The sequence below is a fragment of the Malaya genurostris genome, chromosome 2, assembly GCF_030247185.1.
Source record: "Malaya genurostris strain Urasoe2022 chromosome 2, Malgen_1.1, whole genome shotgun sequence".
Classification (NCBI taxonomy): Eukaryota; Metazoa; Arthropoda; class Insecta; order Diptera; family Culicidae; genus Malaya; species Malaya genurostris.
Genome location: NC_080571.1, coordinates 330913397 through 330970123, shown reverse-complemented (window position 1 = coordinate 330970123; position 56727 = coordinate 330913397). Strand labels below are relative to the sequence as shown.

The window sequence follows — 56727 nt, the reverse complement described above, 5'->3', positions numbered from 1 at the left end:
TCAACATTTTCCCAAGTCGATTTTTACAAAAACATTTTTTTTGGGATTACACCAGATCTTGACGTTTCATGCATTTCTAAGACATTTGGCATCAAAACAAATTCTTCCATTTGAGTTTTTTTACGCGGATTTCCGAGGTTACGCGGTATTCTCTGGTATGACATAAAAGCCATCCTTGGGCCCAGCACTAGATAAATGTTTCAACGTTTTCTTCTTCGTTTCTTTTCTTGCCAAACTCGAGATCGGAGTGCAGAAAATCGAAGTTTTGTCCTCTGAAGAAACTATTCGCTAGAGCCTCCTCCTCGTAAATTTTTGTTTCATCAAGGTGAAAATTCATCAATTCGACAGCAATGTTTCTTGAAATTCGCGCGAAATCCGCGCCATCGTATCAAAATCTGAGAAGAAACCGCGCGAAAACGCTAAATCCAATAACCTGCAATACATGCAGCCTGAAGACTCTTTGATGTGCGTTAGTCCGATCAACATTAAAATACGCAGCTATTGCAAATTTATTAGTTGTGCCTCCGCAATCTACTATGGAGGGACTCATTCAACTTTCCTATTTACAAAGATCGCTGCCGATTTATTTATTTAGATCCGCTGTCTGTTTTTCCGCAGTAAAACTTCATGTATTCTTCTGCAGTTGACTTGATTTTATGGTATATAGATACAAGGAACAAATGGCACAGTCGCACAGTGGTTCGAATCAATAAAAACGTGGACATAAATCAGTAGCTGCCAAACCGTTCTTTTAATGCATATAGTTGCTTTGAAGAAATTATTTACAAATATATACCGCGTAATTTGATCCTATCATTAATTGTTCATGGCCTACTTTGACAAAAAATGTAACCATAACTTTTTTTTCTATAGAGATAGAAATTTTTTTTCTTCTACAAAGTTTTAGAACTATTAAAAATAATTTACTTTGTCAAATATACCAAAAGTCTAGGTCGCAGCGTTTCGGATATACAAAGCGTTTTTATGACAACCCCCTTAAAATCAGTTTTTTATTCATAAATTGTTTCGAGTTATTTTATTATGCATACTTTGTTCGGAATAATTGTAGAATTTATAAAATCGCATATTTTTGTTGAAGATAGTGCATAGGTTTGTTCTTTCCTGGGAAAGTTATGCAACATTTTACCTTTTTTTTTTACCTAGGATAAAACCTTGCACCGAAGCGAAATATGCAACTTTATGCAGCTGATTTTTACAAAATTTGTAGGAAAAGATGTGCCCAATATCATAAAAAAAAATCTAAGTGGAACTCGGTGGAACTTTTTTTTTAGGTCTTTTCAAAGTTAGTTTTAATTACTGAATTATGGCAACCCCCTTAAAACTAGTTTTCTAGTCATAACTTGTTTCGAGTTATTTTTTTATGCATACTTCGTTTGGAATAATTGTAGAAAATATAGAATTTCATAATTTTGTAGAAGCTAATGCATAAGTTTTTCTTTTCTGGAAAATTTATGCATAATTTTACCTTTTTTACCTAGGAAACCTTGTGCCGAAGCGAAATATGCAACTTAATGCAGCAAACTTTAATAATATTTATAGGAGAACATGTACCTTATCCAATTTATTTTCCAATGAGCATATCTTGAGTACTCTTCGTGTGACTCATTTTCACTATGGCCATGCTGAAACCATGAATGGTTAAGAAACAGAGGGCGCACAGTGGTCCAAAACTGGAAAAAGACGGTCACAAGTCTGTACATACTTTCACTGATTTTTAAGAGGTAACGTGTCTTCGAAGAAGTTTTACAAAATTATATAAAGCTTCTTTTGAAAGTAGCACCTTAATTTTTGTTAAGGGGGTAGTACCGATTTCGAAAAAATATAATTTTGTTTTTGACGAAATTTTTTTTTCTATCTCATTTCAAAGAAAAAAACATTTCAAGTATTTTTGCTGAAGATATGAATAATGTAAAAAAAATATTTTTTGAGATATTCGCTTTATTATAAAAACAGTTTTTTTGGATTTACCTACGTAGAATTTATCTCTATTACCTAAGTATCTACTACAAAGTTAGCATTTAATTGAGTAACTTTTACCAATACTTATCACAACCTAATCAATCAACTAGGTAGTTAATGTTACCTAATAAATCATTACAATATGTCACTTAGTCGCATTGCATTCGATCAATCAGTATCAGTCACGCTATCGTCCGAGTTTTCCGTATCGCTAATTTCTTGTTCTGTTGTAAGTTCTAGCATATCCAGTGCTTCCAGTGACAATTTTTTTCCAGTTTTGATAGGTTTGTAATAAATATTCGAAATCAGTGGGTCAGACGCTACTAGGAGTCTACAAAAAACATCTGTCATCGTTTTTTCACGGCTGTTTTCCCTCGTGCCCAAGTTTGGATTTTTTTTAATTGTTTATTAATTTTTAACTTTTTTCATTCAATGAACTATAAAGGATGTTTTATGGAATCGCTTATTTGAAACCTAAGAAAAAACCGTACATTCATGCCTTGGACGAATTTTTGTATCTTTGTTATATTTTACAGGCTGTTGAAAAAAGGCTTTGTGTGAAATACCCCATGGATTATTACTATACATGCTATGCATGTATGCAAAGATATTTCTATCCTATTTCCGACTACCAGTCTGGACGCGCGTAAACACGCATAAACAAGTTCAAAATTGTTGCGATTTTTATTTTGTTACTTTTCATAATTGACAATATTAGAATAAATCTATGTGGAACTAGATGCAATTTTAGGCCTTTTCAAATTTAGTTTTAATTATTGAAAATCCGAAAAATTATCAAAACTTCAACACATATTTAAAAAATGGAAAAATGTTTTCTAGACAAAATATGATAAAGTATTGTTAAAGTACAAATCTTTACGAAGAGATTTCATGTTTAAACGTGTAAATAAATTGAGTTATCGCGAAGCAACACGATTTTTAAGACGAGATGTTGATCGGGCGACGCTCACTGCAAAAGTGAGTTACAGAAATAGCAGACGCGTGGCGCCCTCTGTTTCTTAACCATTCATGGTTTCAACATGGCCATAGTGAAAATGAGTCACACGAAGAGTACTCAAGATATGCTCATTGGAAAATAAATTGGATAAGGTACATGTTCTCCTATAAATATTATTAAAGTTTGCTGCATTAAGTTGCATATTTCGCTTCGGCACAAGGTTTCCTAGGTAAAAAAAGGTAAAATTATGCATAAATTTTCCAGAAAAGAATAAACTTATGCATCAGCTTCTAAAAAATTATGAAATTCTATATTTTCTACAATTATTCCAAACGAAGTATGCATAAAAAAATAACTCGAAACAAGTTATGACTAGAAAACTAGTTTTAAGGGGGTTGCCATAATTCAGTAATTAAAACTAACTTTGAAAAGACCTAAAAAAAAAGTTCCACCGAGTTCCACTTAGATTTTTTTTTATGATATTGGGCACATCTTTTCCTACAAATTTTGTAAAAATCAGCTGCATAAAGTTGCATATTTCGCTTCGGTGCAAGGTTTTATCCTAGGTAAAAAAAAAAAAGGTAAAATGTTGCATAACTTTGCCAGGAAAGAACAAACCTATGCACTATCTTCAACAAAAATATGCGATTTTATAAATTCTACAATTATTCCGAACAAAGTATGCATAATAAAATAACTCGAAACAATTTATGAATAAAAAACTGATTTTAAGGGGGTTGTCATAAAAACGCTTTGTATATCCGAAACGCTGCGACCTAGACTTTTGGTATATTTGACAAAGTAAATTATTTTTAATAGTTCTAAAACTTTGTAGAAGAAAAAATATTTCTATCTCTTCAGAAAAAAAAGTTATGGTTACATTTTTTGTCAAAGTAGGCCATGAAAAATTAATGATAGGATCAAATTACGCGGTATATATTTGTAAATAATTTCTTCAAAGCAACTATATGCATTAAAAGAACGGTTTGGCAGCTACTGGTTTATGTCCACGTTTTTATTGATTCAAACCACTGTGAGTCGTGCCGTTTATTTATCACTTTGGAGTTTTTGGTGTTTAGCTGTCAGAGTGATTACAGTACTATGATATGTGCCATCTAAGAATATCCATAGAATACTTCATTGGAAATTAAACATATACTCTAAAGTTTCCTCCACAGTGTCCAACAATCGTTCCCGGTAGTAGGAATCTTTTCGGAAAAAATCCATTATGATTTGACCGCGACATCCAAGACAAAACTCGTGATAAGCTTTAGGATCGTTGACGTGTAAGTCACTAAGAAATCCCTCCGGAAGATTAACAAAACCCAGTAGAACTCCTGACCAAAGCAGTCCCACCAATCGATAGTGCTCTAAACTCTCGACAAATTGATTCCAAGGGAGAATTGCGCTTATGTTGAGGTTTAGTTTCTCTAGTTTTGTACCCAATGCTTGGTAGTAATACTCCACATAAGTTTCGTAGTACTGATCTCGGTGGTCCCGTCGTGTCAGCAGGTACAATGCGCATAGGAAATCCATTGCCGGTGGAGAATATCTCGCAATTTGGAAGTCTATCAAAACGCAACTGGTTGGTTTGTCATAGTCTATCGTGCCACTATTCGGATCCTTCTCGAATCGAAACATCATGTTGTTGAACCATAGGTCCTTGTGAACTACAACCGATTGAAACCGGTCATTTGGTTCCATCAGCTCATAGATTTTGTCCATTTCCAAAACCATTTCTGACGAAATTCTTTCTTTATTGGATGTATTGAGTGCATATTTAGATCCTTCCAGTGCAACTTCCACAATACCCTTGAAATGGATAAAAGTTTAATGTACTTATTATGGCACAAATCTACACAACCTACCATCAACCCAGCCGTGAACCACGAACTTTCCTTCGTGAATGTTGTCTCATACAACATTGGCCCAAATTTGACATCTAGTTTCTCTCCCTTCATCTGGTTAAACTCCAAATCGAGCGAGCATGCGTGCATTTGCGCCATAGAGTCAAAAATTTTAAGCATGTGTAATTTGTTGAAATCACTCCGATATGGCATCGACAGGAAATCCATGGAGGTAAGATCTTCCATGACCAAAAGATCATCTCGCATAAGCCAACAGGACGGCCGCCATTTTGTTACTTTTCTCGGATCCTGATTGAACTCCGAGAACAGCTCCCGATAGGTGATGACTTCTTTCTTGAACATCCCAATTTCTTCAATAATCGCACGCTGTTTAGGATCCGTAAAAGGTAGGAACTTCATGAAATACTGCAATTCTTTGGGTTTTTCATTTTCCTGTAATTAATCTTTCCATTTAAAAATTTGTGAGATCAGAAACGGACAAACTAGCTAACTTCTTCAACCGTGGCGATTAAATAAGCGTATTCTCCCAGATAACCGAGTTGCCCGCCTATTTTATCCACCCGGTATTTTAAAACCTTCACGGTATCATTTTTAGCCGCAACGGAGTTTCTTATCACTTCAACGCACTCTTCGATAGATATGAGATCACTCAAGTTGGCCATCTGTTCGAGATGCGTTTCTAGATTCTAACGTGACGACTTGTGAGGAGTCTGCGCGGTAACCGCCTGCGACTGTTCTATTCTTCACGGACCGAACTTGAGTGACTGTTTTATTTTGCTCTACTTAACCTACTAAACTGAATTGGTAGAACTGTGTTGCACTCTGAGAAAAGATACGACACTGTAGTTTGTTCAGCGAATTAGATTTGTTTGAACGAATATTCACTTACTTGTGTGTGGTTCACAGCCGGTGTTTACTTTCTTAGTGAGCGCCATTCATTCAGTATTTGAAATGGTTGACACGTTCGCCAGAGATGTTATTAGATAACAAAGATGTGTAAACTAGCCGTCGGTCATGTGCACCGAAGTAGGATGAAGATACAGATGATCAATGTCACATTGTAAGTAAATAAAATCAATAAGACAATTTTTGTGGAATCCTTTTTTACGGAAGAGAAGTATTCTCATGACTATCCAATTGAGAAGCAATTGGTTCACTAATCGCGTTTTCGTTCATCCACTCTGTCAACGCAGTTCTCGTTGCTGTTGTCGGGAGTGTCGATATGATTCTTCGTCTTTTATACGTGTTTATAATTGTTCACCGTGTTGACGCCTTCTTGTATACTGAATTTTGTCGTGAATACGGCTTACTTCACTATGGGGCGCCTTTTCAAAATTTACCCTCTGAGAGTGATAAGTTTTTGATCGTGAATATCTCCTGTTGTATCTAACGAATCAACATAATTCTTGCGACATGCCATCGGAAATATGATCACAATTTTATGATAAAATTTTCAGTTGTGTGACATAATCTCAAATAGTTCAAAATTAAACTTTTCTGAAATGTTTGGTATAAACGAGTATCAAAGAGGATAATTCATGAATCGCATTTGCCTTTCTCGTATTTTTAAAGCTCATAGCTCAGTAATCTGTGAAAGGATTTATATAATCTAACTACCAATAGAATCGAAATTTTTCAACTTAAACGTGTATAGCAAAAGCATAAAAGTACAATAAGGTCTCTTTTTACACGGGGTTACGTATCTTGTTAAAAAAAATCCGTGCAAAAAAAAACCGCGTGGAAAATTTGACGTAATAATTCAAAACCCGCAGATTTGATTAATCGTTTGTTTTGTTTTGGATGAAATATAACTTTTGATTATTTGAACGGGAAAAAAGATTATTTTTTAACCCCCAAATTTATGCAAGGTGCAACTATAACTGTGAAAATGTAACTGTTATTTCCCAATAAAAACGGAAATCTAAAAAACAGCCTGAGATAACGAGAAGGGTCTAGTCATACTTGATAAAACACATTGGATGATAAATTAAAACTAGAACACTTAGGAAACGCGTTGTACGATAAGCAAATTATTCTAAATGGCTCATGCCTTCTGTATATTGCATTCAGTTTTCAAAAGAACGATAATACGGCCCCCATAAACACTTTCACTACAAAAAAAGCTTGAGAATAAGTTCTATTCAATTCCGAAGGTGCGATATGTAGTAAACACTAACGATCTTAACAGTAATTCTCAACTAAACTGAGAGGGAAGACATGGGTATTGGGTGATTTTTTTCTCAAAAAACAAATGACAGTGCTTTTTAAACTATCATCAGAAACCGTGTTAATTGCGAAAACTGTGTAAATAATAACCGTGTTAATTCCGAAATCCGTGTAAAAAAAGCCGTGTATAAAAAACCGTGTAAAAAGAGACCTTAGTGTATTTCAATAGTACACAATTGAAAAACCTGTCTCATTTGACCCATGTCAACACCAGCCAATTAGAACGCGTTCTGAGGAAGAGAACAAAATATCTGCTGCTGTACAACAAATCGTTCAAGAAAAATGTTCCGAATAACGCTTAATATCGTAGTGAGTTCCACAATTTGGTCCTTCTGAAAGGCAGGAATGAATCCCGTACAGCATCCTGATAGTTTCTTTCAATGAAATATGCAAATCCGAAATGAAATAATCGACATCAAAATTCTATAAGTGACTATTTGTGTGGCCGTTGGAACCGCCCATTTGTGAAAAAGCTACAAACGCAATCACGTAAGAAGAAATTTCTTAAGTAAAATTGATTCAGTTTGGCATTATCCGCACTGCGAGCGGATGTGTCGCGGTTCGTTCACAAAGCCAGTTTCACTTCAAACAAGAGCTGCTGGTCGTTTGCATTGGAGCAAAATACATTAGCAAAGTCAGCCCTTCTAATGGCTCCAAATGTTTTCTAAAGAACTATCAGAATTACTTATCTGTTAAGATATACAAATCGGAATTGAATATAATCAGTTTAGTGTAGATCTACAGTCTGATAGATTCTAATTAGAAAAATTTCGAATCTTTTCTCCGTTATTTTTTGTATAAAAAAATTAATTCGCTGTTGCTGGCAATTTTATATTCTCGTAAAAATACGCCGATGCTAGTTGTGGGGGATTTAAATATAGATGATTCAAAATAAGATAATATTAAATTAATGGATTTGATGAGCAAGTATCTCAAGTTGGACATGAAATCTCTTTCACAAACTACTTCGCTTGGAGGCACATGTATTAATCTCGTATTTGCTAAAAATATCAATGTATAAAGCCGTAGATATATTTCATACTTTTCATATCATAGGCCTATTGTATCATTGATCAACCCAACGAATTAATGTTTTCTTCATTGGAAGGTTATAATCGATAAAAAACGCTATACCTACGCCCAGAGTTGCAAATTGTCAGTCATATCAAATGATCTTGACAGACTGACGAAAATCATCGTCAACAGTAATCGGTATATCTGTCAAATGAGATATTCGATAGAACTATGACCAAGTAGAAGTATACTCAGTCAAAGAAAGGCGACTTTTTTGTTTTCTCTCTCATTCTCATATTCCCTGTTGAAGTAAAAAAAATCCATGAGAGTACTAACATAAACGTAAATTGATAAAGTTCAATGATCTTTGCAAAAAATCATCCGACTTCGGAGTTTATTGGTGTAAATGAATTTGATTCAATGTTTATGCTGCTTTAATAATATTTAGTCACATCGTAATCAAGCAGTGACAGGAGAAATGAAGATAATATCAATCGCATCGGCAATCAATGAGCGTCCTAGTGAGTGTAATATCAAGAGAATTTAAGTTATGACAGATCGGCTCTCAGACACTCAATATATGATGGTTGGCAGCACCAGTGACATAAGCTTTCCAATCTTCGTCGTGCAAAGTTGTTAGTTGATAGTGACATTTACGCCTATAGACAACAGGTCAGGTTGGAAATATATGTAGGTTAGTTAGTCAGTCAGCGGCATCCATCGGAATTCGAATTCAACTCGTCACTCCCCAACGCGAACGCCTTCATAAAAGTTTCTTTTCACCATTATTTAATTATAAACAACTATAAAAAATACATCATAATATTTAATTGTGTGGCATATGTTTGATGTAACTTATCCATACTTAAGTGTAGGTGCATCGTTTCAAATTCTAGCAGTGAAGAAGGAGATTGCTTGTACAATTCACACAATCGATCAACTAACTGATATTCGGAAGGTGTCAGTTTCATTCGTAGTCACGACATCCAGTTATGTCTCTGACATTACCCACCCGTACTTTTTTCCTGAGATTACATCAGATCCCAAAGTCGTATTTTCAAAAAAAAAAGTTTTTTGATTACATCATATCTCGACGGAACATGCATTTATGAGACATTTGGCATCAAACAAAAATTTCTTTAGTTTTTTTCTAGGTGTATTTCGGAAGTCACTTAAGAGGCTGGGGTCCACTAAAGACTGTCCCAGAAAGTATGGACGCACTTTGATTTCGCTGTAAATAAAAAGTGTTAGATATTCAAATTTTATTCGATATACTGATAATATTAGACTACAACAACACAATATTATTCTCAACATTTGCTACTTAGCCATTGTAGACTAGCAGACTTCTAGGCGACAGGTTTTGACACTTTTTTCCAATCTTTTTCGAACTGTTGAATGGTTTCGGCTGCCGAGACATGTTTCCTAAGATGTGCCTTCGTTAATGCCCAAAATTCCTCAATTGGTCGAAATTGTGGGCAATTTGGTGGGTTCATGTCTTTTGGGACGAAAGTGACATTTTTGGTAGTATACCATTCTACCGTTGATTTCGAGTAGTGGCAAGAAGCAAGATCTGGCCAGAAGACAACAGGAATCGAATCATGGGTAGAAGTCGTTTTTGTAAACATTACTTGATGTATATTTTCATTGAAGCAGTGGTAATGAAGGGTTTCGAAATCTTACCGCAGCTACAAATTGCTTACCAGACCATAGCTTCCTTAAAAAATTTCGACTTCAATCGATGTCTCGGACTGGTTTAACACTTGCCCTTTTCGCACCGTATAATATTGTGGTCCCGGCAAGGATTTGTAATCTAGTTTCACGTAACATAGGTTTCGTCGTCCATGATTATGCAGTTCAAATTTCCAGCAAGAATCGTATCGTACAGCTTTCGAACCCTCGGCCTGATCTATGCTTCTTGTTTCGGACTACGTTTTGGTTGTTTTTGCTTCTTATAGGTTCGAAGATTCAAACATTCTTTCGCACGAACAACTTGACTTCGAAGTGCCCACTTGTTTGGCCACATCCCGAACTGAAACCTCCTTCTTTTGCTCGAACGCCTTCAGTATACGTTTATCCAACTGAGGGTTAGCAGGATCTTTTTGTCGTGAATACGACTTACTTTACTATGAGGCGCCTTTTCAAAATTTACCCTCTGAGAGAGTTATAAGTTTTTGTTCGTGAATATCTCTTGTTGTATCTAACGAATCAACATAATTTTTGCTACATGCCATCGGAAATATGATCACAATTTTATGATAAAATTTTCAGTTGTGTGACATAATCTCAAATAATTCAAAATTAGACTTTTCTGAAATGTTTGGTATAAACGAGTATCAAATAGAATAATTCATAAGGAGCGTTTGCTTTTCTCGTATTTTGAAAGCTCATAGCTCAGTGATCTGTGAAAGGCAAGAATGAATCCCGTATAGCATCCTGATAGTTTCTTTTAATGAAATGCAAATCCGAAATGAAATAGTCGACATTCAAATTCTATATGCTGTTATTTTTATAGCCGTTAGGACCGCCCATTAGTGAAAAAGCTACAAACGAAATCACGTAAAAAGAAACCTCTTAACAAAAATTTTATCAGTTTGGATTCTATCGCCAATGCGAGCAGATGTATAGTGTGTCGTTTGCAAAGCTAGTTTCGCTTCCAACAAGAGCGATTACGTCACAGCTGCTAGTCGTTTGCATTGGTGAAAAAACAACGAAAAGAGGACAACACTGGGGAGCATCACACAAAATCAGTCGTTTTAATGTCTCTAAAAGTTTTCTAAAGAACTATTAGGATTTCTTCTTCGCAAGTCGAAGGTAAAAAACCTCAGTTGAATGCAAATCTAGAACTGTTTGATTAGACTTGTGCACTTTTCGGAGTGATATTCACAGTAATCGAGATCAAGTGAAGCCTTCTTTGTTTTGGTGAAAAATGTGAAAATTGCTTGCATAATTCATACAATCGATCAACTAATTGATATTCGGTAGTGTTAAGGAACATGTCAGTTGTTTTCGTATTCACGACATCATGTCTCATGTCTCTGACATTACCCACCCGCCTTTTTTTTCGACCCGTTTTAGGTTTATCCTCAAAGGTGTTATCCTCACCGAACTTCCTGATTGCATTTCGCACGGATTTTTCACTCACTCCTTCCATTTTTGCTATCTTTCTTAGTGACAGTCCGCGTTCTGTGCACCATTTGTGCACAATTTTTCGACGTTGTTCTGCTGAAAGTCCACGCATTTCGAAACAAACTAATGAAAACGAATAAACAACTGCACAAGTGGTTAGAGAAGAGTGTAAACAACAGGACGCAGCCATAAAAAATGACAGAATCTGAACCATTGCGAAATGGTAGCAGTTTTTGGTTGCGACCATACTTTCTGGGACAGACTTTATTTTAAAGAACGAGCCATTGTTTGGACCTTGTGCCGGTTTTTCTTTAATAACTTTCTCTACAAATGTCGGATTGTTTTGCTGTTTTCCTGTTCGATAAATTTCCTACGAAAATAACACATGCACTGATTTTTAGAGTTCATAGGTTGATCTCCAGCCGATTTTTTTTTTGTTAAAAGTGAATTTCTCCATACTAACCCATACAAACTTTGAAACGCGGGCGCGAAAATACAGTTTCTCCGATCGAGCTAAAAGTTTGCTTGATGCTTATGGGACCCAAAAGAAACACGAAAAGTTTGGTGGAGCTGATATCAATATTTTGTCACACCCTAATGTATATCCTAACATTTAATATACTTTTACTTCAAATCCAACTATAAAAATTAAAGCAAACAGAGTATCCCATATGGTAATCGTTGCGGAGCATGTCCATGAAATATGGCCTGATACAAATCAAATGTCCACAAGTTATATTACTCTCATTATTTATTCCCTTCATATGCTGGGGGCGGTATTCATACCTTACACCATAATTTACAATCACCATAAATTAATTCGCTTGACGCTTGACGATCCCAGAGTGCATCCCGACCGCACTAAGTATTTTTAGTGAGTCCGCTCCGGGCACGTGAGAACGATGGCGAACCAACTCGAGCTTACGGCTGCCGATGAAAGATTAATTGTGGAAAATTATTTAAACAACCGAACCATGCAATTTGACATCCTCTCATCGACGGTGAAAAGTTTACAGGAGCAAAGAACAGGATATCTTGGAGATCATTTCCTGCTGTCACTTACCATATTACTGAGTACGGAAAATTTCGAACGCACCGAGCACAAAGTGGAACTGTTCGTGAAGGCATTGCCAACATCCATTCCCAAGCTGAAGAAATATCTGGAGGAAATGAGAGCGTTCTCAAAAGAAGCTGAACTTTTTCGTCAGTTGATCCCGAATCTTTCGGAATACGGAAGATTCTGCCCGGAGGCTGTTTTCGTAAAGGATCATCTAATCGTATTCAAGAATGTCAGTATCGATGGTTTCCGTGTTGTGGAACAGAACGGTGGGTTATTAGATTTGGTACATTTGGAAAAAGCTCTTAAGACGCTAGCAAACCTTCATGCGGCGAGTTTCGCACTGGAATCCAAACAAGGCAAACCCATAGTCGACCAGTATCCTGGGTTGTTGGATGAAAATGCTTGGAAGCTTCAAGAGGATTATCCTCGAGTGGCCGAACTGGAAAGTAATATAGACATGATGTGTGAAATTGTGAATCATTCGGAGAATAACTGGAACCGATGTGACGCACTGGTGATGCAAATGCCAAATTGTGTGCGAGAAATTTATGAAATGGTGAAAACATCCCCCGTTTACCGGAATGTTTTCAGTCATGGTGATCTATGGAATAATAATGTAATGTTTCGATACTCGGAATCCGGTGCTCCGGTGGATAGCTTACTGCTGGACTACCAACTATCGCGATACGTACCACCAGCTTACGATTTCAATATGTTGATCACGCTGACCACGACTAGTGACTTCCGGAGAAAACATTACACGTTTCTCCAAGGATACTATTACCAATCACTTCGGACGGCGCTGTGTCGTCATCAGCTAACAGTTGAGCAAATGTTGTCACAAGATGAATTTCGAGAATCCTGTCAACACTACCGGAAAGCAGCAGCGATTGACAACTTCGTGATTAATCACATTACTTTGTTACCGAAGAGAGTTTTGGATGACGTTTTTCGTACAGCAGAAAGTTATGCAGAATTTGGTGGAGAAGCTAAAGTTAAGAAAATTTTGAAAACATTCGACGAAGATCTGGGCTACCGCACTCGTATGATTGATATTATTGAAAATCTGGTGGAAGTTTTTAGACTTTTGTGAAAACAGAATATTTTTAAGTGTACTGAACAAGCATTATAACTATTTTAGAATAAAGATTACCTTATTACTTTTTTTATATCGTTTATTTATCCTCTTTTTAAAATAACTATTTATTGGAATATAAGTTAAAATTACATTATTAAGATTTAAATTGGGTGTTCACCCACAACCCTATTATATACATCATTTGGTTATTACCATGAAGACATCATTTGCTTCCGCAACTCTGTGAATTTTGTGTAGGGAAAATTCTAAACCTACTTGTATTGTGTAATGGGGAAAAGGAACTTATATACTAACTTACTAACTAATACAGAAAGCGAATCGATTCAATTGAAGATTGCATCGATTTTTGTCGGAATTTGCTTATAATATTATGTGACATTACATCTAATGGTTCTATATTTGTGAGTCTGTGTAACTCATTTGTACTAAACCAGGGAGGACGCTTCAAAATCATTTTCAAAATTTTATTCTGAATCCTTTGAAGCGTTTTCTTCTTGTTGGAACAACAACTTGACCAAATTGGTACTGCATAAAGCATGGCTGGTCTGAAAATTTGTTTATAAATTAACAACTTGTTTTGCCTTTCTCATATAGAAAGGTTATGCAATCACTGTGAAAACCGACTTTTGAACGAAGTCCGGAGGGCCGAGTGTCATATACCATTCGACTCAGTTCGTCGAGTACGCAAAATGTCTGTTTGTGTATGTGTGTGTATGTGCGTACGTGTGAATGTAACGTTTTTTTTTGCATTAACTTTTCTCGAAGATGGCTGAACCGATTTTCACAAACTTAGATTCAAATGAAAGGTCTTGTGGTCCCATACGTAATTCCTGAATTTCATCCGGATCCGACCTCCGGTTCCGGAAATATAGGGTAAAATGTGTTAAAAATTGTATACCATCACTGAAAAGGGCGAAAAACCATAAAAAGTTTTCTAAATCGACCTCAAATCTTCTCCAATTGATAGTTTTTGATGATCAAATAAATAGGAAACTGGAAATCAGACATTTTTGCTATTAAACCTTTGTGCCAAACACCGTCGAATGCTTTTTCTATGTCTAGAAGAGCAACTCCAGTGGATAACCCAGAAGATTGATTCGATTTTATCGTGTTTGTTACTCTGAGAAGTTGATGAGTAGTTGAATGTTCATGACGAAATCCAAACTGCTCTGGTACAAAAATTGAATTCTCATTTATATGAGACATCATTCTCAACAAGATCATTTTTTCAAAAAGTTTACTGATAGAAGAAAGTAAGCTAATTGGTCGATAACTAGATGTTTCTTCTGGGTTTATTATCAGGTTTGAGGATAGGAATTACTTTAGCGTTTTTCCATCTTTTTGGGAAGTAAGCTAATGAAAAACACTTGTTGAAAGTTTTAACTAGGAGTCTCAAGGCAACATCGGGAAGATTTTTAATAAGAATATTAAAAATTCCATCATTACCAGGAGCCTTCATGTTTTTGAGTTTCCTAATAAATGATTTAAGGCCATCGTCCAAGTACCATGCGCGCGGGTGGTTTTAGGAAATTTTCGATGGAAATTTTGAGAAATTTGCCAAAACCAAAAACATACAGACCTTTGAAATACTTTTATCTATCTACAGGGTGAAAATGGCTGGAAAATTCGGAGGATTTTCCGAGTCTTATCAAAAATAGCTCTGAAAAATGAGTGTTTTTGTGATCTTGCACAATTATCTGGAAAAATAATGCGATGACATAAATTTTTTTTTTCAAATGAACCTTATGGTGGATACAAAGATTACATTTGGACACATTTTTGGAAAACCTTTTCACGCTTTTCATAGAAAATCGACGAATTTCAAAAATTTCCACGAAATCGGTTATATGAAATTCGTTGATTTTCCATGAAAAGTGTGAAAAGGTTTTCCAAAAATGTTTCCGAATGTGATCCTTGTTGCCAGCATAAGGTTTTTTTTAAGGAAAAAATTTATTTCATCGAATTATTTTTTCTAATAATTGTGAAAAATTACAAAAAAGCTCATTTTTTTCAGTGCTATTTTTGATAAGACTCAAAAAATCCTCCGAATTTTCCAGCCATTTTCACCCTGTAGATAGATCTACCTATTAATAATATTTCAAAGGTCTGTATGTTTTTGGTTTTGTCAAATTTTTCAAAATTTCCATCGAAAATTTCCTAAAACCACTCGCGCGCATGGTACTTGGACGATGGCCTTAATTTCGTCAAAATTCGTCTCAATAATGTCATTTGGAAATAACACTTGAGTTGATATATGCTGACAAATTTCAGGGAGACTTCATTTTCAATAGGACTCACAACGTTCAAATTAAAATTGTGGACACTCTCGAACTGCTGAGCAAGTTTTTGAGCTTTTTCGCCATTTGTAAGAAGTATTTGATTTCCTTCCTTGAGGGCAGGAATTGGTTTCTGAGGTTTCTTAAGAACCTTGAAATGTTTTCAGAAGGGTTTAGAATATGATTTAATTTGTTCAACTTCTTTAGCTAAATATTCATTTCGCAAAAGAGTAAACCTATGTTTAATTTCTTTTTGTAAATCCTTAACTATGTTTTTCATAGCAGGATCACGAGAGCGTTGATATTGTCGTCGACGAACATTCTTCAATCGAATGAGCAGTTGAAGATTATCATCAATGATAGGAAAATTTAATTTAGTTTGAGCTTTGGGAACTGAAAAATTTCTAGCTTCGATAATGTAATGATTCAAATTATCAATTGCTGTGTCGATGTCGGCAGAATTTTCTAAAATAGTTTCATGATCCACATGATTTTCAATGTGAGATCTGTAATCCAACCAATTCGCTCTATGATAATTGAATATAGAACTAATTGGATTAAATATAGCTTCGTTGGAAAGTCTGAATGTTACAGGAAGATGATCTGAGTCAAAGTCATCGGTGTGTAATCGGTTCACTACAAATGTGACTTCGATCCGTTAGAACCAGATCAATTGCAGACGGGTTTTTCACGGAAGAGAAGCAAATCGGATTACTGGGATGAAGAACTGTGAAGTAACCAGCTGAGAGCTGATTCTGAAGTATTTTACCATTACTGTTATTTTGCCTACAATTCCACTGGACATGCTTAGCTTTTAAGTCCCCTATTACGAAAAATTTCGATCGATATTTTGTGAGTTTTTGCAAATCGCCTTTAAAAAAATTTAAATGTTCGCCGGTGCATTGGAATGGCAAATATGCTCCAGCGATGAAATAAGTTCCATGAATGGTTTCAACTTCGATTCCCAAACTTTCAATAACTTTAGTATTGAAAGAAGGTTAAATTCGATGTTTAATTTGCCATTGGACAAAAATGGCAACTCCACCACCCATTCCAGTAAACCTGTCAAATCGATGAACCACATAATGTGGATTACTTTTCAATTTGACATTTGGTTTAAGAAAAGTTTCTGTCACAATGGCAATATGAATTTTGTGAACTTTGAGAAAATTATGAAATTCATCTTCATCCGATTTCAAAGATCGAGTATTCCAATTTAAAATAGTCAAATAATTATTTAACATCACTGTTAAATTTTAAAGTCGAATTCATTCGGATGATCATTTGAAAAAGTTGATCTTGTGGGTAGATCATTTTATTTTCAGTTATATCGCCTAAATCGACTTCATTTAAAGAAGCGAATGGCATTGAAGGAGATGATTTGTCCGATCTACCAATTAATAAATTGTTTTCGTTAGAAGATGAACTGCAAGGCGTTCCTGTGTTTTGATTATTTACATTAGAAGAATTAAGTGGTAGATTTCTACCTGTTACCAAAGCGTAACTGTCAGTAGAAGAAGATGATGACGAGGTCGATCCACCTGTCAATAAATTGTTTTCGTTGAAAGGCGTGGCATTGGTAACGGTTTTTTGATTTTCAGGTATGTTGTGTAAATTTAAGGTCGTTGATTTGACTTGTTGTCTAAGTGAACGAGCGTTTAAAATTTTTTCCCTGACAGGAAATTTCAAATAAGTGAATTTATGACTTACTTTTTCATTGACGACATCTGCATTGCCTCAGCAAACGACTCGGAACACGGCGATCACATACGTTTAGTTTTGGACCGTTTGAAGGAGAATGGACTGATGATAAACATTGATAAATGTAACTTTTCCAAACCTGAAGTTGAATTTCTCGGATATTGTGTCAACAAGGATGGCATTCGTCCGACGTCATCTCGAGTTGAAGCCATTCTCAGTTACAAGCCTCCCGCAACTGTTAAGGACCTTCGTCGTTTCCTCGCATTGATCAACGTCTACAAACGATTTATTCCACATGCGGTAACAGTTCAGGAGAATTTACGAAAGCTGATTCCTGATAATAAAAAAAAAAACGATACAAGGGCAGTTGCATGGGAGCCCGATGCGAAAACATGCTTCGACAGTCACTTGCAGAAGCGGCTTTACTTCACTTCCCGGACGCTTCCAAACCACTAGGCCTCATGATCGTTGCCTCAAATTTTGCGGCTGGTGCCGTTTTACAACAATTTGATGGCAGCTCTTGGCAACCCCTGGGATTCTTCTCTGCAAAGTTCTCAACGAGCCAGCAGAAATATTCGACATTCGGCCGTGAACTCACGGCAATGAAGCTGGCAGTAAGATATTTCAGATACCTTGTCGAAGGACGTAAGTTTACGATCTACGAGAACTGAGAAATTGTCCTTACGTAAATAACCCTATTTATTGTGATGTTTCAGCCAACCTTCGTGTACGACCATACACTCCTGAGTGTCATCGTTCGGAAATAATGTAACAGCTTCATGGACTCGCTCATCCTGGTGCGAAAGCAACAAGAAAACTCGTAACAGATCGATTCGTTTGGCCATCAATGAACAAGGATATCAACCAGTTCGTTAAAACTTGCCAACAATGTCAGCTATCCAAGGTCACACGACACACGAATGCACCACTCGCGAAGTATGAGGCACCGAAAGCAGGATTTCGTCATATACATATGGATTTGGTAGGTCCTCTTCTGCCGTCAAAGGATTGTAGATATCTGTTGACCATAATCGATCGTTTCACGCGGTGGCCCGAAGCAATTCCGCATTCCGGGACATGACGACACCCACTGTAGCCATGGCACTATATTCGGTGTGGATTGCACGATTTGGTACCCCAGAAACCATTACAACCGATCAGGGACGGCAATTTGAATCAGAACTTTTCAAGGAGCTGGCTCGATTATTAGGTGTACATCACATTCACACAACAGCCTATCACCCGCAAGCGAATGGTATGGTGGAGCGATTTCATCGCACGTTGAAGGCTGCTTCAATGTGTACATATGCAAAAAAAAAACTGGTACTATCGCTTACCGTTGGTACTGCTTGGGCTGCGGTCTGCATATCGAAATGAATTGCTGTGTTCATCTTGCGAACTAGTGTACGGACAAGCACAAAGAATTCCTGGAGAGTTCTGCAATCCGCCAGATTTTAATGTTGATCGAACGGAGCTAGCAAATAATCTGCATCGTACATTCTCAGAACTCAAAGCACCAGCAGCAACCCGACGCATAAATGAACGCGCATTTATGCATCCCAATCTGAAAACATGCACTCATGTGTTCGTCCGAATGGACACCGTCAGGAAACCACTGCAACAACCTTACGAAGGCCCCTACAAAATTCTTCAGAAGAACGATAAATGTGTGGACGTCTCAATTTCTGGCAAAAGAGTTATCATCTCAATAGATCGAATAAAACCAGCACACATCTGTGGAGAAAGTTTTGCGAATCATTCACAAGACGATCACCGTACCAAAGTTATCCCAAGTGGCCACCGCGTCCGCTTCTTGGTGTAACTGGGGGGACTTATGTGGCGCTGCTTACGAGCCACCCTGTTGCCATCCTTCCGAGAGAGAGAGAGAGAGAAAACGATAGACTCCGAGAGAAAAATAAAGAACCAGTTAGTGCAAGTTCGCAATCACGAGAATATACGCGTTTTAGAATCACAGAAAATAAAACTACTTCTTTTCAAACTAAACCGTCGTGAATCTGTTTGAAATTACGATCACTGTCCCCAAACTGTCAAATGCAAGAAACGGATTTTTTCCATTTGCCTTAATGTTAAATATAGCAGTTTAAAAATAACCTGTTTTTGAACTAATTGTGTTCATAACATCGATTCAGAAAACGCTATCTGAATGCGCCAACCAATCAAAAATTGGTTTTAACAAACTCTTAAAGATGTTCAAAGATACGTAATAAGAAAAGTAAAAAATAAAAATGCTAGAGCGAAAAATCTGATTTTTTGAGGAACACCCTAAGTTGCTCTTTAAAAATAGCTGTAACACAGAAACCGTTGCAAATACTACAATTGCTGAAGACACAAAGCTGCTCGATATAAGTTTATCTGCAATTTTGCTGAAGGATGCAGTCCTCTATCTCAACACATTCGAAAAATAAGTTTTGGATCACCTTAATAATAAGAGCTACCCTTATACCATGTAACATCGAAATATGACTGATCATTTGTTTTGAAGACATCATAGCTTTAAAGTATAAGGTCAAGTCACAAATGTTTTTGTCCCCCTAATTGTGGATCCGGACCACTGTGCAATACAATAACAGTTCGGCTGAAAAGTTCGTATCGTTTCTATGAGAGGGCGCCACTAGAATTGAATCCATACCATTTTCAGTTAGTACCAACCTTCAAAAGATACGTGTATAAATTTGACAGCTGTCTGATTATTAGTTTGTGAGATATTGCATTTTAAGTGTAGCTACTTTTGTTATTGTGAAAAAAATGGAAAAAAAGGAATTTCGTGTGTGAAGTGGGAATTTCGGAGTGAAGTGATGGAGCCATGTTTCGTCCATTGTTATATATCGACGAAAAAAATCGGTTTTATTTCGATATAACAGCTCCAAACACTGCTCAGAATCATCAATTCGTTGTTGTTTTTGATCGATTGTGAGCTCACGCGGCACCCATTTTGCACAAAGCATTCTCATATCCAAATATTCGTGAATAATATGTCCAACACGTTCCTTTGATATCTTTAGGGTGTCAGCTATCTCGATCAACTTCACTTTACGGTCATTGAAAATCATTTTGTGAATTTTTTCACGTTTTCATCAGTAACAGCCTCTTTTGGACGTCCACTGCGTTCATCGTCTTCGGTGCTCATATGACCAGTACGAAATTTTGCAAACCACTTACGAATTGTTGCTTCGCCCGGTGCAGAGTCTGGATAACACTCACCAAGCCATTTTTTGGTATCGGCGGCACTTTTTTTCATCAAAAAGTAGTGTTTCATCAACACACGAAATTCTTTTTCTTCCACTTTTTTCACAATAACAAAAGTAGCTACACTCAAAATGCAATATCTCACAAACTAATAATCAGACAGCTGTCAAATTTATACACGTATCTTTTGAAGGTTGGTACTAACTGAAAATGGTATGGATTTAATTCTTGTGGTGCCCTCTCATAGAAACGATACGAACTTTTCAGCCGACCTGTTATAACTCGGAAATTTGAAAATTTCCGATCTTCACCAATTTTTTTGAGAAAACCCAAAACAAAATCATAGTTATCAATTGCGTTTGAGTTGTGCATAAAAATTGTTTAGATCTTCTGTAAAATACAAAAACATAATTATTTTTTGAGTTTAGGTATATTTACCAAAATTTACCAAAAGATTGTCAGTGAAATCCAAGTTTCAGTTATTTTCTAAATTTTGTTCAAAACAAATTTCCAACTAAAATAATAAAAAATATTTGTCGTAAATTTTAAAAGTTTTGATTTGATTTTATTTGGCAAATTTTTCTCAATAGTAGAAATTCTCTGTATTTGTACCAAATTTCTTGAGATTCTTTGAACGGATATATCATTTTGTTCATCAATACATTGTTTCTGGTAACGATTCCAATATTTTGGAGCAGAAAAATGTACATGTCATCGCTTTAATTTTTGAGTTATATACAAACATGTGAAAAAAATGAAAAATTCATGTATATTTATAAATTCATCGATTTTTTAAGGATTTATTTTGATAGTGCAGGAATGGTAAAAATATATAGGTCATAGCTTTGAATTTCGATATATTTATGATATTTATGTAAAAAGTCTCACCTCATCTATCAACAGTTTTCGTTATGACTTTGGGTAGAAAACCCTATTTTTCGTTTTTTTTAGTGCATTTTATTTCTGGAAGTAGTACCTTTCCAATGGTGAACAAATTTCGAAAATCGGTTGATTAACAACAAAGTTATGACTCGGTAAAGTTTAAGTTCTCAATATCCGATTCGCGAAGTAGGTGCCGCATAAATGCAGATAGGGCATAAAAAAAAACTTGGAACGGGAAAAATCAGATTTTCATTAGTTTTTCCTGAACGATCGTCAATAATGATATACTTGAAATAATCTACAACCTTCACAAAATGCGAGGGTGTAAAATCAATCATATTTCTTTGGTACCAAACGTAATTTTGGATACCTTTATTTTCAACCGTGGAAAGTTCAGTTATCTTGAAAATATTTATCGAAAACATAAATATTTCCGACATCATTGGAAATATAACGGATGTTTTTGGACTTTCATAAAATAGAACTTCTTTCAATCCTATTAAAAAAAATTTCTACTCTCTTTACAATTGCAAATGATCATAGTCTTAAAGAACGAAAGTATCCATTGAACATACTTACACCTAATCAAAACTCAATGTCAACACTCTCCTCAAGCAGCTGTTTTAGTTTTGAATCCTGATCGATCAGTACGGCTTTACTGGTCGGTTTCAGCTTGGCCCGTTCGATTGTTTCCAACGCCAGGCGCCGTTGGGCGATTTTGGCCGTCACTCCGGCCGCCTGGTTCGGTTCATTTTCGGACTCACTAGCATCGTCATCATCACTAACGAGTCGACTTGCGACGATGGCAGCCGTGGCCTCCTCATCAGCAGTGACAGCCGAAGCACGTTCGCGTCTTCTTTCCTCGACAACCAGCAGCGATTTAAGAAAGTCGCGGCATAGTAGGCTGATCGGAGCCATCGTATGGGAGGCGGAGGACGCAATCTGAAAAAAAAACAGAAAAACAATGACAAAAATCTAGATTATTCTGTCAGTGACTGACACTATGATTACTGTCCCAAGAGGGAAAGGAGTGGATGGATTCCCGCTGATCGGTAACTGTGCATATTGGCTTGCGTAACGAGCACATTACGAAGCCATAACCATTTGCACAAACACGAGTTTCTTTGGAAAATTCGGGATAGCTGTTCTCAATGACAAATAAAAGGAACCAAAACCTTTCAATCGAATGATTACGCAAATCGGAAATGTTTCATTAATGCGGTAAAACGCATCCCTGATACAACAATACGCACCCCTTGCTTTTCTCGTACTTAATACTTTGGCGGATTTTTTTTTTATAAAATTGAAATGTCATTATATCTAAAAATAATTTACGTGATTTTTTTTGTGAACAGATGAGGTTTTTTCAATTGCTCAGACGAAAAAAGGATTCGTTTTTCACGAATTTCGTCGAGTGAAACCCCTATTATAGCCTTGCTTGCGACTATGAAAATACCATAACAATCGGCTACATATCCACTGAACAGTACAACAAAATGTCCAAAAAACTAAAAACACTATATAATAACGCCAAAACAATATCACTCAGAAATTCCGCATTTTGGTGCCCATTCCTGATGGCAAAGTAGAGGTAAATAGGTGATTCTAATTCAGAAGAAGAACCAAAACTATTTTCCTTGTATAGAAACAATAAAGATAGCATCCATGATGATATCTTTAAAACAAATGTTATATTAAAACCTGTTTTAATGCTGTGTAATGATGCCATTCTCATATTACTCATAATTCTATGGAATTCGCAAAAACAACTGTTCATTGTATAGAAATAATAAACGGTTGTTCGAACTTAATTTAATAAAATCTACAAATCCTGTTTAGCCTGTAGTTCCGGAACCGGAAGTAGTATCCAAAGCAAATTTAGAATACCGTATGAAACTGTAGCAGACATCCGTAACCGTTTCGTTATCTTTATAGCGTGTACGAAATAGAACAATTCACACATCGTTTGTGTTGTGTTTTCTTTTTCTACGTTGCACGTACCGGTGTTGTACATATTGTCATTCTATTTGGCGGTTTGAAAACTTTGACACTCATCGCCCTATAACTGCGGAACCGGAAGTCGGATCCGGATGAAAATCGGTTCACGCATCGCTAAGAAATCGATGTGAGTTCTATTTTTTGAGAGTTTTTCCTCACTAATTCGGTGCTTCCGGCACAGGAAAAGAGGAGACCAGTAGTAACGAATTAAGTTAATTAAAAATTAAAATTAAAAACTAACAAGTTCTGCAAACTGTGAGAATTTATCACACATTTATTTTATGGGATTTGTATCTGGTTTTGATCATCGTTCGTGAAAAAATACTCAAGAAAACGGTAATTTTCCACTTATCACTCTTTACTTCGGAAACCGGAAGTCGGATCTGGATAAAATGTTCTAGAAATTTGTAGGAAACTATAAGACCTTTCATTTGAATCTTAGTTTGTAAAAATCCGGTTAGGCCGTTTCCGAGAAAATTTAGTGCACATTTTTTCTCTACTTTTAACATATCACCCTGTAACTCCGGATCCGGAAGTCGGATCGGGATGAAATTCAATAGCAGGCTATGGTACCATGAGACCATTCATTTGAATCTAAGTTTGTGAAACTCGGTTCTGCCATCTCCGAGAAAAGTGAGTGCATATTCTTGTTACATGCATACACACAGACACACACACACACACGAAGGTTTGATAAGTTCGTCGAGCTGAGTCGAAAGGTATATGACATTTGGCCCTCCGGGCCTCTGTTGAATAATCGGTTCTCACAGTGATTGCATAGCCTTTCTATATGAGAAAGGCAAAAATATTGATAATAAAACTTGCATTTGCAGGTTTATTGTCTTTCTTATAGTAACCTTCAAATGGATGTATTGTTGCTTGAGTATTATTCCAATAATATCCTTGAGCTGCTGCTTCGAAAAATAAATGAATAATATTCACAAAAATCACAAATCGCCATAATTTCGTCACTGTGAAAACCGACTTTTGAACCAAGGCACGGAGGGCCGAATGCCATATACCATTCGACTCAGCTCAACGAACTGTTCATGGCTGCTCGGCCATCTATGGAAGTTGACCATCAATGTCAAATTCCCTCTCTGAGCAGCCTAGATAGCCGTGTAGTGTCGGTAGCGGTTTCCCAACTGACTAAGAATAACGCTACGGTCCACCTGTACCATTGGTATAAGTCCACCAAACAGGTAAGCCGTGTGGCATCCGGCGGAATTATTTTTTACCAAGAATTAATCCACTGGTTTCCTGTTCCATGTCGTAAAAGGCCACAAAAATAGGAACTCCTAAGTCAAGGTGTATTTCCGTGCCGATGACTGAATGACTGCAGGAGGTTAAACAATGCAGTCGTGAACGGAATATCTTGGGATTTTCCCTTACTGTGTTAAGCGAAGCTCTGGCACAGTGGACGACTTCTTTCTTCGCAACTCGTGGGATTTAAATGATTAAAACATTTAAAAAAATCCTTACATGGTTCGCTATAGGCGATTATAAGCCAATATATTTGGTTTCTTGTAGTTGTTGTACGATAAGTGCTGGAGGTGGAATGTTCGTTACTCTAATTGATAATGGTTAGAGTAGCACAAATCAATCTCCAGCATAAACGTACAGCAACTATAAATCTATCCAGACTTCTGCAAGAAGGTAAAGCTTCTATAGCTTTGGTTCAAGAACCATATTTCCAAAAGGGAAACTTCTACGTTGGAAAATTGTTAAACCCAGTCTTTGTTGCCTTCAACAAGACCGGTATGACAAATCCACGTGAAATGCCTCGAGCATGCATACTTGCAAATAGTGCTCTCGATGTTTCTCTCATATCGGAGCTCACAACTCGGGATGTTTGTGCTGTCACAGTTGGTATGACTATTGATGGGATAGACAGAAAATATGTCTATTGTTCGGCATATTTACCGCATAACCAACCTTCGCCAAGCGATGACTTCAAAAGGGTTGTATCATACTGCTGCAAAAGTGATTTACCGCTTATAATCGGCAGTGACATAAATGCTCACCATATCATTTGGGGCAGCACAGATATAAATTCGAGAGGCTCTGATATGATGGAATTTGTGAGCAGTACAAACCTGCACATAGTCAATGCAGGAAACCGTCCAACTTATGCGAGATCTGGAAGAGAGGAGGTTTTGGACGTAACTCTCTGCTCTGATAGAATTGCGCATGAGTTGGTGAATTGGCTCGTCTCCGATGAGCTCGAACCTTCGTTGTCTGATCATAAGTACATCTTCTTTGATCATTCAAACGTTAAATTTGATATTATCACATATCGTAATCCCAAATCTACAAACTGGGACCTCTATGAAGAGGGCTGGGCGACTAGATTTTACGGGTACCAACCAACAATTGATTTGGAAAATGTTGTCGACGAGACAAATTCACTCATAGTTGCAGCATATGAAGAGGCTTGTCCACTTCGGATTGTGCAAGCTACTAGAGGAACTCTTTGGTGGAATGCTGAACTTGCTAGACTAAGGAAACTATGCAGAAGAGCTTGGAACCACCGACGCAGAGATGGGTCGGAGGCATTCGTGGGCTTACAAAAATGCTCTTCGATCGTCTGAGCGAAGTGGTTGGAAAAGCCTTTGCACAAATGTCTCTAGTCTCAACGAGGCTAGCAGATTAAATAAGTTACTTTCGAAGTCTAAGGACTTTAATGTCAGTTTCTTGAGAACTTTAGATGGTGAACACTTGTCTGATGAAGGTGATGTACTTCACTATCTTTTTAACACTCACTTTCCAGGATGTATGGATCCATCACCGACAGCTCTTCCCGAGACTTTTTCAGGTAGTTACGATTCTTGGGCCCTTGCTCGAAGCGTTGTGACGATTGAATCGGTCAAATGGGCAGTTGAGAGTTTTGCTCCGTACAAGTCTCCTGGAAAGGATGGAATTTTCCCAGTGTTACTGCAGAAAGGGTATGAACATTTCAAACATGTTTTGAAGAAAATACTTACTTTTAGTCTTGCGACAGGATATATTCCAAGAGCCTGGTAGGAAATAATCGTCAAATTTATTCCCAAAGGCGGTCGCGACACTTATGAGGAAGCGAAGAGTTTCAGGCCTATCAGTCTTAGCTCATTTCTCCTTAAAACAGTGGAACGCATAGTAGATCACTATATCGGGAATGTTAGTTTGGGCGTGCATCCGCTACATGGAATGCAACATGCTTACCAGCGTGGAAAGTCCACTACAACCCTGTTACATGATGTTGTGTACAACATTGAAAAAGCTTTCTCACAAAAGCAATCTTGCTTGGGAGTTTTCCTAGATATTGAAGGTGCCTTTGATAACGTGTCTTTCAATTCAATTCTGGAAACAGCCCGTGGTCATGGCGTACCTTCAAGTATCACAAATTGGATACACGCAATGCTTAGCAATCGACTTCTTTGTTCATCGCTTCGGCAAGCAGAGATTAGAAAGCTGAGTGTCTGTGGGTGCCCTCAAGGTGGTGTACTATCCCCACTTTTATGGAACCTAGTCGCTGATGGTTTGTTAAGGAAACTTAATAACCTTGGATTTCCGACTTATGGTTTTGATTTAATGCAGCAAGCTCTGCGATCTGTTGAACAATGGTGTTGTCAGGTTGGATTATCTGTAAATCCGGGAAAAACATCAATGGTGGTTTTCACTCATCGTAGGATAATCACAGGAGCTCGTCCGTTGCAGTTCTTTGGTTCAGAGGTCACTGTGGTCGATCAAGTTAAATACGTCGGGGTTATTCTTCAGTCAAAACTGAATTGGTCTGCTCACATTGACTTCAGGATTAAAAGAGCTTGCATGGCTTTCGGTCAATGCAGACGAGCTTTTGGAAAATCATGGGGACTCAAACCCAGATACATTCATTGGATCTACACAACTAATGTTAGACAAATTTTAGCATACGGGTGTCTTGTATGGTTTCAGAAAGGAGAAGTTGCGACAGTTCAATCACAACTAAATCATTTCCAAAGGATGGTCCTAATGGCAATGACAGGATCATTCACGACAACTCCTACTGCTGCTCTAGAGGCGCTAATGTGCATTAAACCACTTCATGTGTTCCTAAAACAAGAAGCATTATCTTGTGCATACCGTCCTTTCAGTTTTCCTTTTAAAACATTCAATGTGAGCTATCTTCTTCGTGAGGAATGGTTGACTGGTTATTTGGAACGACAACTTGATGAACACATAGTTTGTTATATGGACGGTTCTCTGTTGAATGGTCGTGCTGGTGTCTACTGTCGTGAAATGAGGCTAGAGCAGTCTCATTCACTTGGTAAATACTGTAATGTGTTCGAAGTAGAAATCTACGCGATTCTGTGTGGAATACAATCGGCACTTCAGCAGAGGATCTGTGGTAAACGAATTTATTTTTGTTCCGACAGTCAGGCAGCCTTAAAAGCACTCAGTTCAAATGATTCACGGTCGAATCTAGTGATCGCATATCGAACTCAAATTGAAGACCTCAGCATTTCAAATGCTGTTTACTTCTTATGGGTACCCAGCCATTCTGGTATTACTGGAAATGAATGGGCTGATGAGTTGGCTAGAGCTGGTGCAACGAATGATTTCGTTGGTCCTGAACCAGCTTTACCACTTTCAACTAGTTGGATAAAGCACAAGATTCGTTCTTGGGCTGTATCCAAACATGCCAGCTACTGGCGCAGCTTGCAAACTTGCGCTCAGACAAACGCATTTCTACCAGATTTAAATCTGAAAATGTCAAAGTATCTACTGCATTTTTCCAAGCATCATTGCAGTATTCTGGTCAGAGCTCTGACTGGACATTGCAAACTCAATTATCACATGGCTACTATTCAACGTGCTGAGTATTATTCGTGTGATTTGTGTGAATGCGACTACGGTACTTCATATCATCTGATATGTAACTGTCCCGCATTGACGCAGCTACGTATCCGGGTTTTTGGTTCTCCATACATGGTTGAGTCTGTATATGCGGAGCTAAAATTGAAGGATATTCTCTCGTTTCTCACCCAATGTGGTAAGGAGCTATAGTCAGAAGGGTTCATCGTTCTTTCTGGAGTGAATGAATCCTTTCTGTATTCACCTTAAATAGGGTTTAGCAGATTGTTTGGCATCCTTTAGGGGGTACCGAATTTACTTCTGCTCGTAGATACTGCGAATCGTTCTGCATTCTTCCGAGAGTGCAGAATGGTGTCGCTTTTGTAAGATCTCTAAATCCTCTCGGGGGTTGGAGGTTTTATTAACAGCAGACTGTTCGGGACCTCGTAGAGGTTCAGAATTTACTTCTGCTTCCACTAAATGTGATCCTCAGCAGATTGTTCAGCATCCCTTAGGGGTGCAGAATTTACTTCTGCTTTTATGTGTTTTTGTGTCGTCAATTTTTCTCATCCTCCTACTCCAACCCTTACCATTTCCTTTCAATCCTTCCCTCTTATATATCGGGAAAATGATGCTAAAAACAAATTGATGGCAAGGCACAAATCTCCAAATATCAAGGGGAACGTGCCATTTGAACCAATTTGTTCTGATGCCTGATTCCTGATTATCGCTTCAACCAAAATCGCAGAATTGTAGAGAAACTTAACGCTATCAAAATAACTGCTTGCATACAAAACTTGAACACAAGCTTGGTGAACAGAAGCTTAAATATCGGAATCCGTCTCGCAAGTATGTACAAAGATATAATTGCATACATATTGGAGATATTGGTGTAATTTCGTCGGCTATAAAACAAATGCAAATCAAGACAAAGAAATGTTCGGTGTTGGTTCCTAATCAAGATCAATGTAAGCAGACTTTCGTGCAATTGCAGATTCAAAGTGTTACGATTGATTGAACTGTTTGATTGTAGATCATTGGAAATGTTGGTTGCCTTGTTCCCCATCAATGGCTCGAACAACCCCATGGGGTTGATCCTTGTAGTTTTTTTTAATAACTTTGTTTCCTCAAAAGTGCCCAACTGGAATTTTTAATTGTAGGTTGGGTACACAATCACCTATCTTGTAACTAAATTTCATCCAAATCAGACATGGTTTTTTTGCAAATCAATTTTAAATATTCATAATCGTTTTTTTTTTTAGTGTAGGAGTCGATTAGGATTTTTTCGATATTTTTATTCAAAAACTTGATTATTTTATAAAAAACCCTCGTACAACACTTTTCTGTAGGATTTGTCTTTTTAAGACTACAGCCAGTTGAAAATAAAAGAAATTGCTAAAAGTTCGGCCCTTTTCAAAAGACAGTCTAGATCAGTTGTTTTTTTTTTTCAAATAAAATTTTTATTAGGCTCATTTGCTTTAGCTTAACGTGGCCGATTGTCTTGTTGTTAGGGAGAGAGAAAGGGATGCCGTATTACGGGGCGGCATACTCCCCAGTTAGTAAGGGGACATAGGGAGGGTGGGACCTACACAGTATTGAATTGAAATTTGAATACATCATTGGTTTGTGGCATACATCTTTTAGACACATTTTGCGTTCGATGAATCTTCATGTTTTTCAGCTTGTAGCAATGAAGAGATTATTCTGGATTGGGATGCTTCGTTGGTGTGTTCTGACGTTGATGTGACGTTTTTGGGTAGCTTCCAGCAACTCAGTCAGTTCAAGGCAGGTGCATGCTCCGAAGCATCGTTTACACAGGCCATACTTCCAGCAACGTAAAGAAGAGTGCGGTAGAGCTGTAGACGAGAAAGAGATAGGGAGAGCACTAAATTTGAGCATTGATAGTTTTCAAGAAGTTATAGATGAGAGTCATATAAGGAAGATTTCGAGTTGCCAAGACGTCGCGGACTGGTACGAAGGGTGGTATACCTCGGGCCCGAAGGGAACCTATGAGTTGGGACCTGGCATCACAATACTCGACACATGTCCAAACAACATGTTCGATGTCATGATAACCCTCACCGCAAACGCAGACACCACTCTCAGCGAGCCCCACACGACGGAGATGCGCGCTGAACATATAATGATTAGACATGAGCCTTGACATTACACGAATAAAGTCTCGGCTCACGTCTAACCCCCGGAACCAAGCTTTCGTCGATACCTGTGGGATTATTGAGTGTAACCATCGTCCCAGAGTTCCACTATTCCATGTATTCTGCCAGCTAGCTAGAGTTTTCTGACGACAGCAACTGAAAAATTCATTGAAGCAGATTGGTCTTTCACAGATATCACCTTCTAGTGCGCCCACCTTGGCTAACGAGTCCGCCCTCTCATTGCCCCGTATGGAACAATGTGAGGGGACCCAAACCAAGGTAATCTGGTATGATTTTGCAGATAAAGCACTCAATTGTTCCCGTATTTTCCCCAGGAAATACGGTGAGTGCTTTCCAGGCTTCACTGAACGGAGAGCCTCAATGGAACTGAGACTGTCCGATACAATGAAGTAGTGATCTGTGGGCAGAGTGTCAATGATCTCAAGGGTATACTGAATTGCAGTGGACCCGTCTAGATATGATCCGTCAGTGTAAAACATTTTATTACAGTCGACTTCTTTAAATTTATTATTAAAAATTTTTGGGATCTCTTGAGGGCGTACAGGATCCGGGATTCCACAAATTTCTTCTTTCATGGATGTGTCGAAAAACACAGTAGAATTAGAAGTATCCACAAAATGAACACGATTGGGAACAAACGAAGAAGGATTTATATTCTGAGCCATGTAGTCAAAATACAAGGACATAAAACGGGTTTGTGAATTAAGCTCGACGAGCTTTTCAAAGTTTTCTATCACCATCGGATTCAAAATGTCGCATCGGATTAGCAGTCGATATGAGAGATCCCAGAACCTGTTTTTCAACGGTAAGACGCCCGCCAGCACTTCAAGACTCATCGTATGGGTTGATTGCATGCAACCCAAGGCAATACGTAAACAACGATACTGAATTCTTTCCAGTTTAATGAAATGAATATTCGTAGCGGAGCGGAAACAGAAACATCCATATTCCATTACTGACAATATCGTCGTTTTGTACAACCTGATCAGGTCTCCTGGGTGAGAGCCCCACCAAGTTCCGGTTATTGTACGAAGGAAATTGATTCTCTGTAGGCATTTTCGTTTCAAATACCTAATGTGACATCCCCAGGTACCTTTGGAATCGAACCAGACCCCGAGATATTTAAATGTGAAAACCTGAGCTATGGTTTCACCCCCTAGTTGAAGCTGTAATTGCGCAGGTTCTCGCTTCCTTGAAAATACAACCAGCTCAGTTTTCTCCGTAGAGAACTCGATACCCATTTGAAAAGCCCATGTCGACAAGTTGTCGAGGGTATCTTGCAATGGTCCTTGGAGATCGGCAGCTTTGGGTCCTATAATAGACACAACACTGTCGTCGGCAAGTTGTCTTAGCGTGCATAATGTGTTGATACATTCATCAATGTTATTTACGTAAAAGTTGTATAAAAGGGGGCTTAAGCATGAGCCCTGAGGAAGACCCATGTAACTGAATCGCTTTGTCGTCAAATCACCATGCTCAAAATGCATGTGTTTCTCGGACAATAGATTATATAAAAAGTTGTTCAAAACTGGTGAAAGACCATGCTGATGCAACTTCTCAGATAGAACGTTAATGGAAACTGAATCGAATGCCCCCTTGATGTCGAGGAAAACTGATGCCATTTGTTCTTTACGAGCAAATGCCATTTGAATTTCTGTTGAGAGCAACGCTAGACAATCGTTCGTTCCTTTGCCCCTGCGGAACCCAAATTGTGTACCTGAAAGCAATCCATTTGTTTCGACCCAATTGTCTAGACGGAAGAGAATCATTTTCTCCAACAATTTCCGAATACAGGAAAGCATAGCAATCGGCCGATACGAATTGTGATCGGAGGCTGGTTTTCCAGGTTTTTGAATAGTAATAACTCTCACTTCTCTCCATTCGTGTGGGACAATATTACCCTCGAGGAACTTGTTGAATAAATTCAACAAGCGCCTTTTGGCAGAGTCGGGCAGATTTTTCAACAAGTTGAATTTAATTCTGTCTAACCCCGGGGCTCTATTGTTACACGACAAGAGCGCAAGTGAGAACTCTACCATCGAAAACGGTGTTTCGTTTGTATTCAATGTCGCGACGCGGGATATCTTCCGTTCCGGAACAGAATCAGGACATACTTTCTTAGCGAAATCAAATATCCAGCGGTTAGAATATTCCTCGCTTTCGTTCGCGTGATTTCGATTGCGCATGCGACGGGCCGTATTCCAAAGAGTGCTCATTGCTGTTTCTCTCGTTAATCCGTCAACAAACCTTCGCCAGTAACCGCGTTTCTTAGCTTTAATCAGACTTTTCATTTGAAATTCTAACGCCGCGTATTTCCGATAATTATCTGGAGTTCCGTTCCTTCTAAACGAGATGAAGGCTGAAGCTTTTTTCGTTTTCAGCTCTGAGCACTCTTTGTCCCACCATGGGTTGGGAGAACGCATACTAGTTTGCGCGCTATGTACTCGTTTCGTCTGAGCTTGAATTGCGGTGTCAAGAATCAAGCCAGCCAAAAATGTATACTCTTCCTCCGGAGGAAGCTCCTGTGATGTTTCTAGTTTCTCAGACATCGAGCTCGCGTAACGTTTCCAATCAATGTTTCGTGTGAAATCGTACGAAACATTGATTGTTTCCGATGGTCTTCCACGGTTGGTGATAGAAACTATGATCGGCAAGTGATCGCTACCGTGAGGATCACAGATTACCTTCCACTTGCAATCTAACTGTAGCGAAGTCGAGCAAAGGGATAAATCCAGCGCACTTGGTTGTGCTGGTGGTCTAGGGTTCCGTGTCATTTCTCCCGTGTTTAGAATTGTCAAATTGAAGTTGTCACACAGATCTTGAATTAACGAAGAACGATTATCATCATATAAGCAGCCCCATCCTGTACCATGCGAGTTAAAGTCCCCTAAAACCAGCCGCGGTGAAAGAAGAAGTTCTATGATGTCTGCAAGCCGATGATGCCCTATCGAGACTCTGGGAGGAATGTAGATAGAAGCTATACATAGATCTTTGCCTTTAATATTAATTTGGCAAGCAACAACTTCAATTCCCGGTGTCGAGGGGAGGTTAATACGATAAAATGAATAGCACTTTTTAATCCCTAAAAGTACCCCTCCATAAGAGTCTTCTCGGTCCAGGCGGATTATGTTAAAATTATGGAAGTCGAGGTTGATGTTAGAAGTAAGCCAAGTTTCACTCAAGGAGAATACATCGCAATTATGAGTATGTATTAAGTGTTTGAAAGAATCAAGTTTTGGGATGATACTTCTGCAATTCCACTGAAGCACAATGATCATATCTTCGATTCTCAGTGGTAAATTATCCATCAAAAGATACGATCGCTGCAAGGAGGGGCCATTGTTCAGTCAACTGTTTTAAAAATGTCCTTACTGTTGGCAGTAGAGCAGTTAGGAAGCTTTTCAGAGGATCAGTAATATTGAAGGCTGTTAATATCCAGTCCACGATATCAGAAAATTTCAATAATCCAGCGTTTGTTGGATTTTCTGGTTGTGCTTTGGGGTCATTCGGGGTTTTTGATGCCCCAGGAAGTGCTGGGTACTCCTTATCATCCCTAAGTTTTTTGAACCCAGGAGGTGTTTGCTTCGGTTTTGAGTCAGCACTTTTTGTTTCCGTTTGGTTCTTTTGTGACGAAGAGGACAGTCTGAGGCCTTTACGAGGAAGCTTTGGAGAAGCCAGATTTTGTCTTTTCCTGCTTCCTTCAACCTGTGTGTAGGAAGGTCCTTCGCCTGGGTCGTCAGAGGTATCCTCTTCAACTGGCAAGATTGCAAACGGGTTCTCAGGGGTCGATGGAGTGGTTCTTTTTAAGATTTCCGCATAAGAACGTTTGGAACGTTCTTTCACGGATCGCTTCAATTTCTCCGCACGCTGTATGTACGTAGGGCACACCGAAAGATCATGAGGATTCTCCCCGCAGTAGCAACACTTTTCCACTGCTCTTCTGCAGAGATCGTCCTCATGGGCCTCTCCGCATTTGCCGCATCGCAGTTTGTTGCAACAATAGGTTGCCGTATGACCTAGCTGTTTGCAGCTTGTACAATGCATTACCCGCGGTACATACAGCCGAACAGGTAGACGAACTCCACTCACTACCAAATAATTTGGAAGTGCAGATCCGGCAAAAGTCACGCGAAATGAGTCCGATTGGTAAAATTTACCATCTATCGATTTGGAGTGCAATTGCTTGCACTCCAAAATTTTCACTGGTTGAAGGTCGGGGTTTTTGAAACGGCCTACCCCGTCCTTCATCAGATCTTCGATTGTCAGACTTTCGTCACGGACCACACCGTCGATCTCCACCACATGAGACGGGACGTACACGCGGTACTCCTTCGTGAACAACTCGCTGGTAGCAATCCCGTTTGCTTGCTTCAGGTCGGACACAACAACGCGTAACTTGTTTGGCGAAACCTTATCTATTGTTTTTATTGCCGAGTAATGTTTTTCCAGGTCCCGAGCAATATTTAAAACTCTGAGAGACTTTAATTTGGGCCGGAAGTATACCACCCACGGACCCCCCGAGCCATCGTCCTGGTAAACTTTTTGGCGAGCAGGCAATATCTTAGAGGGAGATGGAGGCATCGGAGAGGGAGATGGCATTGGAGAGGGAGATGGTATCGGAGGGGGAGATGGTATCGGAGGGGAGATGGTATAGGAGGGGTAGATGGCATCTCGGAAGCAAACTCAGCCTCTAAATGTTCTTCGTTCATTCGTTCAGCTTCGCCCTCCTCCGAGACACCCCCACTGTCATCAATATTCATATTTAAAGTGCGGGAGTAAAGAAGTCTCCCGCACTTGAAATGAAAAAGAAAGAAATAAAATGAAAAGAAAATATATGAATAGTAAAAGTTGAAAGAAAAAGTTTGAGAAAATACTTAACAGTATGTCACGGTAAGCTGTTAGGTGAGTTGCTCCTTCACTCCTTCGTTGTGCTTCAGCGTGACCTTGACTCAGGATTTGGCTGCTGCGATGCGGGTAGCAAACAATAGAAATAACTGCTGCCCGAGGATAGCACAATAGCGTCTACTGTCGATACCGATACAAAACCGGTGCACAGACAGAACTCACTTGCGGGGATGCTACTTTTTATCACTTTTATTTAATGCCTATACTACAGCCTCTGCTGTGATAGGCACCTTCGTCTTACCGATGTCGATTGTTAAAAAACGCGTGTGCTCACTTCGAACATTCGGTTACGAATGAGATCAGTTGTTAAGAAAACAAACAAAATATGCAGTGTTTTTTTGTGACAAAGTCTTCATGCACAGCAAGCTTCATTAAAATCTAAGAAGGTGCTGCCAAATCTGAAAACGATTCGACATATATAGATGTTCAGTTTTGCAATAATTTCGTATTCGTCCTTTTTGCCCAAAAACCAATCGTCGTGGCCACATGGAACGGAGATTATCTTCAACATTACCGCTGAATAGTTCTATCAGGATAAAATTGACACATCAATTATACTTTATTTCTCCTCAATCACGTCGCCGTCGGCACAACACACGCCTGCACATGATCGGTATTGCAATTTCCTGTGCTTGCTATAACTGCTGTGCGGTAAAAGCAGGTGAACCAAAATCAAGCATATTGTCGTCTTTATGTAAGCAGTCACCACGGACAACAATCCAAGCAAGCGGGGTGCGACTACAGGATCCACATTGTGTGCCAGCGAATCGTAAGAGGATGGCGGGTTAAAATCTAATCCTGCCACGAGGGTATGCACCTCTATAAAAAGGATTTTTTACGATTGTCCTAATCAATCAATCGGAATTGATCGTCCGGTCAAGAAGGCATCGAGACAGTGAAAGCGGCTTGTTTTCTGTGAAAGAGTACGATCTACGCTAGTGTTAGTGAATTTATAATTAATCAAGTGATAAGTCGAAATAACAAAAAAAATAATAGGTGAACCGCTAAGAAACTCATCCCGCAAAAATTATCTCGCGCTACTCTCGCGAAGGTGAAAGTACAATCAACAAGGGTTGCGTTCGTTGTCTATGAAGTGCCGCTCCTACTCGAATATAAAAACCGGGCGGCAACGAGAAATCCTTTTCACAGTGGCGCTCGTTGTTCAAGGCAGAAGTCCTCCAACCGTGGATTCGCGTTCTACTATTCGACAGAAGGGTACAATATCACGAGTCGTGACACGGATTTCCTCGCACTTGACTCCGTTTACAAGGTCTGAATAGCACTACAAGCTGAATTGGAAAACAATAAACAAAGAAAGGATAACGTCGGAACGGGAAAACACAAACAGTGAAAGTGGTAACACTATACGAACCACGTTAGCTTTGGTCCCAGCGCGAGCTTAGTCCAGAAACCAGTCAGCGAGGGCGGTCGGGATTTTCCTGAACGCCAGTTAAAATAGTCATGCAGATCGTTGGTCTGCTGCTATCAATCGGTTTGGCTGTGTGCTGCTTCGGAACAGTGCGATGTTGGCCAATCAACCCCGATCTGGTGGACAATTTGATTATCGCCAATCCGGAAGTGGTAAAGTATAATTGATCAAGATTATCTGTTTTTTTTTTTTGAACGCGTTGTGTCGAGAAGATTATGTTTGCCGTTGTCCTGGGAGTCTGAGATTCATTGATTTTTTGTTGACCTATGTGACAAAATCTCAAAACTATATCTCAAAAAAAATTCGAATTGTTTCACGAACTCAGTGCGGCTGCCCTTAAAGGCATGGCATGTTCAGTTGTTTTTTAAATCGATTCCATTCAACAATTACTGTGTTTACCGTTTAATATCGTCATGGAAACTACCAAACAAATAGTTTAATCAACATTGCCTGGGCATTCGTTTATTAATGAAGCGGGGTATGCAAAACTAACATAGTCCACAACCACAATGCTACAATAGTTTGCCACAGACAAAAAGACAATGTTTTTTTTTCATCCCTCGCATTCTAACTAAATTAGCTGGTGTTCGGGAGTGTTTACCAAGACCTCCGATAAATGTTGATGAATTTATGGAAACATATCAAAGAATATCTTAAATTCTAAAAATTGCTTCTATAACAGCTACTAGTTCTGTGCTAATTTCTTCGATGATTAAAAAGTTTTGACTAATCGTATTCGTAATTTGTGTACTCAAAAAACAACACCGTTAGCTATCAGTATGCGTCTTATGTGTTCTTAAACGAACTGCTTTCAGCTGCAATCAACTTGAATTAATGCATAAATAACCAAAAACAATTATTGGATGAAACATAGCATCGATTTTTTTTTCGTGCCAGTAGAAAAACGGGAATTCACAGTGTGTTTCAGAGAAAAAAAACAATCGCAACAACAAAAAAAAACATATTTCCTTTAAATTTTTCTGCTTATGACTTTTTTGGCAGTAACCTTAGTAACCACGGGAAACAGATAGACAGGCTCAAATATGAATTGTGTGTAAAATTTGTTTATTCAGCGTGGTCAACACTTGCAGATGTCACCGCGATCGACAACGCTAAAATGTTGTTTTGCTGTTGGATAAAAGTTTATTTTTGTTTTATTCCGATTAGCAGACGGATTTTGTTATAGTTCCGGAAAGTAGTTAAACGTTTTGAAAGATCGCGGCAAATAGTCGGGTAGGTGGCAGTAGTGTTTCCAACGAACAGAAAATTTGACATCTATTATCTGTGCTCACACCTTCTGAGCACCTTCTATCAAATTTTTTGCACTGTTTTGTTTCTGAGTTGGAACTACGCAATCTTCCTCACACTTTCGTTCGAGTTGTCACCAGGAGATTGTGAAGATCTGTTCATTGTTGTAACGTTATTTTCTGACGTGAATAGCGTTTTACTTTACTCTGGAGCGCCCTTTCAAAATTCGTTCTGTGGAAGAATGGGTAGAACTTAATCGTGAATATGTCGTCATGCTCTTATTCTTAACTAGAATCTTAATTACTTGGAGATTGGATTCTGGAACATAATCCTAGAATTTAGAACCTGGATTTTGGTCCACCTGAATTTTGATGAATCAAATTACAGGTACAGAAATTAAAACTACGGCTCTTGAACTGAATCCTAATTCTGTATTCTGAAATTGGTTTAGTTGTTATTTAGTCACAATGTTATAAACGTCGGCATTTCCGTTGACCAATCGAGACGAGCCTTTTTGATCGGTTGTCAAATATTACAGTATCCAACGCGAACGATTTTTTATTATATATTCAAGTGGAACTAATTCCCCGACATACCTGATTCAGTCACAAGTCAATCTTTCGAAATCAGATGTAGTCACTACTACTGAAGTCTCCCGCGACTGCAATATCAGCTAGCCAACTCAGTCAAAACTATATAGAGTCGATTTATTCATTTTTAGTTGGTTTGACGTAGTCATCATAACTAAATTCAGTTTTGAAATTACTGAGTGCAAAAATATATTGGATAAGTCAAATGAATGATAAACTCACAGAAAAAAAAAGATTTTTTGGAAAAACACAGGACAGGACTCGAACCTGCGTTTTTATGCGTTTACTATTTCCTCCATCCTGAGCTGTGGTAGACGCAGTTCAACCGCAAAACTGGGTTGGTAAGCGTATATCGAACAATGGTCAAAATCCTAGCCACCTCACGACCGGTGCCATATATCCAAACATCTTCTCTGTTCATCAGACAATAAACACTAGTCTTCTCACTGTATACCTATTTTCCGCTCATGCACTGGGTAGGAGAGCATATTTATAATCGTTTGTTACCTTCTCTACTATGCCAGTCGTTACGTGGCTATCGTCAGCGACAGACCCTATGAAGGCTGTTTGATAATCGACCCTTTCATACCAGGAGAAGATAGTTACGGAAAATCAAACCGTAATAATTTTTTTAGTAGGTTTGACGTAAAGCGAATAGCACAGTAGAAAACGTAACAAGCGATTATAAATATACTCTTCTACCCAGTACCAGAAAGTCGATTTTTAAAACTACAAGGATCAGCCCCATGGGGTTGTTCGAGCCATTGATGTTGAACAAGGCAACCAAAATTTCTAATGATCTACAATCGAACAGTTCAATAAATCGTCACACTTTTGAATCCGCATGAGAGTCCTAGATTAATCTTGATTAGGAACCAACACCGAACATTGTTTGTTTTATAGCCGACGAAATTACACCAATATCCCAAATGTATGCAATTATATCTTTGTACATATCTGCGATTCGATTTTGATATTAAAGCTTCTCTTCGCCAAGCTTGTGTTCAAGTTTTGTATGCAAGAAGTTATTTTTATAGCGTTAAGTTTCTCTACCATTCTGCGATTTCGGTTGAAGCGATAAACTTTTTCTCATTTTGAATCGAGTTCATCATCATCGAGCACTCAAAATTTACCCAGGGGTAGATGTCAATTTCTCAGGCGAAACGACATAACATGGAATTTCATCCGAGCTTGCATGACACAAGATCAGAGAATACCAATTGAAGCTTCAAATCAGGGATGGAAATAAGAAAGTTTTTTGATTTACAGTAAATAAAAATAGTCAGTATTATGTTTTCATATCACATGATTGTTGTAGAAATTACAATAAATTTTGAAACGAATGATTTTTTATATAATAAACTTTAGTTTTACTTAGAATTTAAAAATGTCTTCATCGTTATTAGTATCACAACAACATTTCAACAAAGTTAGAATCGTTTTAATGCTACTCTTTGTTCATTCAAGTTCAAATGGCTGTCACTTGCGGTTTCGGTGATATGATGGTATAAGTGACGTGAACGTCAAAACTGATTACCGCTCAATTTTATCAGATATGGATTAATCGATATCAATAATTTTATACTCGTATAGCTTATTTAATCGGTCGCATCAAAATTCTATGCTTCGTGATGTATTTGAATAATAATAATAATTTTAATGATAAGAAAAATCCAATCACAAAGCGTGCCATGCGACTGATTAATATTACCCTATTTAGCTTGAATATCCTACACAGAAGTAACAGGAGTGCAGGATTTAGCTACGCCAATTCAAACGCTGCGCCAAATGCTGCGCTCCTGTTATTTCTATAAATCAAATTCATGTCAAATAGCGTTTTATTGGGTTTAATCTAAAAAGTGCATGAACATTATCATCAGCATCAACCAGCTGGAGGTAAAACAAAGTCTTTTGGGGCTATAATCACTATTTAATGTTCTAAATTGTTTTTTAATTTTACATTATCAATGTGATTACGATCCCAACTGATTATTTTCATAAAACCTACATCTAGCATTCATTTCCCTTCGTCTAGTATTCTTTTTATTACGAATTAAACAACAGGTAGCAAAATCAAACACGGTTTTTATCAAACGAGAACATATGTTGAAACTTCGTAATCGTACTGTAATGAAACCGGTATTTTTCCCAACTCTAGTGATAAGGACTATTAAAGGAGCATTCCTGAAAGTTACAAACTGACAATTTTCCCCAATTTGAGCACCCTCATGCATATAAGTTGACAAAAATCACTGATGTACATGCTCCTTTAATATTCCTTATCACCCATCACTAAACTTCCCAAAGCTACAAAAGTACTAGTTTTCCACGATTTTAAAAGTCTCATTGACACGCGTTATCCTTAGTTAAAAATTCCTGTAGGATTACTGTTGTCACTAATTTTCACACCCCTCAAGATTTTATACGTAAATCAATCGGCACTCATGTCTGATCTTGCTCATTTTTGATTTTTTTCCACAATGCTCGAAGCTGATCGAATCGTCCAGTGATTTGATCTTACAGGAATCAGTGTTAATAGTAGCTCAAAATCACTACCGATTTTGTGTGATGGAAGGTCAATATTGATTTTGATCGAAGTGATTCAAAGATAACTGATAAACTGATCTTAACAAGATCAGATCATTAGTGATCTTTATTGGAAAAGATCACAAGCGATCATCTTCGCTAGTGATTACGATTTGATGATATTTTGATCTTGATTTATTCAGCCCTGATTTAAGAGTGTCTTCGAAGTTAACAGTTTCATTGCCTGTAAAATACAAGAATTCAACTGCACGATCTTCTACATATGGGTGTCGCTTTCTAATTAAATGCAAAATTTTAACAAAATGATGCCTAAACTATTCGTAAATTCATAGCAAAATGAGTAGAAAAATCAATCTAGCCATATTTTTTAAATGTATTCCTGATTCTGTTTATATATTCGACATAGAAGGTAATTTGATATGAATGTGTGAGAGCAGTTTTGAAGATTTATAACCTTTTTGTGTTCATTTACATGCCAGTTTTAATTTTTTTAGTGGAGTTTTTCTGATTCGGAGAAACCAGAAGGCTAAAAGCCTCATATTTCTGGAATTGCAGAAACGAAATTTGGATCTTAATGAAATTCTATTCATAATAACTTTCTTTTGAATCCAAAAAGTCGTGAAAATTGATCGATACCAGTTCCGTTTTGGAGTTATAGATCACAATAATTTTAGAGTTTTATTCGGCCTAATTCAAGTTAACATGAATTGACATGAATGAAACATTAATTTCCAAAGCTTTTTATCAAAAACTCTCTATGTGTGATACTGTTTGAAACATAGCAAATTTCAAAAAGTGATTGAGCGTTATATGAACGGCTGATAAGTGCAACTTATCGTTGAAACCCCCTTTAAGTAATTTTGAATACGAAAACCGAAATAATATTCTATGTATGTCAAAACCGGACTTGAACTGTCCAGAGCAGAAATCGTTTAAAGTCATTCTTAGTGTAAAAACCGGGCAAAAAACTTTGAACGGGATAACCGGAAAAAATCTTAGCCGGTACTTTCAGAGATAATGTGTTGATTTTTGCATGGAAACTTTCTACTTGTTTCCCTCGGCTACGGGATTCATTCCACATATTGAATATTATGTATTTTATCTAACATTCAAAGTCGTTTGCTGTATTATTTAAACACTTGCGCTTGCAACCCACTATTTAACCTTCAAGATTTTTTAATACTGAATATGTATGACGAACCTTTAATTTTAATTTAATTTTTACAGATACTTTTCCCCGCTTTTGCAAACCTAATTATTAACAATTGTGCCGTACGCCAAGGAAAATAATTAAACAAGTCTCATAGAACAGAGCTTCCAAAATAAGTAGAGTTTATTATTCTTTCAAAATTGTATAAATGTTATATTGTGATCGAGGACTTTTCGGAGAGTTAATAAGCACAGGTTGCGATGGTTATTCTCATGTGACTGGAGCACTCGAACCTCAATCTTGGCTGAATGCACTGAGAACGTACAAAGCGTTGTACAAATCCCGTTCCACATCAAAAGAACGGCTGAATAATGCCACAGACATAACTGATGGACGTGAATAATAATAAAAATGATAATCGTTCGTATTAGTTGAATGTGTGAATTTCGCAACGTTTACTGATTCACTTCCAGAATTGTAACGGTGCATTTATAATAAAGATTTACCTATATGCGACCAATATTTTCTACCACACAATTAAATAACGCGGAGCAAATGAGAGCAAAAAAAAATCGCAACATGTAGCAACAACAACTTTAATGTCGGTAATTTCATTTCGGATTTGCATTAACACTACGGGATTAATTACTGGCATTCAAAAGGGCCAAACTGTGGAATTTTCTACGATAATAAACACTGTTCGGAGCATTTTCTCGAACGCTAAACAGTCCAATGCTGTCTTTACTCGCACTCGTTTGGTGCGAATTTTGCACTGCGAAAAGTACACAAAGCTAATCTAATTATAATAGATTTGCACTAAACTGATAGTTTTTATCTACGATTTGCAAATGTTTTTAGCTATTTAGATAACATTTGGAGCTATTAGAAGAGTTGATATTGCAAAATGTTACCCATAGTTGTCCACTTTTCGTTGTATTTTGCTCCAATGCAAACGACCAGCAGCAGGATGACGCAATCGATCTTCTGAGCCAGCCAGAAAAATGTATTTGCTTTACTTCCTGCTCAGTCAACTGCATACCTGCAACTGTAAATATATCAAGTGCTAACCTTTTTTACCTACCCGGGTACATTTCAGAAAACTTAAATTTTGAATTCTTGGTGATTATGTCATACAACTGAAAACGTGATCATAAATTGATGATCATATTACCGATGGCATGTATCAATCGTATTCACGACAAAAACTTTTCAAGATGACACTAAATCTCGACGTTCCATGCAATTCTAAGACATTTTGCTTGAACAAAAATGTCAAATTTCGGAAATTTCATGAGCAGGGTCCGGTACTCGAAGTGTAACCAATTAAAAGGCCATAAATTCAGTTTGGAAAATTACTTTTACTTAATTCAAAGTACAAAATGTGTAAAAATAATACAAAATTCAGAATCAATTCACTTTTACTCGATATGACCACCTTTTGCCTTGACTATGGCCTTGAGACGGTCAAAAAACGAATCGCAAGCTACCGAATGTGACTTGCAGGTATTTTGGCCCACTCGCGGACAATAACTTTTTTCAGCGCCTCGAGACTGGTGTATCTTTTAGTTCGGACTTTGCTCTCCAAAATGGCACAAAGAGAATAATCCATTGGATTCGCATCTGGTGAATTCGAGAGCCATTGTGTGGACGTGATGAAGTTCGGAACGTTGTTTTCCAGCCATTCTTGGTTCACTCGAGCTTTGTGAGACGGTGCCGAGTCCTGCTGAAACGTCCATGGTCTGCCACCGAAATGTTTGTCTGCCCGCGGCTTCAAAGCAACCTCCAGAATACTTTCCCGATAATATGTCGCATTTACCTTGACGCCAGGCTCGATGAAAATGATTGGAGAGCGCCCATCTGCGGTTACAGCGGCCCAAACCATTATCTATTGCGGGTGCTGCCTCCTGTTGGCCAATCGATGACTCAAATTCTCGTATGAACGGTCGGTCAAGTAAACCCTATCGTTTTGAGAGTTTACGAATTGCTCAATTGCAAAAATTTTCTCGTCAGAAAATACAATGTTCGGAAATTGACCGCTTTCGGCCAAACGAAGCAACTCCTTCGCTCTCTCAAGTCGAACTTGTTGCTGCTTCGGTGTGAGATCATGCGCCTTTTGGATCTTGTAAGGCTTGACCTTCAGATCATTTTTCAGTATGCGGCGGATGCTACGGTCGGATATTTTCAGTTCTTTTGCCATTTGATTGGCACTTCGTCGAGGATTTCGTTCAAGTCGCTTCTTCACTTTTTGAACCATCTCACGTGACGTTGCAGTCTTTTGATGACCACCTCCATGACGTTTTGCGATGCTACCAGTATTATTGTAACGAGTTATGGTGCGATAAACAAAAACTTTATTCACTTTAAGGTGTTTGAGCTCACGAACAATCGCTGGTTGTGATTTTCCATCTAAATATAAAGCAATCACACTATTACGTTTTAAATCCATCACTGATTTTTTTTTCGCGTTCACTTTTGGCAAAATGCTTTCTTGCGCTTGTAAACAATACAACTCCGAACTGTCATTTAGCAAATTTCTAGAGAGCTGATGCCCGTGCGTCAGCTGCGCGAGCAGTCTAAAGTTGGTTACATTTCGAGTGCCGGACCCTGTAGCAAATCAGTCATCTAACGCAAACTATTATTAAAAAATCAAGGTATGTTTCTTTTTGAAGTTCAATTCATACAACTTAAAAAAAATATTCAAATGCAAAGCAAAGTCTTTGCATTACATTTCTTTGTGGAATTTGACCTTTCTGTTTCAACAGACTTCGCAGTCAATTCAGAGCGTACAGAATCATTACATGGCTAGTACTACGATCCTACAGACACTAAGAATCTTTACAGGTTCGGGCTCGAACATACGACAATTGGTATATAAGTGCCGATGTCTCCGATAACACTAGGGTATTGAACTAACAACTCAATTTGTGTAAGTTACAAATCAGTAGTGTATGCACAACGAGAATGACTTACTATTTCGAAACATAAGTTTTCTTGTTTAAGTACTTTCTTCATTAATTTGGCTACCCACCAAAAATATGGCAGCGGCAGTTATTTTGCACTGTACCATTAGTAGCATGAACTTAAACGGTTAGATGTCAGTCATATGGATACGATGTGAAAGTATCACCCACGAAGGTAATACTTTGCATTAGACCAAACAATAAACAAACTTTATTTATATTTGCTTAGACCCGTCAACAAGTAATCGAGCGTACCCATAATGGATTGCTTTGACGGACTAACCTGCCTATTTTGACGGACACAGGATACCGAAATAAGGTTTTATACTAAAAGGGAACCAGGTCCAGAGTTAAAGGAACAAACGATTGTTTTAAGCTGCTTTCAACACAAACACGAATGGCATTTGCTCGTAAAGAACAAACGGAATCATTCAATGACTGTAGCATTCGTTCAATGACTGTACCATTCTACAGCATGGATATCCCTTCTTAGTATTTATACAATATTCTAATAACTATTTTTTGCGCGTAAAATAGGAATTGTATCAAACACTTTCTAAGAGATATTCACATATAAATATCAGCACTGTACCATCGATTGTAAGAATACCTGATATTAAACCCTACAGGATCACATCGCTTGCCGTATAAGACATTTTTTGGACAATCATGTAGACTATTTAAAATCACCATCATCTAAATTTAAATAGCCGTGCAATATAATTTTTCCGCATGCTAACTCAGAATTCTCCCAGAACTTTGAAAGAAAAAAATTAAGCTTTAGCCAACCCCTATTTGGCATTCCAAATGCATTCCTTTCCGTGTTATTTTTTGGTCTGAGCAATTCTACTATACGGATTTTTTTCCTGCCGGCTTTTACACTAGATTTTCCATCTAAATGTCAATACAGGTTAACGTTATATTTATCTTATTTTCCCATCCTCCCCAACAGGCAGCCCAATCGATGCGGGAAATTCCACAATGGCACTGTTTGCGGTACTTCAAGCATGACATCCATCTAATGAGACGCTGCCGTAACTATCGCATGCATATGCTACGCCGGCCGAACGATATGATTTGAAATGGAACGGAGCATTGGCCATCATAAACGGAGAAAACCGAGGACCGTTTTGTAGAAAAAAAGAAAGAAATCAGAATCTCTCAACAAATTATATGCAGAACAGTACCGTGAAATATATCCTTATCCAATGTGGAAAATCAATCTCATAAGAACACTACTTAGGATAGACGCATAGTAATTAGATATTTTTCAAGTGGCATTCTCCTTTACACGATAATTTTCTATACATGTAGGGCAATTATTGACTAACGTAAAACTGTCATCTTAATGCAGTGGTATTACAATTCAGCACTGTGACCATTTTTTTTTTTAATTTTGTCATTTTATTTAACGTTCAATGCTAATATCGATACAGAACGATTATAATAAAGAAGCAGAACTCAATGCAACTCAATGAAATCAATAATGAATAATAAAAAATATCACTGCCAATTCAGTCGAATCATCTCAAAATTGCATTGCACAATATCTATTTATTTATTTGGAACAGGGAAAAGCCCAGTGGAGATGAAATTTAGCAATCTCTCTCTCCAGCAGGCATAAAACCTCCTCATCATTTGTATCAACAGATTACAATGATCCAACATACATATGATACAACAGATACCTAACACTACAATTAAAACTAACAGTTAAAACTAAATTTATAACACTATAACTAGTTGATGACACCAAGCATAACAGTATTAGTACTCTTACTTAGAAGGTGAGAGAGAGAGGAGAAAAGTGGTTAGGTAAATTGAAAACAAGGGTTGGTGGAGGGGGTGCTAAACGAGCGAAAACGAACGACGGGGTTGGAATCAGCAGAAAGACAAGTCATCTCGAAAATTTTTTTTTTGAAAAAATCGACTTTTTGGGACTTCGAAAAAATATCAAAAAAATCCCAGAAAGTTGATTTAAAAAAAAATTTTTGAGATGACACTAAATCTCGACGTTTCATGCAGTTTGAAGAGTTTCGGCATCAAAAAAAATTTTCGATTTTGGAAATTTCATGTATGGTGCTTTTTCAAGATCGAAAATTGTCAAACCTTAACCGTTGGGCAGCACCCCTTACGTATGTACGATTTAGCTCAAATTTTGCATGAGGACATTTTTCGAGGTGCTTAAACTTTTGAGCACTAGCGCTTTACGAAATTAGAGGTGATCCCAAAATTTTGGCACCCTTATATATGTAAGAGCGGTAAAAATCAACGTTTTTTGTCGGTTACGTCACTTATACCATCATATCTCTGGAACCAAAAGTCATAGCCATTTGATCTTTGAACTTGATCAATGGCACGACAGTAGCTTTATAAACGAACATAAGTTTGTTAAAATCGGTTCAGCCATTCATGACAGGGAAGGGGGGGCTTGCCCTCTCATAACAGAGAGCAAGCTTACCCAAGCCTCTGTTCCCCATGTTGGGGCGGCTCGAAACAGCGTCTGTTCTCCATGTTAGGAGCGACTGATTGCCGTCCTTGTGTCAGTGTGGGACTCTAAACAGTGCTGACACGATGGCCCTCCGGCGAGACAGGAGGTTGGTGCAGGCCTAACAATCCGCCCGGAAAACATATGTTACGTACGATCAAGAAGGAAATACGACTCGGAATAATCGGCCTACGCAACGAAAAAAGGACTACGATTGGAAGCTTGGCACATGGAACTGCCAATCGCTTGGCTTCCCAGGATACGACCGAATGCTGCATGATGAGCTTCAAATCCGCGGCTTCGATGTCGTAGCACTGCAGGAACTTTGTTGGACGGGACAGAAGGTGTGGAAAAGTGGGCATCGAGCGGCTACCTTCTACCAGAGCTGTGGCACAACCAGAGTTCTAGCAACGGGATTTGTAGTGTTGGGCAAGATGCGCCAGCGCGTGATTGGGTGGCAGCCAATCAGTGATAGAAAGTGCATATTGAAGATCAAGGGCCGTTTCTTCAATTACAGCATAATCAACGTGCACTGCCCACATGAGACGAGACCCGATGACGAGAAGGAAGCATTCTACGCGCAGCTGGAACGAACCTACGACAGCTGTCCACGGTGGGATGTAAAACTCGTCATCGGCGACATGAATGCTTAGGTAGGCAATGTACAGGCCCCGCGATGTAGGCAATGTACAGGACCGTGATCGGGCTGGAGAGCCTGCACGCGGTATCAAACGACAATGGTCTACGATGCGTGAACTTTGCAGTCTCCCGAGGAATGGTAGTTCGAAGCACCTTCTTCCCCCGCAAAGATATCCAAAAACTCCACTTCTCCGACGTCATCAATGTCCGCACTTACCGCAGTGCCAATATTGATTCTGACCACTACCTTGTCGCGGATTGTATGCGCTCAAAACTATCGAAGAGCAACAACTCCAGCTAGTGCTACCAACGGAAGAGCAGCTTGGCGTGGCGACTCTTGAAGACGGCTGGAGGAATATAAGATCCGCCGTGAGTAGCACTGCTGCAACCGCACTAGGTACGAGGTTATCGAATCGAGGAAATGACTGGTTTGACGGTGAATGTCAGCAGTTGGTCGAAGAGAAGAATGCAGCAAGGGCGAGGATGCTGGAACACCGCACTAGAGCGAACGAGGAACGATACAGATAGACGCGGAACAGACAGAACACGCCACCAGGAAGACCAAGATCGCGAAACGATGGAACAGCTGTACCGCGCAAATGACACACGGAAGTTCTATGAGAAGGTGAATCACATTGCTGAACGCCGCCGACAAGGTACTCCCCCAAATCCTTTGCCGTCGTCTATCACCAACAGCTAAGGAATTCGTAGGGCCGTACCAAGCGGGATTTACTGGAGCCCGCACCACTACGGATCACATATTCGCGATAAGACAAGTACTCCAAAAATGTCGTGAATACAACGTACCCACGCATCACCTATTCATTGACTTCAAAGCGGCATACGACACAATCGATCGAGAACAGCTATGGCAGATAATGCACGAATACGGTTTCCCGGATAAACTGACGCAACGATTGGTCAAAGCAACGATGGATAGAGTGATGTGCTACGTCCGAGTATCTGGGACGCTCTCGAGTCTCTAAGAATCTCGGAGAGGGCTACGTCAAGGTGATGGACTTTCTTGTATCTTGTTCAATATTGCCCTGGAAGGTGTGATTCGAAGAGCGAGGATCGACACGATTGGCACGATCTTCCGAAAGTCCGTACAACTTTTTGGCTTCGCTGACGATATTAATATTGTGACACGTAACCTTGAGAAGATGACGGAAACCTACATCGGACTGAAAGCTAAAGCTAGGCATATCGAACTGGCCATAAATGCGTCGAAAACAAAATACATGAGAGGAAAATGCTCTAGAGAAGGAACACGACGCCTCCCACCACGAATATTGATAGACGGTGATGATATCGAAGTGGTTGACGAGTTAGTGTATTTGGGCTCACTGGTGACCGCCGATAATGGCACCAGCAGAGAAATTCATAGACGTATTTTGGCAGGGAATCGTGCGTACTTTGGACTCAGAAAAACCCTCCGATCGAGAAAAGTACGCCACCGCACGAAATTCACCATCTACAAAACGCTCATTAGGCTGGCGACGAGCATCCATGGACCGAGTTATGTGGAGACGTATGCTTGATACGATACAGCAAAGGACACCCCAGGCCTATAGCTGTTAGGTAAGGTAAGTAACTATGGCATAATTGCCACGAATTCAATAAATTCAAATATGAAAGATATAAACTCAAAACAGTATGTCACCGTTTGGTACGAATAATAGCCTTCTGATACCGGCGAATCCGTATCTGCTTTCCGGATTAGCCTGCGGGAGAGCCGAATGTTGGACCCAGCCGACTGGCCCAAAATTATTAAAGACTGTCCCAGAAAGTATGGACGCACTTTGATTTCGTTGTAAATAATTCACAAGTGTTAGATATTCAAATTTTATTCGATATACTGATAATATTAGACTACAACAACAAAATATTATTCTCAACATTTGCTACTTAGCCATTGTAGACTAGCTGGCGCACCTTCTTGCGAACGTTCTTCATTAAATTCCGTACAGGCTTCTTGGCGACAAGTTTTGACACTTTTTCCAATTTTTTTCGAGCTGGTTTCGGCTGCCGAGACATGTTTCCTAAGATGTGCCTTCGTTAATGCCCAAATTCCTCAATTGGTCGAAGTTGTAGGTAATTTGGTGGGTTCATGTCTTTTGGGACGAAAGTGACATTTTTGGTAGTATACCATTTTACCGTTGATTTCGAGTAGTGGCAAGAAGCAAGATCTGGCAAGAAGACAACAGGATCCTTGTGGCTTCGAATCATGGGTAGAAGTCGTTTTTGTAAACATTCCTTGCTGTATATTTCGCTGTTCATTGAAGCAGTGGTGATGAAGGGTTTCGAAATCTTACCGCAGCTACAAATTGTTTGCCAGACCATAGCTTTCTCACCAAATTTTTCGACTTCAATCGATGTCTCGGACTGGTTCAACACTTGCCCTTCTCGCACCGTATAATATTGTGGTCCCGGCAAGGATTTGTAATCGAGTTTCACGTAGGTTTCGTCGTCCATGATTATGCAGTTCAAAATTTCCAGCAAGAATCGTATTGTACAGCTTTCGAACCCTCGGCTTGATCGATGCTTCTTGTTTCGGACTTCGTTTTGGTTGGTTCTGCTTCTTATAGGTTCGAAGATTCAAACGTTCTCTAGCACGAAGAACATTTGACTTCGAAGTGCCCACTTTTTTGGCCACATCCCGAACTGAAACCTCCTTCTTTTGCTCGAACGCCTTCAGTATACGTTCATCCAACTGAGGGTTAGCAGGACCTTTTTTTCGACCCGTTTTCGGTTTATCTTCAAAGGTGTTATCCTCACCGAACTTCCGTTGGTAGTGAGTTCATGAACTTCAGAAAAGGCATGTTCAGCTACTTTTGACTTGAAATGATGTGGTAGTCCTTTCTCTAATTCTTTAGATGGTTTCGCTATTTCAGTGATGTGCTCTAGAAACGGATGTCTAGAGTTCTCTTTGTTTGTCCAATATATATTTTATCACAATGAGAACGAAATGTAAGGTTTTTGCCTCTCTGACAATGAGGATATCTAAGAAAGGTAAACTGTTGTCTTTCTCCTCCTCATAGGTGAATATATCATCAACGTATCTCCACCAACGATTAGGTAATAATCCCTGGTTTTTCAAAAGTTCTTCAAGATTCGCCATAAACAATTCGCATAAAAACGGGGAGAGCGGATTTCCCATTGGTGCCCCTTGTAACTGTTTATAAAATCCGCCTCTGAATTTGAAGTAATTTACATCCATACAAAGCCGAGTTAGGTTCAGATATGACCTTACTTTGCTTTTCCATAAACTGTTACTATGTAGTTGAAGTAACCAATCTTCCAATAGATTGATTGAGTCCTTCACCGGGACACTTTCGTCTTCTTCGATTTCACCAGAGTTTTGAAGTAGAGTCGTAAATTCTTGTGTGTTAGGGACTGATCTACTGAAAAAATTTTTTGGCATAGAATGGAATTCTTTTACTAGCCATTTGGCGATAATGAAGAAATAATTTCCCTTATTTCGTTACCAGGTTTGTGAACCTTTGGTAGTCCTTTGATTTCGGGTAAAGAAGGGTTAGGAGCTTTGAGGTAATTGAGGTTGATATCGAAGTTTGGATTACATTCAAGAAGAGTTTTATCCACTTTTTCGATAATTTCAGGAAGGGGATCGGTTCTTTGTTTCCTATAAGGACCATCATTAATTTTTTGGGTTATCAAGTTGTCATAATCTTGTTTGATCATAATAACTACTTTATTTACCTTGTCAGCCTTTACATAAAAAAACAGGCTTTTCTCGCAATTGTTTCACTAGTTCTTTTTAGATACAGGAATGGAGTTATTTTTGAAGTTTAGAAATCTTCAAAAATAACCCCATTTCTTTATTAAATCGTGACCAAGGAAATAAGCCCTCCTGGCATTTCAAGTTATTACCGATACATAAGATACAAATATATTTAGAAAATACTTAATCTCTTAATCTCCCACTTCTTCAGTTTGTTACCCTCCGCTGACAATCAAACTACCGTCCTACCCGTTTGTTACTACCTGTTTCTTCCCGTTTTTAAACGTTGACAATAAGACATTTCGTGTAAATGTGAGCAGCATTCTTTCAAACAAACTTATAAAACCGATACACTGAAGAAGGATGTAAATAACATTCCGAAATACGCGTATATGTATTGTAACGTTTGTTATGCTTCATTAAAGTATAGTGACTTTGTGAAAGTGTAATAACGTGACAGTGAAATACTGGAATTAAATGGTACATAAATAGTGCAACTATTGAATATATTCCGCTAACAGCTCCAGCTCGTTGTATCTGAAACATATAGCAATGTATAAGTCATGATTATATGTTTTACTAGCGAACAAAACGTGTCGTAAGCCCACTGCGATAATGAGTTGAATTCATGCGGTTGGAATTTTGGGCGCCTTATTTAGAAAACACTTGATTCCGTCAACCGCGTTTCAATTGAAATCTATATGGAAAACAATGTGACATTCATATGAAATTCATGTAGAATCTAGATTTAACAATATACCTTATTGTTTTGATGTGCATTTCACATGCATTTGTAAGATAGGTCATGTTTGTTTATAGAGGTGTGCGAAACTTCTCATTTGGAATTCGCTCAAGAACCGAAGATCCGTTCTGCGTGAGCTACGGTTCTTTAGAAAAGAGCTGTGATCTGTCAGCTCACTTTCATTATTCGATTCAGTGGAACAGTTGTTATTGACAAACTTTGTTATGGATAAGACGTACATTAGAACAAGTGCACGGTTACAATTCGGTTAGGTCTCTGACATCTTCTGTCTGTTTAGTTAGTCGTGGGATACTGATAAAAAGCAGTTCAATTCAATATTGTTTTTAACAGATTTTTTTCTGCTACAGGAAGAAAAAATTAAACTACAATCGACACTTACCTCTTTCACACTTTTCTTGCCAGCCACTCCAATTGCACCAGCATTCATCGTATTCATCAACGCCGAATGTTGCACTCCCATTCCAGTCGTTTGTTTAGCCAACATAACGGCAAACGGTGTGTTGGGTAAACCATTGCCCAGAACATCGCTCATATACACTGCGGGACCGAGCGATTCCTCGTCGCTATCGGATACCAGATGAAGTAATTCCTACAGTTTGAAGTGTTAAAATTTCATAACACAGTCGATTCCAAAATATAACCTCAAAATTACCTGGTTTTGATTGAGAAAATAAAGCTGGGATACCGCCTGCCAGTCCACGCTGAGGGATTGTGACTTTGGGTACCTTCGCGGTATCCAGGCAGCACCGTAAACCTTCGGTAGGCCTTTCCGGTGATACAATGGCATCGGTATGTTCGGCAGGAATATGCACACTGAAAATAATTAAGATATTTATTTCAGTGGAACGCAATTTTTGTTCCAAACTTACATTCGTTATCGCCGGTAAAGGTAGCAATCAAATTTGTAAACGAATCGATGGCAATTGTTTCCACGGTTAGATTGACGGTCACTTGAATTCTCAGGGTTAGTAGGTTCCAAACCAGCAGCCTATTTTCCGTACACACCACAATCAGGTGCGAGTATTCGCCGTAACAGAATCGAACTTGTTTGACACAGGCGACGGTTTTGATTGGTTGCTGCTTGTTAGTTTCCTGGGGTTGTTGCCGCAATCGTTGTTTTTTACTAGAATCGAACAAATACGTGAACTGAGCCAACCCGGGAGCGTGGGCTTTCCTTCGCTGGTAACAGTGCAATTTTCTTTTGCTGCAAAATCTAGCATCGGAACTAAGTTCATTGACAATTTTTTGAAGACGTTGCTCAGCTTGTGTCGAAATATTTTTGGCCGCAGACAATTTTGCTTCGATTTTCTGCCGCATTTCTGCCGTTGATTTACACTGGATACGAAGCCGGTAGAAAAGTTCAGCCTTCTGAAGAAACGTTAGTTCGTTGTGTTGCTGAATTCTTTTGAACGCTAACTTCTTCTCATCTAAGGAAAGTTTCTCCACGGTATGTCCATGATCCTTCACAACACGATCTTTCTTACGAGGTTTCGTGTTTTTAAATAGCACTGATGCATCTTTTTTGTCCAGTACTTCTAGCATTTCTCGAATAATTTTGCTCCTTTTTTCGAGGTATTCTTTTCTATCGATTGCCTTATTTTTCTTAGGAACTGACAGCACAACTTGATTCACGCCCCCATCGTAGCCAGCGGGTGCCGAAAGAACACATTTGAGCCGCAAGGTTTCCGCACTCCAAGCACAAAGAACATTCCCGAAACCACCGGCCAGCAATGAGCCGTCCTGCGAGAAAGAAATCGATCGCACCGGAAAGTTCTTATATTCCACCCGCCCCACGCACACCCAGACTAGTTTTTCGCCTCCCCCGGTGAGTTCCATATCCTCCACAGACCAAACCTTAACACAGTGGTCATTTCCGGCCGTGGCACACAGCAAATCACGCTCTTTGCTAGAGCTGGAAAATTCTAAACCGTTGATGCCATTCTGGTGGACATTTTCGACGTTTGTGTTGAGTGTGTAGTTCTGACGGGACTCGTCGTATTTCCACAACTTCAGTCGTGTTTCCGCCGAGTAGCGATTATCGTTCCACGTTTCGCTCGTGGCTAACCAGTAGGCGTTGACGGCAACCTTGGTGACGACGGTGTTGTAGATGACGTTCTTCTGTTCTATGGTGTTATAATTTTTCAACGTAATATCCAACTGAAAACAGTAAAATTTGTTAGTAAAACGTATATTGAAAAGTTACGATCTTACCGTGTGAAGTAACGATCGGCTGTAGGTCGAAAAAAACTGAATGCAACCAATTCGACCGTTCAGAATCATCGCCTGGGTCCTGGGGTTAACCCGTATTCCAACCGGAAAAGGATTCTGACCGGTGAAATCATCGGAAATTTTCGAAAAACTCTGCACCACGGCCGTTTGTTTCTGTAGTGCATTGAGAATTTGTATTCCGTTATCGGCAGTGCACAAAGCCAAACGAATATTTTCCGGTGCTACAGAAATTTGTACAACGGAATCCGACAGTCGGGGAACCATTTCTTTGTTGGCTTGATCTCCAACCTTCCACTTGACCAGCACTCTTTCCAGCCCGCCGGAATAAAAATGTGTCCCCGAGTAAGAAAATTCAACACACTGTACCGGGTTCGCATGCCAGTGGTAGATTTCCGGTATGGGTGCCGCCGTTTTCAGGAAGCTTTTGTACAACACTACCCTGCCAATACCGTCCCCAACGGCCACAATATCTTCCGTTGGATGACATGCGATAACCTGCGGTGCCACATTGTTACAATGTTTTCGAGTAAACACCCGAATTTCCGGTTCAATCTTTGCCCAGTGCCACAGCGAATCCGTGATGAAGGCAAAGTAGTTTAGTTTTTCTCCTCCTGATGCTAGTTGAAATTTTGTAGTACTCAGATTTCCATCCAATGCTGACGAATGTAGAATTTTCTGTTTTGTAGGACAGTAAATCCAAATCAGCATTTTACTTGTGCGACCACTTATAAGAAATGTCGCTACGCCGTGGTCGCTATACAGAATGCTGAAGTGATTCACTTGTACTTCAGTTTTGTGCAAAATTTGCTGCAAATATATAAATAAGAATTAAGACGCTTGAAATTGTTTATAAGCTAACTACCTTCTTTCCGTGCAGTACGCCGGAGTCTACGTTCCAGCTTAAAATTATACCATTGCGGGTACATCCGTACAATAGTTTCGGATTATTACGATCGATTAAAACTCCAATAATATTGGAATCGATTCCGTCATAATCGCGCACAACTTCACCAGTTGTCACACTGAAAGCTCTAACTATTCTGTCCCATATCACGTAAATAACGCTGAAATCGTAATTCAATTAATCATCTGAATACCTTCTATTAACACGTAATAATACTCACTCGCCATCCGACGAAAACAGTGGCGCGTGGTTGATCATGCAACCTCCCGCAATGCGACGGATTCGCAATCCATCGTCATTTTCTCGCAGGGGCAGGTCTGCAATTTTCGACTCGTTCATAGCTGAGTTTCCTCGATGATTCATTTCACCTGTTTCTATACACATTTTTCTAATTTTTAACAGTTAAGCATGGAAATCTGTCGCACTCGCGAGTAATCCATGCACACTATCCCACTCATGGACCTGCTTACGGAAGAATGTAAACAAAAGCATGCGATTTTTGAGGTTACAATACGAAGTGTAAATTCCTTCAATGAAAGCATGGGCGTCGGTACCTTTCCTCAACGAAAAAATTCGAGCAGTTTAAAGTACACTCAAAAAATGTTTATCTTGAGTAGAGATTTAACATATGTTTGCACATGAAAACGTTGTCGCATTGGCGTCAAGTTGATTGAGAATGCAGTAAAGCCCGCTTGTGAGGAATTCTGGCAACCGTCAGAAGGCTGGCTGCATTCCGGCTGCTGTCA

The 56727-nt window shown here is 38.7% G+C and overlaps 4 protein-coding genes across 5 annotated transcripts; 2 read left to right on the top strand and 2 right to left on the bottom strand.

Moving 5' to 3' along the window:
- Positions 1 to 3845: 3845 nt before the first annotated feature.
- LOC131431550 (uncharacterized) lies at positions 3846 to 5838 on the bottom strand. The gene is made up of 4 exons (XM_058597333.1): positions 5696 to 5838; positions 5298 to 5628; positions 4807 to 5238; positions 3846 to 4750 (listed from the first exon to the last, which is right to left on the bottom strand). Exons 2-4 carry the CDS (start codon positions 5466 to 5468, stop codon positions 4076 to 4078), a joined length of 1278 nt encoding a protein of 425 aa, XP_058453316.1. The 5' UTR covers positions 5469 to 5628; positions 5696 to 5838; the 3' UTR covers positions 3846 to 4075.
- A 6211-nt stretch (positions 5839 to 12049) lies between these two features.
- On the top strand, positions 12050 to 13404 carry LOC131431549 (uncharacterized). Its single transcript, XM_058597332.1, has one exon. The coding sequence runs from the start codon at positions 12078 to 12080 to the stop codon at positions 13326 to 13328; it is 1251 nt and encodes a 416-aa protein (XP_058453315.1). The 5' UTR covers positions 12050 to 12077; the 3' UTR covers positions 13329 to 13404.
- An 8536-nt stretch (positions 13405 to 21940) lies between these two features.
- On the bottom strand, positions 21941 to 56455 carry LOC131431546 (WD repeat-containing protein 75). Of its 2 annotated transcripts, none has more exons than XM_058597327.1 (7): positions 56202 to 56455; positions 55940 to 56141; positions 55060 to 55884; positions 53718 to 55005; positions 53501 to 53661; positions 53228 to 53437; positions 21941 to 22342 (listed from the first exon to the last, which is right to left on the bottom strand). In XM_058597327.1, the coding sequence occupies exons 1-7, from the start codon at positions 56363 to 56365 to the stop codon at positions 21986 to 21988; spliced, it is 3207 nt and encodes a 1068-aa protein (XP_058453310.1). In that variant the 5' UTR covers positions 56366 to 56455; the 3' UTR covers positions 21941 to 21985. The 2 variants fall into 2 exon arrangements, with proteins under 2 accessions (XP_058453310.1, XP_058453312.1); XM_058597329.1 differs by lacking the exon at positions 21941 to 22342 and adding an exon at positions 25945 to 27020.
- Positions 36137 to 46696, top strand: LOC131431547 (uncharacterized). Its single transcript, XM_058597330.1, has 2 exons — positions 36137 to 36873; positions 46169 to 46696. The coding sequence occupies exons 1-2, from the start codon at positions 36754 to 36756 to the stop codon at positions 46295 to 46297; spliced, it is 249 nt and encodes an 82-aa protein (XP_058453313.1). The 5' UTR covers positions 36137 to 36753; the 3' UTR covers positions 46298 to 46696.
- Positions 56456 to 56727: the final 272 nt, after the last annotated feature.

Bases quoted from the DNA above. Each gene is read 5' to 3' on its own strand.
- LOC131431550 (XM_058597333.1), bottom strand. From the start codon at position 5,468: ATGGCCAACTTGAGTGATCTCATATCTATCGAAGAGTGCGTTGAAGTG. The intron at 5,239-5,297 runs GTTAGCTAGTTT...GATTAATTACAG, and splicing joins TAATCGCCACGGTTGAAGAA to GAAAATGAAAAACCCAAAGA. The intron at 4,751-4,806 runs GTAGGTTGTGTA...ATCCATTTCAAG, and splicing joins GGTTCACGGCTGGGTTGATG to GGTATTGTGGAAGTTGCACT.
- LOC131431549 (XM_058597332.1), top strand. From the start codon at position 12,078: ATGGCGAACCAACTCGAGCTTACGGCTGCCGATGAAAGATTAATTGTG.
- LOC131431547 (XM_058597330.1), top strand. From the start codon at position 36,754: ATGCAGATCGTTGGTCTGCTGCTATCAATCGGTTTGGCTGTGTGCTGC. The intron at 36,874-46,168 runs GTAAAGTATAAT...CCTCCCCAACAG, and splicing joins TTATCGCCAATCCGGAAGTG to GCAGCCCAATCGATGCGGGA.
- LOC131431546 (XM_058597327.1), bottom strand. From the start codon at position 56,365: ATGTGTATAGAAACAGGTGAAATGAATCATCGAGGAAACTCAGCTATG. The intron at 56,142-56,201 runs GTGAGTATTATT...TTACGATTTCAG, and splicing joins CTGTTTTCGTCGGATGGCGA to CGTTATTTACGTGATATGGG. The intron at 22,343-53,227 runs GTAAGTGTCGAT...TTTTTTTTTCAG, and splicing joins GCAAGAAAAGTGTGAAAGAG to ATTGCGTCCTCCGCCTCCCA.